Consider the following 71,400-nt stretch of genomic DNA (forward strand, 5'->3'; position numbering starts at 1 on the left):
AGCCTAGCTTTAAATAAAATTGCCCAGATAAGTTAGGAATGGGGGCTGCTTCCAGAACTGGGGGAAATGGTGCTTAGCCATGAAATCTTTATCTTTCTCACACAATTTTGTGTGTTTCAAGAGCCAGCTGATCAGAGCCCTGGGAGGTGAGATGGTAGTAGTGTTTTTTTACCATGAGCAAACCTACTTTAGCCCATCAAAGCTAAGTGAGTAAATACTCTAAAGGCTTTCACAGTGTTCTCCTGCCTTCTCAGTCCTGTGTTTAAGATCCTGAGGAATAGGTATGGGAAAGTGAATTGGCATTACCAGCCTTAAAGCAAATTTCATTTTTCTGCCTAGTACTGTGTAACAAAAATGGCCAACCAGCAGGACTGCATAGGAGGGAACTAAGTGGAGCAAAGCTTCATGCAGATGCAGCTGTACTTTAATGGTGAGGTGACACATTTTCTGTGTGTGAATAGGAAAGTTTTCCTTAATCAGCTTTCCCAGTTCTTTCTAACATATGAACAGCTGAAGAAATTAGACTGACATGGTGAACTGTATCCTGAATTCTGTGAATGTACTGTTTGAGTTTAGAGCAACTTGTAAGTTGTCTTGAGTATTTACTCTTTGTTGTCTGAGATGCTGGCCAGAGGAAGAGGTCACTGTAAGACTGTTGTGAATGAGAAGAACCTGGAAGCTGTTTCAAGGCTGACTGGTTCCTGTAACAACAGCTTGCTTATGTGACTCAGTGAGTGATGTGCACTGTTTTCTAGACAGAATCAAATATGGTGGCCAATTCCTTCTGTCAGCTGTGTAAGTGTACTTGAATGTGAAGGTCTGTAATGCAGCTTTATGCTGTTGAGACTTAGATGCACAGTGGTTTTAAGAGGCAAAGAAAGATAGTACCACAGAGCTGGGTTTTTCTTTCCATAAGGGTATACAATTTGCCTGTGGTAGTTTATAGTTTCAAAGTAACTGGAAGTGTCACAAGATGTCTTTTCAGGCTTTCAGTTCAGTAAAATACCTGCTGCAAGATAAAAATCTGCTTCTGGTTTTAGAGCTTTCCTGTGTTCTAAGACCTTAGATGTTGGCATAAGTTGCTGGGAATAATCCAGTTTCCTTTGAAAGCATGGTTGCCACAGTTGTCAGTTTTGTATAGCTGCAAGTGTTCTCCCATATCTTGTTCTTGAATTTTTTTTTCTTTTTTCTTTCCAGTGTGATTCTTCAACATATGCATATGTAAATTTGCAAGTAGGAATGAAGTTCAAGCAAGTCCATGCTCATCTGTGTGTCTTGCAGAGAAACTTTCTGTGCCTTTCCTGCTGTTGGGAAGAACTACTTGTAATGGATGCTGGATGTTATGTATCATCTGAGATACAAGTTTTACTCTGAGCAGTTCAGGCTGTGTTATATAGGTGCCATGGGAAAAGAACCAGGCCCCTCCAAAGGTAAATCCACAATAAAGACCATTTTCCTTCTTTAAGATGACACCCAAACCCAGAACTACTGAGTACTTCCATACATGCAAGTAAACGTTTCATGTAGAAATCAACCACAGCTTCCTTCAAGCATTACCTTTTTGCTGAAACATGTATCTTAAACTTCAGGGCCATTAACTAAACAATACATTAAGGTTCTTAAATGCTGCTGGTGAATTCCAGGCAAGGAAATATGCCATATGTCAGTCATGGGATGGTTCCTCTATATTTACAGAAGATGGTAAAGTGGGATGTATAGCTTTGTATTTTTGTAGCATTGTGTAAATCTCTTAAACATTTTTGGTTAATTGTACATTCCACTTAAACTGTTGACTTCAAAATTACTATATTCTCATGAGATCCACAAATGGATTTTTAAATGCAGAAAGCACTTTCTTTTCTGAAGTACAGTGTTTTTCTATGTGTTATGCTCTGTGCAGTGGTTTTCTGCACAGCTTTTCTGTGCTTTAATACAAATACTTGTAGAAATTTTTGTACACTATGTAAGCTAAGTGTATGGGTTTTGTAACCTTATTAAAAGTTTTCAAATCATTGTGTAATGGCTCTTAACTGCTCACTTTGGAGTGATGGGGTGGGAGTGTAATGTGCTATACCCATTATGCTGGAGGGAAGATGGACTAAACCTAACTGCTGAGCAGCCATAGGATGGCTTGGGCTAGAAAGATCCCTCTGCCTCAGGCACAAACACCTTCCAGTTGACCACATTCCTCTAAGCCCTGTCCAACCTGGCCTTGAACGCTGCTGGGTTTGGGGCAGCCACAGCCTCTCTGCACACCCTGTGCCAGTGTCTCACCACTTTTATAGTGGACAACTCTTCCTAATAATAGTTTTGGTCCTCTTAATTTGATCCTGATCAATACATAGCTGTTGGCACTACTGTTATTTCCAAGTACAACTTACAGATAATTCAGCAAGACATAAAAGACAGGAATAGTGGCGTTCCCCAGTTTGAACACATGACCTCTCTTCCTGACATTACAGTCCCTGGTGAAGCATCCCTCCCCAGGATCCTTGTAGGCCCCCTCCAGATACTGGAAGGCTGCTATGAGGTCTCCACGCAGCCTTCTCTTCTCCAGGCTGAACAGCCCCAACTTTCTCAGCCTGTCTTCATACAGGAGGTGCTGCAGTCCCCTGATCATCCTCGTGGCCGTCCTCTGGACTTGCTCCAGCAGTTCTATATCCTTCTCACATTTCCAGTGTCCTACCCTTAACTAGGGGTTCAGGATCTCAGCTGGAAGGTGATTGTTGCAGGCACCCCCTTAAGCTCTTTAACTCGGGGGTGATTTTGTTTGGGGTGGGGAGCTGATGCCCAGGAGGAGTGTGGGTACCACATAGGAGGGTGTGAGAGCAAGGTATCATCGCCAGAGATGTCCTGCGGCCTCGGGAAGGAAAGCCTCTGGGTATGGGGAGGACGAGCAGCCGCCTGCCCGTCCTTTCTCCAGACTGCCGCCGGTGTCACTCAGCCCCTGGCAGCGGGAGGGCGGCCGCTGCCGTGCGGCGGCCAAGGCCGGGGATGCGGCGGACACTGCGCTCCTCCCTGCCGGCAGGGGGCGCCGTCCCAGCCAGGTGCCGCTCGCTGACGCACTTCTCCCACCAATGACGCTACTGTCACGCGACGTGGTGGGGGCGCGCTGTGCCTCCCCGGAAGCGCTGCCGCGCTGTTCCGCCGCGCCCCGCTCCGCTGCGCTCCCGGCCCGGCCGCAATTCACTCTTCCGCCGCCAGCATGGCGGAGCCGCCACCCGGGGAGCCGGCGGGTAGGGACGTGCGGGACCGCTTGAGCCTGTGGGACCGCCGCCCGCAGCCCGCCGCGCCGCTCAGCGACCGACAGACCGACTCGGTGCTGGAGCTGAAAGCGGCGGCCGAGAACTTGCCGGTGCCGCCCGAGGTGAGGTGGCGACGCTGCCCGACTGGAGCGCGGGCGGGCGGGCGGGCGGGAGGCGCCGCAGTGCCACGTCGCCAGGCGGCCGGGGGTGTCTGCGAGGCTGCCGCTGCCCGCCGGTGACCACGGAGCTCAGCAGCGGTTTGCGTTCCTGCCGGGTGTCAGGTCGCAGGGCACCGAGCGTTCCCCTCGCTGCGCCCACAGCCGCTTTCTCGGCCCCCGAGAGGGCTCGTCCTTCCCACAAGGGCCTCCTGCCGCGGTGCAGCCGCCCGTCCTGGCTGGCAGGGGCTCGTAGGCAGCGATGGAAGCTTTCAGCCTAAGATCCACAGGGATGTCTTTGCGTATCCTTATAACTTCCCTCGGTTCATCGGAGTTCTTTCTACTGAAATAGAGCTACCATCGTGGACTTCTGTGTTTTTCATTGAATCACGGAACGGTTTGTGTTGGAAGGAACCTTAAGGCTCGTTTAGTTCCAACCCCCTGCCATGGGCAGGGACACCTTTCACTAGACGAGGTTGCTCAAAGCCCTGTCCAACCTGGCCTTGAACACTGCCAGGGATAGGGCAGCCACAGCTTCTCTGGGCAACCTGTGATAGTTTTTCACCACCCTCATAGTGGAGAACTCTTCCTAATAATAGTTTTGGTCCTCTTAATTTGATCCTGATCAATACATAGCTGCTGGCACTAGTGTTATTTCCAAGTACAACTTACAGATGATTCAGCAAGACATAAAAGACAGGAATAGTGGCAAAAAGCTTAATAATTTGTTATTACCACGGAAGACGTGGTCTTGTATTCAGTTATAAAACGTTAGACTGATGAGGTGATTGTTGATGAGTACTCTTTTGTCTGTAAAGGAAGTGGAGCGGAATGTTTGCATTCCTTAACTACGTTTTTCATGGGAGGCTTTGTATTTGAACAGGAACATAGCACTACATACAGTGCCATAAAATCAACAAAACTGGCTCTCGACAAGTGTCTGAAAGGTCAAAATAACAGAAGGGGGTAAAACAATTCCTCTGAAATGCACCTGTTTCATTTCATGCTTCCTGGTCTGTTTTTTTGTGTAAGTTGTATGTATCTGTACTCAAGTAAATATTGGCAGGTATCCAAAACGATTGTAAAAGCTTATGCTGCTATCAGTGCAGGTTTTTAAGGATCCAGACAAGCTTTGCAAGAAGGCAGGTACTATATTTGCTGTACAGGACAATGAGGACTCCAAGACATTGAGTAATTCAGCTGGTCTTGGCATCTGCTGAAGTGGATTAGGACAGTGGTGACTTAGCTGTTCTGAAAAAGCAGGCTCGGATGAACTCGTCTTTTCCTCAAGGAAAAGGGTTTCTCTTGTGACTATTTCCTCAGTAGTAGTCAGATCCTTCTCCAGGCTGAAAAAGCCCATCTCTCTCAGCCTGTCTCCATAGGAGAGGTGCTCCAACCCTCTGAGCATCTGCATGGCCTCCTCTGGACCTGCTCCAACAGGTCCATGTCCCTCTTGTGTTGGGGTCCCCAGAGCTGAAGGCAGAACTGCAGGTGGGGTCTCACGAGAGCAGAGTAGAGAGGGAGAATCACCTCCCTCAACCTGCTGGTCATGCTGTTGTTGATGCAGCCCTTATACAGTTGGCTTTCTGGGCTGCAAGTGCACATTGCTGGGTCATGTGGACCTTCTCATCAGTCAACACCCCCAAGTCTTCCTTAGGGCTGCTCTCAATCCAGTCTCCCTCAGCCTGTATTTGTGCCTGGGATTGGCCCCACCCAGATGCAGGACCTTGCATTTGAAAGAATATGAAACACTGCAAATTCTGGCAGTATGTCTTGGGTTATCTCTCAATATCCGGTAAAAACATCTTGACAATTCCTGTGCAGTGGTGTTGCCATGCAGTGTAGAACATACATGGCACTTATATTTCGCTTCTGCATGCTTTCTGAATTCTTCTGTTCCCAGATACTTTTCCACTGCATTTCTGTGGATATACAACCTGACATAGTAGCTCATCAGTATGTTGGGTACACAGACTCATAGAATAGTTAGGGTTGGAAAGGACCTTAAGATCATCAAGTTCCACTCCCCTTGCCATGGGCAGGGACAACTCACACTGAACCATGTCACCCAAGGCTCTGTCCAGCCCAGCCTTGAAAACCACCAGGGATGGAGCATTCACAACTTCCTTGGGCAGCCAATTCCAGTGTCTCACCACCGTCATGTACATTGAGTTTCTTTTTTTACACAAATGTGTAATTATATGAAATTCTGTATAATATTTTCTAACTTGAACTAAAAAAAAAAAACCAATTGTTAGGTGCTTCTGAATATATAGATATGGTAGTTGTTGGTGTATTATCATATTGGTAGATAAAATGTCCATTGCATTTGTTTCTTCAAAAGTAGATGCCTGTAACTTTCTCAGGTTGATGCTTTGGGCTGTGTTACTGTAGTTGAGCTGAATATACTAATTCTTAGTAAGTTCTCTAACAAAGTTTGTGGGGTTTTGTGAGCAGCTTCCAATTGAAGATTTGTGCAGCCTGACGTCTCAGTCGCTAGCTGTTACGCTGACAGCTGCAGTGCCAGAATCCACAGAGGATGTCCTTCTGAAAGGATTTGCAGTACTGGGGATGGAGGATGAAAGAATTGAAACAGCACAGCAGGTAAGTGATGCTGAAGAACCTCCAAGGTGTAGTAATCTTCTTCAGAGAATTTGTGAATTTCTGTGTCTCTTGCCTAACTTTTGCTGGGTTTGTTAAATATTTGGGGATGTTTTCAAGTTCCATGAAGAAACTTGGAGGAAAAATCCTTAACTTAGCTCTTAAGTGATAGATACTTTTCCGATTTTGAGTGGAGTCTTTTGTGAGAGTAAGACACCCCTTCAGTAAGGTGGTGTTGCTCATAATATGAAAGAATGTTTGTGCCCCTTCCCTCCTGTTTCAACGTAACAGCCTTCTTCTCGTGCAGATAAAAACGGATTAAATTAGTCTTTTCCATTTTAATTTAGCGAAGGAATAGAATATAATGTTTCAGTTGGAAGTAACCTAAAACAAAGAGTTACAGTTTGTTTCCTTGATTAATAATTAAGTTCTGAAACAGCTCTTATTTTTAACAAAAGCTCATCTTAATTTCATAGATCTGATTTTATTTTTACTTGACTTCATGTGATGTCTGTATTTTTCACACCATAAAATCTCTTCCAGTTCTTCTCCTGGTTTGCCCAGGTACAAACGCAGATGGATCAAGATGAAGGTGCCAAGTACAGGTACGTGTTCTTCCTCAGTTCCTTTCACTGTAAGCAGTTAAAATCTTGAAGGGCTTAATCTGATCCATATAATGTTAGTGCACATTTGAGTTCAGCTGGCAGGGAATGGGGGAATATGTTGGAACAGCTGAAGCTTTCCAAGGCAATATGCCCCACTCCCAACCTGAAGGCTATTGCCCTTGTGGCAGAGAAGTCAAAAGGGATGCAGATTTCCTTCTGAACTGCCCAGTATAATAAAACAGATTTGTATTAGTTTGGCTTATAGACAGGGCTGTAGACAAAAGCAATCTAGGAGCTTTCATATGCCTTTTCAACCACTGCTGCTGCTATTGAAATGGCATCTTCTGAGGGTGAGACTGTGTAAGCAGGTGTGGTTGGTAGTCATTTCTGCTCTCGCCATTTGGTTCCCCAGTAACTATGGCTGTGATTCTATATCTGCATTCCCTGCATTCCTTGACACTTTGCTCAACTCTGATTTTGAGACTTGGCATTCCCAGCTGTTTTTGTCAAACTGACTTTTCTGTCAGGCTCAGAAGAACCCTTTCCCACTGACCTGCACAATTACTCCTCAAGAGTCTGAAGTACAGCTGAATGGCTTAACCAAAGCTGCTGATGGCTTTTATGAAAACTGGCTTGTGCTTTGAGACTTTACAAATTTGTGCTTGGCCACAAAGAGATGCTGCTCTGTTCCCCTCTTCTGTTTTAATCTGCTTTTCTTTGGTCTGTCTCTTATGCTCTTGCTGTGACATTTAAAGACGTGATGTTTCTTAAAAGCAGAGGTTTAGGCATAAACTAAGCTAATGATCACATCATTAACAACCTAAAAAGAGTAGCACCCTTGCATTTTGTTAGTTGACGTGTTCGTGATAGCACACAAAGGTACTTAAGTGTGCAATGGACATGGAATGGTTTGTAGGAAGGCCAATACGTAATTGTTTGCAGGAGGCCGGAGGAGGAGGAAAATTAGTAACTTCTTTTCCTGTTGTACACTAAAGGGTTGCACATGACTACAGAGAACTGTCATTTTTACTTGGTGCTTTGTTTGTGGTAAAGTAGAACTCATAAGTTTTAGCTAACATCCGAGAGTAATTAATTTAAATGATGTTTTGGTCAAACTGAATGGTTGGCATGTATTTAGTGATTATTTAGAGTTTATATCTGTGTTGAACCTTAGACAAACTGTCTGACATTAGATGCTGGATTATTTCATTTAAGCCTCTTTTAGTCTTCATAGTAAGTTTAAATCCTCTGGATAATTTCAGCTACTTTAGGAAAATAAAAGTGTTTTCTAAATGAAAACTGAAAATGGTATAGAAGAGGAGGCCCAAATTAACACCACTGTTGAAAGCAAGGCAGGCAGAATTTGGCTGATGACAGTAGTCAGCAGTAGTCACTATGTTTGTGCTGTCCATTTAAACAGTCTTGATGTGCTCTAGACTAGCAGTGGTGCATGCTGCTGCTTTCTGGATAGGCTTGATATAAGGAATGTCAGGGAAATGAAATTACTGTGGTGGCTACTCCAAACCCTATAGCTCTGTTATTTCTGTGGGTCATGAAGCATCTGCTTATTGTGCACTCTTGCTTTATGCGCGTGGTCTTTTATTCCTAGAGAGGGAAAGGTAGTTGCAATTACCTATAGGCAGCTGAATTTGCAAATAGCAAAAGTGAAATTTTACTACTGTTATCTGTTGATTCTCTTTTTCCAGACAGATGAGGGATTACTTGTCTGGCTTTCAGGAGCAGTGTGATGCTATCTTGAACGATGTGAATAGTGCCCTTCAGCACTTGGAGTCACTGCAAAAACAGTATCTTTTTGTGTCCACAAAGACAGGAACGCTGCATGAGGCCTGTGAACAGCTTTTGAAAGAGCAGGTAATCTTTGATGGGTGGATTACTGGAAACTTCTAAGATACCATGAATTAAATTGCTTGTTCTCAGGCTGGGAAAAATTGTGAGCTGTGGTGACAATCCCTCTGTTTGCTTTGGACCTCATTTTTGGTGTGTTTCATCTGCAGCTAGGCTGTTGGGCTTTGTGCAGTAAAATGTCGACTATGTGTTGATACACACTGTAATCAAGAAGGATAGCCAGTTAGAGGAGCTTTTGTAACTGATGCCTGACAAGTGCAAACTTTGAGATTAATAATTCATATAAAATACAGAAGTATTTTGAGATGATTATTGCAAGAAGAAAGATCTAAATGACAAGCTTCTTTCCCAGACACTTTCTTTTCCCTCATAAACTGCTCCAGCAGTATAATAAACATGTCTTTTTAGCATGACTGGATAAGGGAGAACTTCTTAAGACTCCAATCCTGAAATACAGGATTTCTAAAGCTCTCTGTAGTACTGATGACAGCGCTGCTGTTTTTATGCAGTGTTATCTGTGGAATGCTGGCCAACATGTAAAAAATGTGTGTTTTTAAATACACTATTGAGAGTAATGTGTCTTTCTCTGGTAAGAGAGAGCAAGAGAACACTGCTGTATTCTGCATCTTTTATTGCACTTACTTAGTTTCAGGTTACCTAGAGCTAGTTAACGCTGGTGTGTGCTGAGAGCTGGAAGGGAGGCTGAGTAATATATATCTTTATATGCATATAAAATATATATTTAAACTACTTGCTAGGGTGCTGATTTTCTTTTATTTATTGTTTTTTAACAGTCAGAACTAGTTGACCTGGCTGAAAACATCCAGCAGAAACTTTCTTATTTTAATGAGCTGGAAAACATCAACACAGTAAGTATTATTTCACTGTTAATAGTCTTAGAAAATGAAGGTGTACCGATCTTTTGAAGTTTGTCGCCAGCACTAAGTTGCTTGGGTTCCTTACAATGATGCTTTGTCTTGTTTTCCAAAGAAATTGAATTCCCCTACGCTGTCCGTGAACAGTGAAGGATTCATTCCCATGCTGGCTAAGCTTGATGATTGTATTGCATATATTTCATCGCATGTAAGTAATGCTGTATTGGTTTTGGTTGAATTTTAATAGCTTCAAAACTATGTATTCATACTATTTGTGTGGTGTTCCCTCCCCCCACCCCTCAAAGTGTCCTGTCTGGTAAATACAGTAAGAAAGCAATGATGATGGTTTATAAACTTAAATATTTACTGAATATATTTAACATTCTGCTAATTTTTATAAACTACTACATTTCTAGCTAGTAAAAAGAGTATTTTAAGTATTGATAATTTTTTACTTTTATGTTCATAATTAAAGTGGATTTTTTGTTTCTTTCAGCCGAATTTTAAAGATTATCCTGTATATTTGGTAAAGTTTAAACAATGCCTTTCTAAAGCTATGCACCTTATCAAGACTTACACTGTGAATACATTGCAGAACCTCACAAGCCAGTTAATGAAAAGGGTAAGGTGAATCAGTAAGTGGTAACTCGAGCTGTCCTGAAATGTCTGTTGTAACACTATACAGGTTTCTTCTCTTTTTATTTACTGGAGGCTGGGTGGTGCCAGGAGTTTTGTTTGAAAACAGGTCAGTCCTTTTCCACAGTGTTTGTGTAGATTGGTCAAGTTCCAACTGAATCTGTCAGAGAGCTAGTGATCCAAAAGATTTTAAAATAGTAGTAATTAAAAAGTCCCGGAAATTGAAGATGGAGAAGTGGGTGATGAGATAGGTAGACAGTAACCTCGGGGAAGGCCAGAGGTGGATAAATGACTGTTAGGGAGGCAGCAACCAGCAGGCCAGAGAGCATGCTTTCCTGAACCAGTTTGTGCACAGTAGTTCTGAATCAGCTGTAGTGCATGCTGCTATCTCTGTTGCCAGATGGGGAGGCTGCACAAGAGAAAGATGGGTACTGTGGGGTCTATTTTGGAGTTGGGTAGTTAGAGACAGAGAGGTTGCAGGGAGTACTTAAAGAAAGTATAGAAGAGCTGGGTGTCATAGGATGAAAACTGTTAAAGCACAAGTCTAACTTATCACATGAGTCAGTATTATATTCCAGTAAGTATTTTTGGGTGTTCTTGGTCATCTAAATATTTTTGAAAGGTTTGTATAGCTGCAGAGAATAGTTGTGACAGGTTCCTACCAGTTTTGGCGGTATCTTTTGGTTGGTTTTAAAGTGTTGACAGAGAAGTTAGAGAGTCACAGGGAGGAGTTGGGTGCTTTACTCCCACTCACTCCAGTGTGATTTAGGCATAAAGGTGCCTAAAAAAATGTTCATTAAAATGTAGTAGTCTCATGCTGCAGTATTTTGGCAGAGGAGAAGGAAGAGGGGAATGTCTCTTTCTACCCACTTTTTTTTCTCCAATTAATTGTTCTGTGCCTTGTGCTCTGTCATGTTACAGGCAAACTTCTTGTGAGGGCTAACCAGTGAAATATAAAGATGCTAGAATTGAGAACTGACAGACATAAAGGAAGGGGACTTTAGACAATCTTACTGGAAACTTGCGAAGGACACTGCTGGAGTGAAGATTCTTGTGAAATGGCATGAAACATTTTCATGTTTGGTACAAAACTAAAGAAAGCAACATAGTATGGTTTGATGCCAATGGATATTGATGACTAAGCTGAATTGAAGCAGAATTGAACATTTCTCATAATAAGCACGTCTACAGAAAGAAGTGATTTGAATTGCTGCTTTGCAGTTTTAAGTCAGGAAGACGACCTCTCTTAGGTTTCAGATGACCTCTTTCCTGTCTACATGGGGATTTTGTGGATGTTTTGCACATTTCTCTGAAATACCTAATGTCTGCTTTCTGACATGAAAGCAGACATTAGATCTAGAAATGCAGTAAGTGAGTTGTGATCAAGCATTGAGATTTCCTATTGCAACACAACAAGAGGTCTTGTCAGGACTGGAAAGGGACTGATGAGATCTTCGTGTTCTTTGTTAGTACTCACTTATAAGTATTTGGGGGTTTGATCTGTATTTGTAGAAAGATGATCAAAATGCTCAAAGGGCTGAAGATAGGTGCGAATGGCAGAAGAGTTCTCCTGTCCCCACCTTGTTTCAAGGGAAGGACATCTGCTTTTCACTCTGTCATCAATGGGGATAAGAGGAAAAAAGCGTGGTGGCTAAATTGGGTCTCTGCTCTGCTTCGTTAGTGCCTTGTCTGAAGTCCAGGGGATCTTCCTGGTTAAGGTTGGGAGCCCCAGGGGGAACTGCCTCAAAACTTGGCATTCCAGCTGAAGCTTGAATGCGAGCTGAAACTTAGCTTCTCCATACTGGGACTCACTTTTAATGGCATGTAAAAAGGGATTTTTTTTCAATTTTAGTACTGCAGATTAAGGAGCCACAATCTGTATCAGATCCAAAGAAATTGTTGTCTCTAGTGAAGAATCATAGAATAGTTAGGGTTGGAAAGGACCTTAAGATCATCTAGTTCCACCCCCCCTGCCACGCGCAGAGGTACCTCACACTAGACCATGTTGACCAAGGCTCTGTCCAACCTGGCCTTGAATGGCATAATTATTGAAAATGTTACTTTTGCTGCAGAGACTGTTGGCTGAAACTTTTGTTTGGGGTTTTTATTCTTCCATCTGACTTTATCAGAGTTCTGAAACAAGAAAGCTTTCCTAGGTAGAAAATGGCAAAGTACTGTTCTACTGTCAGTAGAAGCATAAAGAGCCAATACTCTGTTTTAGAGCCTATTGTTTCAGCCGTTAACTATTAGAAGCCAAATACAGTATTTTCCTTTTTAACCAATTACTCATCTCTTCTTTCAGGATCCTTCAGCTGTGCCAAATTCGGACAATGCCTTCACACTGTTTTATGTAAAGTTCAGAGCAGCTGCTCCCAAAGTCAGAGTAAGTAGGGTGGTAACTAATTGTTGAAAAGGAAGCTATGAAAATGGGGTTTGAATTGGTTAGTAGTGTGAATGAAAGGATTGCATACTGTGCAAGTGTGAATGTCCGAAGATTGCATATTATGTCTATAGGAAAAATACTGAAAACTGTTTTCCAATTAGTAGAAAAAATTGTTTACTGATAATACTTTTTTTTTTTGTTTATTGAGTAGACACTTATTGAACAAGTAGAGCAAAGATCTGAAAAAATGCCAGAGTGAGTATGTCTACACAGTTCATTTTCAATTCTAAGTTTTGAAAATCTTTAATTTTGTTTAAGTATTGCTTAACATATCATTTGTTCAAAAGGAAGTTTTAAAAATTGAAATTATTACCCTGAAATAGGATGTTTTTATGAATTTTATGTTTAATAGAAAATGAGCTTTGGGATGCTTTACTGTTTTAATTTCTTGTCTAGATATCAACAAGTTCTCAATGAAATCCATCAATGTTACCTTGACCAGAGGGAGCTTTTGCTTGGTCCAAGCATTGCTAGCACTGTTACAGAATTAACCAGTCAGAACAACAGAGATCATTGTGCTCTGGTAGGTAGAGTAGTTGTGTGTTGTGGGGTTTTTGTTATATTTTAATCCCCTCCTTCCCCAAGTAAAATGTACTTATTTAATAGTTGTTTACATGCAGAATTGTCACTTTTGTTTGTGGTTTTGGATCATTACGATTTTACTAATATTTTCAATTATCTGTAAAAACTGCCACCAGCCTCACAGAGGAGCATAAAATGTGGTTACTTAAATTTCATCAGAACCAAAAAGGGACACAAATTGCACAATGAACTTTTATTTGGTTAGTGACATTTTTTTGGTCCTTAATTTGATCTCAATTTTTAATTTTGCAAAGCTTCCACTTAACCAGAGCTGTAGTAGTAATGATAATACAATATATAATATAATTGTAAAATATACAATAATATCTGTAATAACTCCTGTGCTACTGGTGCCAGGAAAATAATTTAATAACCAATATTTGTATTTCTGTGAATACAGGTACGGAGCGGTTGTGCCTTTATGGTCCATGTGTGCCAGGATGAGCACCAGCTTTACAATGAGTTCTTCACAAAACCAACACCAAAACTGGAGTAGGTGGTACATGCTAGTTTTGTTTTACTGCATGTTGTGTTTACTGTGCTGTGATATAGCAGACAATGTTATATGGCAAATAGGGTTGTATTGAAGTGGTTTGTTAAGAACTAGCAAGAAAAAAAAAATCCACTTATGTGTCAGAATTTGATGTTCTTTTGTTTTTGTTTTTGTTTTTGTTTTTGTTTTTTTAATTCAAGCAAAGCTGGTAGTTTACTTGCTCCATGAATAATCTATGTAAATGCTCTGTTGATGGTCTGAAAGGGATAAAGACACACAGTTGCTTTGGAAATAGATGTTAAAGTTTACAGTGCTACAGCTCTCATCTGGTTTTGTACTGCCTCTATGCCAGTGGTTTGCATAGTCAGTAGCAGAAATGCTTTTCATTTACTTTGGTGTAAAATTAAACTGATGAATTCCAGCTATTTTTCACCAAGGATTTAGAGTTAGTGAGCTTCCCGTATTGTCGAGGAATATTTGCATGTGTCTGTATGTGGGCTGAACAACGGGCAGGGTAGCAGGCACCTGACAAGAACAGTACCTGTATATGGTCTGCCTGGGTCTATAAGAGAGACAGGTTGTTGTCTTCACATGGTGGTGGCATTATAAAAATATTACAATTTTTTTTGCAACAGGCCTGTAATACTAGAGCAATTGAGTAGGTTATGCCCCTTCTCCAATTGGTTGGCATGTTTTTATAATTATATTTAATTATGAAATTTGTGCAGGTCATGTTCTCTTTCTAAATATTTATGCGTATAAATAAAGTATATTCCTATTAATGTAACTAAAACACTAGTTTTGAGTTTGTATTATCTTAAAATCAAGTGCAGCTTGACTTGAATAAGTGTAACCTAGAAAAAATACTGCCCACTACCTTCCCTGTCCTCTGAAGCTGAAGGAAAGCTGTGAACACATACTAGAAATAAGCCATAGTGGCAGAGTAGTAGCAGTCTTTCTCTTTTCTGAGGAATTGAGGTCTTGTGCGGGACATACTCAGGATTTGAGGTGACTTAACTAAATTGTCTTAAGAACCAATTTAGCTATCTCAGCCTAAATCCTGAAGTAAACATCCCTAATTGTTAACAGTGTAAAATGCTGTTGGGACAGAAATTTCATCCCTATTGCACTTCACACCAAGAATGAGAATACGCTTTTGATTATTTTTGAATCTCAAGATTGAAAGTGGAAAGTAGTTTTACCTCCTTTGTAAGAACTTGCTTCTCTTTTTTGCCTCAATCTAAGTAAAGTATTTTGAGGAAAATGTTTTAAATAGTTTGTAGTTTATTAGATTTTTGTTAGCTGCATAATAAGTAACCTTTTTTTTTCTGAAGTGCTGTGGTGATCTGAAGACGTAATAGCCAGGTATCTATGTACAGATAAAGGAGTTTACCAAAAATCTAGCCAAGAGTAGAGATCTGAGGTTGAGTGTTGTATTTAACAATAAGGCTGTTGAAGCTTTCTTCTTTGATTCTGCTTATAGCATGGAGAGTTGCTGTTTCATCAAGTTGTTTGTATACCTACAGAATACAAGAGAGACCTTCAGAATGTTTCTTCTGTGAACATTCTCTTGTGAGCATTTTTAGTCCACAGTCTGAAAGGAACCGAAATGTCCTTGTCCTGTTGCCAGACATTCTTTGTGAATTAGGAAAAAAAATTACAGTGCAATAAACTTCACAACTGTACCACACTGTAAATACTTACATATTCTTAGGGTTTATATTTCTAAGTCTAACTGGGGAATTACTTGAATTTTCAGCTACTGGCAACAGCATTATTAACTAATCTGTGACTAATAAAGGGAGCATTGAGAATGGCAAAAATGTCTAGCATGAATGTTACTGGTGTCTTAATCAAAATATGCATCACTTTGTACAGGAAAGAAAAAAATAAATCCCAGTAGGATTCCTGTTGTTTCGTTTTGCATTGGTATCATAACTTCAGTTAGACAAGAAAGCGTGTGCTGCAGTGTTGGAAGTTGTTACAGAAAAGGTTACCGGGGTTCTCCCCTTGTGTCCCTCTTCTAGTTCTAATAAACTATTGAATACTTATAATCAGATGAACCTTTTCTCAAGGGGAAATCTGGGGTATGTTTCAAAGCTCAGCAGGACATACCTTTACACAGAAGCCAGGTAAACTAGTTTGCAGTATATTCCCTTTGTGACAGGTTGAGTTGCTTTTTGTTTTGTCTTGGTTAGTTGGTTGGTTGTTTTATTTTAAAATGAGTTAAAAACTGTGCAACCAGTTTAAGCAGTTGGTATCCTACATCTCTTAAAAGTCTTTGTAGGATATCAGGGATTCTTGTTTTGAACAGTCCTTTCTAAAGTCTTCTGTTAATACTGTGTTGCATTTTTTCCCACTCTCCTTTAAAAATCTTTGCTATAAAATAATTCATGTTTGTGATAAAATTTCATTTTGATATTTCAGGATCCTGAAAGTGTTTTGCTTTGTTTTATTTTATTTTCATAGTGAACTCTTGGAGAAGTTGTGTCTTTCACTTTATGATGTCCTGAGGCCAATGATCATCCATGTCATTCACTTAGAGACGCTTTCTGAACTCTGCGGGATTCTCAAGAATGAAATGCTTGAAGATCATGTGCAGAACAATGGTAACTGATAGATGGAACCTGATTGTTTTTAACTTTCATCTTAACTGATAAAATTCTTAAATTCCATAGGGGGAAAAAACCCCCCCAGATTTTTTTTTAACAAGTCTTAAACATGTCAAAGATGAGGTAAGGTTATTTTAAATAAATTATGTTTTTTCATTTATAATGAAAGGTCTGTATTACTGATGTTATAGAGCCCTATTTTCTCTAGATTGTACAAATGCAAGCAAGCAACCATCCAGTGTGTATATGTGCACCAGGATTGATTTAAATGAACTTTTCATATGAATGAATTGCTTTGCTTGGCCCTGCTAATGCATCATCCATGTGGGGCTTTCTTCATACGTGACGATAAAACAAAGGAATGCAAGCTTGATTTTTTCATTCTTCTTGACTTAGTGTTTCCCAGACTAGAAACTGTAATTTCAACAGAGGAGTTACGTAGCTGGTAGAGATTTTTGAGTTTTGGAAGTGTTCAGAGCTCACAGTCTTGTAGAAGTGAGCTGACCATAACAAAAAAATCTGGTATCTCGTTCCCTTAATATGATCGGAATTATTTCACAATCTTAACCTTGCATCAAGCAACAAACGGAAATCATTCTTGGTTGCTGGTATATAGTACAGTGTAACTCTTTCTCTCTGAAGCTGTGCCAATGTAATGAAAAATTGATCATTTTCCTGGAAGCAGAATTATAACACTCTTTGGAAATGAGATAAAAATTGATGACATAATCTTTCAGCTGATCTTAAGAAGTGACTTTTCTACTACTTAAACTTAGGCTGATATGATAGTTCTTAAGTTGAACGTGAGCTGCTTTGGATCATCTCTTCTGGTAGGTAGATGAGTTAGCTTGTCAGCTCTCAGCAGTCACACTGCAGGCTTTGGCTATGATAGAACCAAAGCACATTGATTTGGTGTCCAGGCTGAAATGCCACTTGACATTCCCAGGTCTGAAATAACTATAAAGCTTATTTCTAACATGGCATCCGATGTCATCAATGTGAGATTGCATTTTCACAATCTAATGAAAATTTGGGGAGCTGAAGTATGGAGTTCAGTAATTTTAGTAGTTTTGTCATAAATCTGTCCGCATGATGCCATTGCAAAAATAGTCTGACTTCCTCTGCAGCAAGGCAGTTTTGTGACTGTTCTATATGTGATGCTTCAAACTTCTGTGTCTATAAGCTTGTTTTGTAATCAAATTAACAAATTTGTGCCTTTATTTTTTTACCTTTGCCAGCTGAACAACTGGGTGCATTTGCAGCTGGTGTCAAGCAGATGTTAGAAGACGTACAAGAACGCCTTGTCTATAGGACTCACATTTACATTCAGACTGATATCACAGGCTACAAGCCTGCTCCGGGTGATCTTGCATATCCTGACAAGTTGGAAATGATGGAGGTATAGCATCAGCTTTTTTTCTTGTCCTTGATTCATTTACTTTTTATATGCAGCATATACAATTGTGCAGTGTAGTGCTTTGCGCATGTGGTTTTCTAGTTCTTAGATGTATTATGTATTACTGACGCTATCAAGCTTGCGCCTACTGATGAAATTATGACCCTAAACTAGATGTCAGAAAACACTTCATCAGACTTGGTAAAATTGGCAATAGTTCTCATAGTTACAATTTTTATCTAATTCTGAATCTTCTGCATTTCCTCTCATAATAGTAAATTTTCGTTTAATTTCAGAATTGGTAGGTATTACCCAGTGTATTTTCTAGTTGAGCTGGAGTTGAAGACAGCTTATTGAGAGAGTTGAAGCTTTAGATAGGTACAGTTAGCTGCAAGTTTGTTTTCAAAATTATTAGTCAACTAATGTTTGGTACATGTGTGTATGCTATGCTCAAACAGTATGAGGGGAGACTTGCTTGTACCTTTTGATAATTTAATATGGCAGCAGTAGTTTCCAGTAGCCTTGTTCGAGTTCTTATCAGTAGTAGCTATTTTTGTAGTCATTCCAAGCCCTTTGAGTCAATATTCCTGTTGAATCAAACTGATTATATTTACTAATTCTACTTTAAAAGGTTAATACTTTATTGATGACAGGTTTCAAAATGAAACTACTCACAGAAATAAAAAAGTGATCAATGAAAGACTTTAAATTAGTCTTTGACTAGAGCAAACTGCATTTGATATGCAACTGAAAAGTACTATTGTGTAGAAAGGATTAGTCGTAATAAAGACCCTTCCCAAAATAACAGTTGTCATTCACTTTATAATGAGAAGCCCAAGCTGTCAAAGGTTTGAGATGACCAAGAATGGCAATTCCAGCATGGACTGGCAAGATCCAGATTTTATTTCCATCTATCTGCCAGAATAGTTGATGGTGCTTAGAAAATTGTAGTACTTATTGCAGCTGACCAGTTGGTAGAGAAGCTGTTATTTGAATTCAGAATCAGAGCGCTACTTATATAAAACACAGAAGCTTCATAGCTGTATGTATACATATATGTGTATTTTGCTGTGTTCCATTCTTGCCTGTAGACAGACAAACACTGAAAGAAACTTCTTAGTACGGAGCACATGTTGCAATAATCTTGTCATAATACGTCTGTAAAGTTTTTATTATGTTACAGTTTATGCTTTGGTGGGGACATTCATAGGTTTTTTAGGAAAGCATTTACAAATCCTGAAGCTGGTGAGTTTGTAGGATACTTGCCCTTTATATTGAAAGTTTGAAGACTAAAAAGCTTTTGAAGAAAAAGCAAAAATAATAATTGAGAAGCCCATCACACAACATGTAGCTAAATGTGATCTATATGTTGAGAACAATCAGTAGTCTGAAGTTTGACCAGTATTAGCTATCAGGAGTGCAGATTTGTTTATTTGTTTTATAAAATGGTGTGAATAGAACTGGATAAAAAAATGATTGTGAGAACTTTTTAATGTTAGTTATAACTTCTGTGGGCAAGCAGTGCAGGTCTATACAAGACCTTATTTTCTAACTAGGGTCCTCTGGCTGTTCAGTTAGGAGGAAGAAGAAAGGGAATTTTACAGTACATTCTAAATTGAGAAATTATGCTGCTCTTCATATGTCCTCAAAAAACTCCAGTTTTTGCCTGGTTTGACATTCATTTTTGCTACTTGATTGCTTTTAAACCTTAAAACCTTGCTATTTAGAGACTAAATGAATTATTAAAATGTTAAAAGCACAGGACAGAAATATTTCTTGTGCTGTTCTGCTCAAATATTAATGCAGTTATTTGCCCATTCTTGCTGTCTCTCACTCTTTTGAAGCAGACCAAGTAGTGAAAAATGTTGAAGTGTGGAAATGTTGAGTAATGGTAGGGGAAAGCTTTCTGTTGAACTCCTGCAGGGAATAAACTAGAGAGTACTTTGGGGCCATCTGCATGTATCATTTATAGGAATAAAGGCATCACAGGAATTACCTGTATGAAATTCAGGTGAATGTTGAATTGTGTTCCGCTATTTAAGTTTCTCTTTCTAAGTGACTTCACAGGTTATTTCTTAGAGATCAGTAAAACCAGGCAAAATGGAAAGAACAGTGCTTTACTCAGATCTGTGTAATATTTGTGAATCTTAAATTGATACTGAAATGTTTCTGGTATTGTTTTGGAAACATCTGTCTATTTCTTTCAATGTCTTTGAAACACTGGGGAGCTGAGTGTAGCTGACTCCTGTTGCCATTTAATGTGCTTTTCTCTGTTGCAATCAAAGCAGTGTAATGCTGCTTAAATTAAGGAGAAAAGAAGGATTACAGTTTTGTGGTATATCTTCCTCTGCAGCAAATTGCACAGAGTTTAAAAGAGGAACAGAAGAAGATGCCATCTGAAACTTCATTTTCAGATGTCCGGCTAGAAGATCCTGAGTCCTGCAACTTAGTTAAATCTGGTATGAAATATATAGATCTCATGTTGTCAAATTAATGCATAAAGCTTATGGAGAGCAGGTATTAACCTGACCCATCAGTGAGAAATTTGCATGTATCTTTAAGGGTTATTTTTCTAGAGAGGTTCGTGAGCGATTTTGAAAGTAAACTTAGTCTCAGGGTTCTTAGTAACCTTTTTTTTTGAATGAGAAGAACTTACTCTTGTTCTTTGTGTGGCATTTCTTTGTGTTTCCAGTGCAATCTGTTCTGTGAAGCAACTACTTGTATAGTCTACAGCATCTATTGTACTTTATATAAAACTTAACCGTGGTATTCTCTACTGCAAAGTAGCCTACCATCAAGATGTATGCTTAAAGATTCCTCTGTTTGTTAGCTGTACTAAGAAGTGCTAAGACTGGTTTGGTGTGTCAGGCACGTCTCCTAAATGAATACTTTCAGCATCTAGGAGTGTCTTTGTTGCATGCCTTTACCTGGGAAGGCAGCTTCTTCCTTTGAATGCATTTCCACTTACTGAAACTGGTCAGTATTTTAGTGGTTTACAATAATTCAGAATATAGTCTTTTTAAATATGTGACCTGTGTGCCTATAAATTACAGTGAACTGGAAGCAAATTGCAAGAAATGTGGCTCTTTAAATGTCAGTCATTTGAGTGTTGCAGCCCTTTAAATTTTTGTCCAAGAGCCATAAAGAATTTCTCCCTTTACTTTTAAATTGTTCAGAATTGTCCAGTGTTACTTTTCCCAGCATCACCTTTTTCAGGTCTTTGTCAGTTTTTTCTCATATTCCTTTTAATTACTCGGTAGTTTCTTGCTTTTGGCTTGCAAGGCCTGCAAAGGTCTTTCTGACTGTTTCTAGCTGGACTCCATAAATCACGTTGAGGGTGGAGCTCATCTTGCTTCAAGCCAAGTGTGTGGCATTCACAAGACCTATAAATCCCACCTGCATTCAGGAGGTGGAAGGAACCTGTATGATGTAAAGTGAAGTTAAGTGTCTGAGATAATTGGGATTATTTGCCCTTCAAAGGTGCCTCTCCCATTTCAGTGCCCGCGGGAGAAGCTGAAGTGACTAATAAATAGTCTAGGACCCTCAGACTGACAGCTAAGGTCTTACAGGACTTCTAATTACTATGACAATAAATCTATTGTTGCAAAAAGGTAGAAAGATACTGCTAAATTATTGTAGACCATTCCTGCACTGGTGACACAAAAACCTCACAAGTGCTTATTCTGTCATTAGGTAAAACTTAAAATTTTACCTGTGTGAGTGGTTGCTAATTAGAACCAGAGTTCTGATGCTACTGGCTCAGATGTTTCCCAGGATTTAGGGACAAAATGAAAGTAATACAAGACTTTTGTCCATCACGTGTTGTGCAAAACCATTCTGGGCATATGGAATTATTACCAAGGTTACCCAGGAGGAGCACTTTTTTGTGTTTACAACTCCCTCATGACAGAATTGGTCTTGCCATTATTTTTTTAGTTACTAACATGGTGCTTAAACCATACACTTTCTGCAACTGTTTAATCCATGTTTAATCCAGGATTACCTCTAGGAGAAAGGAAAGCTTCAAGAAGTAAAATTCATAGGATCATAGAATACCAAGTTGGAAGGGACCTTAAGGATCATCTGGTCCAACCTTTCTAGTCAAGGATGACCTAGACTAGTTGTGCCAGCACCCTGTCCAGCCAAATCTTAAATGTCCAATGTTGAGGAACCCACCACTTGCCTGGGGAGATTATTCTAACGGCTGATTGTTCTCACTGTTAAAAATTTTCCTCTTGTGTCCAATCAAAATCTCCCCAGGAGTAAGGTGTACCCATTATCCCTCGTCTTTTCCGTATGACTCCTTGTAAAAAGGGTGTCTCCATCATCTTTGTAGCCACCCTGTAAATAGTGAAACATGACTATAAGGTCTCTCCTGAGCCTCCTTTTCTCTAGGCTGAACAAATCCAGTTCTCTCAGCCTTTCCTCATACAACAGGCTCCCCACTCCTTTGATCACCTTTGTGGCTTTTCTCTGAACCCTCTTCAGCCTATCTATGTATTTTTTTGTATCGTGAGGTAGTAGGGACTAAAAAATTGATTGAATGGGGTTTTTTTATCCTTTTTTTCCTGAGCAGCTACTGTAGTTGCATCATCACTAACCATTTTTTTGTCTCCAATGGGTTTTTTCCTCCAGTAATTTTTGTTATTATTTCAGCTGTTTAGCTAAGCTGGGGAGGATGCGCCCTTGGAGACAGGCCTATAAAACTAACTCATTAAAAAAAGGTCAAGCTGGGCCATGCCTGAAAGCAAATTCACGTCTTTCACAGCCATGTGCTTTACACGCATGAGAAATCTAGGACTGACTGCTCAGAAGGAAAAAAAAAAAAAAAGCCAAACCTAACCTCTTTACGTGCAGTAAAGTATGTCATATTACTGTGGAGTCAGGGTAAAGTGCAGTTGATACAAAGCCTCTCTTGTGAAGTCAGGCTGAGAGAGTTGGGCATGTTCAGCGTGGAGAAGGCTCAGGAGAGACCTTGGAGCAGCTTCCAGTGCCTAAAGGGGGCCTACAAGAAGTCTGGAGAGGGAGTTTTTACAAGGGCGTGCAGTGATAGGGCAAAGGGTCATGGCTTTAAACTGAAAGAGGGGAGATTTAGATTAGACGTAGGAAAAAATTCTTCGCTGTGAGGGTGGTGAGACACTGGCCAAGAGAAGCTGCTGGCTGCCCCATCCCTCGCGGTGTTCAAGGCCAGGTTGGATGGGGCTTTGAGCAATCTGGTCTAGTGAAAGGTGTTCCTGCCTGTGGCAGGGAAGTTGGAACTGGATGATCTTTAAGGTCCCTTCCAACCCAAAGCATTCTATGATTCCGTCGTATTGCAATTGTCTTCAGTTAGGAGAGATGGTCAAGTTTTTCATGTGTGTGTTTTACTTTTAAACAGGTTCAGCAGAAACCCTTAATCCCAGGCACCAGACCACGATTTCACCAGCAGATCTGCATGGAATGTGGTATCCTACTGTCAGAAGGACTCTAGTGTGTCTCTCCAAACTGTACAGATGTATAGACGTATGCAAAAATTTCTTTATCTATTTTTTTATTAAGTGAAGTGTGCAGTACCATGTCTAAATATTTTAATGTAAATTTGGAATGGACTATTTCTGGCCTCTGTTATCTCTTTTTGCTGCCACCTTTATGTAAAACAAGTGAACTGACAAATTTGGGTCACCAACTCAATTTTATATTTGTAGAATTAGAAAAAAAAAGGCACTGGTTTTACATCTATTGCTTTTGCTATTACAGAAATACGTCATTGTCTGATGCTCAAGATATTCATCACACCAAAGTTGCAAAGTGAATAGGACAAGAGAAAAATAGGAAGTTCTGGGTCAATTATAGAGAATGATTTTATTGCTGAAATTACTGGGTGAATATGTTTCTTGGTATGTGCTTTTCAGGACATCAGAGAAAGTGATGTTTCTGGTCTAAAAAATGGTGGCTCTACTACTCACACATTTTGGAATTCTCAAAAATTTTTGTGGCACATCTTTCCATCTTCCAAAATGTGGGAGACATTTCCAGAGTGTAAGCCAGGAGGAATCTTCTGTAACAGAAACAAAAGCAGTGTTTACTTCAGAAGTATTTTGAGATTTGCCATGTAGAATTTGATTTATGTCTGTCACCTAAAAGCAGAAAAGTCTAATAAGTCCCTGAGATACATAATGCCACTGTTTTTACTTTGTGTATGTTGTGTCTTTATTAGATACATCTAATGCATTTCAAAATATCTTTGATATGTGTTATGTAAAACTGATACCAAGATGCTATGTGCTTGAAAAGCTGGGAAATATTAATACTTTGTTGTTTAATGTATCAATCTCATTAAAGATAAATGAATATTTGCCCTTGTTTTCAACTAGACCTCTGGAAGTGTGGTCATTTTTGCGTTGTTTGCAAGACTGATTTATAGTAGTGTATCTGCACAGGGATTTATTTAGTTTTACACTGAGATATTCCAGTAGAGCTATTATGCCTGACCGGCACCTTGTAGGTAGGAGAAGGCATGAATGAAGTGGCACTGGCAAGTCTCAGGGCAGTCAGGGCTGTTACGTGCTATGTTGGAGTACTGGTGGTGGCGAGCTGTGTTCCTACAGCTAGCTCAGCTATGTGATCTAGTTGCAGCTTTAATGAGTTACTCCATGTCACTTGGGCCATGGCTGCTGTCATGTTTGTTTACTAACTTGGTGCAAGTGTGAAGAAATTTGAGTTTACTTGAGGTTAAGCTCAGTGGAATGATCTCATGTCTATTGCATGTGTAAATTGCACACACAGATAGTTATCCTGGCACATGAAGTGTCTAGTCAGGTTACCCAGGAAGCATCATTCATGCTGTTAGCTGTGAATGCATGAAGTATCACTGATCATGGCACTATTCAGGTGCAAATTCAGAGACGGGGTGAACAGGGCATGCTTGAGTCCATACCTGTAGCCAGGCTAACTAAATGCTGTAGCAACCTTTTATATATGAATACTCCATCCTCGTCTTATTGCAATTAGACAACGTGTTTGTAGCTAACTAATCTAGACTTTTATGTGCTGGTAAGCACATCCTTTGTAAACTTCAGCTCTTAAATTCTGTATAAGCTTTGCTAACATCTTTTTTTTTGTCTCATTTCTTTTTCCCTGCAGAGGGCAGTGTTTCAGGGATTATCGCAAGAGGCCTTATCTGCCTGCATTCACTCGCTGCTGGGAGCTGCTGATTCTATCAGCAAAACCAAGGTTAGAATCTGTGCTTTGGGTATGATTTCTTTTTCTTCCCCCTCTGTGTATATATAAAGCCATGAAGCAGTTGTTCAGAATTCAGTGAAACGATATTGCTCTGCCCCCAGAGACCTGATGGATTTGCCAGCTTTTAGTTATGGTTAATGTATTGTAAAGCAAAGATAATGATTCACATGCTAGCCTGTCTGAAAAGGTGGAATACAGATTGTAGCAATTGTATTTACAGGCTGCTCTAACTCATGTGATCAATCAAGTGATACCTAAAGAAAAATTTCTGCTAGAAGTCTCTGCTCCCTGTATGCTTTCATTGCCTGTTATTCTTTTCTCTTTCTCTCTGCCTCCATTGTTTGAATTTTCAAAAGTCTTTTGAAGTATTAAATTCATTGGGAAGATTTGTTAAGTATTCTCTGCTCGGAAGTGTTTGTTATTAAAACATTTGGTCCAGTGTGTTGCTCAGAATTCAGTGCAGTTTCATCAAGTCATTGTAACTTTAAGTGTTGCCTTAAGTAGCTGGACTAAACCTTTTTTCCTTTTGTCACATTTCCTTTAATACAAATACTGTAGTAATTTGCTCATTCCTAAATTCCTAACAGCCAGGAAGTGAATTTAATGGGAAAAAAAAGTTGTAGTATAATCCAAAATTGTTGTATTTGTATTAGCAGTAAATATTTAGTGATGAAAAAGGTTTTAGTTGCTCCTAGAAATGAAGAGCTGATTTGAAGTATTTCTTTCGAGTGTCCTTTAAAAAATGTTAAATGTATTATCTTTAAAATGAAATTTAAAACATGTTTCCTTCTAGCTTGAGCAAATAACTATTTCATATGTAATTGATGCAGAGTTCTATAGTAATTATCTATTTCAGCACTATATATCAGCTCAGCATTGACCTAAAGTATTGCAGAGAATGAAACTCATCCTGTAGTGAACTCTAGATAGGTTGTACCAGGATTAAGATGTGTACCACTTGGTTCTTGATGCATGTTCATTTAACATTATCTGGTGAAATAATGCATGCAAGACTAAAAGACCCACAAACTTAGAAACCCTTCCAGCACTTACATTTAGTAAACAGTTCTAGTTGTTCAAACTGCAGATTTAAATCTAAGTTCCTCTTTACTTATATAACATCATATCAAAAGAAATTATCTTCCAGCTTGCGAAAGCAAGTTTGAATTCTTGAGTCCTCCTCATTTGCCTCAATGAACCATGAACTTCAAAGGTTAAAAGCAGCTTGCAGTATAAAGCACATAGCTGAAATAACAAGCAATGCAGAACTCATTGTCTCAGTGGTGTGAACTTGGCCTTGTTTTATTCTTTGTATCTTTGCTGTACTGTTTAGAAATTAACTAAACTTTGTGTTTAATGGCATGAGAAAAATGCCTTGTAAGACCTTTGCACAAGAGCACAGTCAATCAAGGTTCTTACAGAAACTGTTTGGCTTTTTTTATTTTTAATCATTGTAATGATTAAAAAAATTTAGGACCTCATGTTTTTTGACTATAAATTATATGAATTACTTGAAATAATTCCTGGCTTTTATGAAGAGTAAGTTTGTAGCTTTCAAATAATGGATACCTGTATTTAATGTGGACATTTAGTAATATGTAATGTCTGTAATATAATTCTTCTCAGAAATGTAAACAAAGTCTGCTTCTGTAGAGCAGTGTGTTGGAAACAGACACAAGTGGGATTTGTTCATCCCAGAGTGTAGTAATGGCACTACCGGCTAATGGAAAAAGCTTGTTAGTAAGATTATTAGTATTAATTTTGTTACAGGAAGTAACTAATAAAAGTGAAGGCATTGAAATGATGCTCTTCACTTAATTGTTCTTGTAATGTGTGTTCTTTCTCTTGTGCTGTAGACCCAGGTTGATGGACAGCTTTTCTTAATAAAACATCTTTTGATTCTTCGTGAACAAATTGCTCCTTTCCACACCGATTTCACCATTAAGGAAATTTCCCTGGACCTTAAGAAAACTAGAGGTACTAAACAGTTGCTGGCTACAGAATGGGATGGAATTGTCCTCCCTGAATGTGCCAGCAAAAGTTCTGGGTTTATTTTATGTTCATTTGCAATGATCTGTATGCTTGTTCTAATCTCTTGCTTTGTTCTGAGCTTCTCTGAAAAAAATAGAACCATTCCCCTATTGAGGGTTATTCAAGATGTGTCTAACAAATTCTTTATTCATGTATGAAATGCGTTTGCTTTTTGCTGCTGACCTAACATTTATCCAGTGTTTTATAAGAAGACCTAAGTAATGTACTGTTGCACAAAGATGTCTTTCCCCTTTTCTGACACTTTAAAGGAATATCTTTAATTATCATTCTTTAGACCTTACTGTGAGTTTTTGTTTTAGAAAAGGATTTCTTATGTTGCAAGTTCAATAAACAGTACTGCTGGATAGTTTTATGTAGCAACCATGTCTATTGTGTGAAGGGAAAATAGAGTAATGCCCATGGTCATGATTTTTAAATTATGCTATGGTTTCTTGGTAAAATGCGGGAAAACCCTCTCAAATGCAAAAGTGAACTGTCATGCACTTGTCAAGCTTGTAAGGATATTGGAAAGAATAATTGAAAGCATGTCAAGTTTCTCCTATTCCAGAAGAGAAAGCTGAGGAAATAACTTTCCTGCCATCTAATATGCTGCTGTTTTAACTCTGAAGCAAACAATTCTTGCACTAACCCTTTCACATGTTGCATTTGAACATCAATGAAACCTCCTACCTGTTGAGTAGTTTCTAGTTGACTGGAGGTTAAAGGGTAAATACATCCTTTTGGTGTCTTTTCCTGGCTGACACACAAGTTTGTTCTCCATTTTCATTTAATTGAATAAATTTTTGTGCCAGCCAGTGCTTTGCAGATGGTAGTGGTAAGTAATGGAAAAACACTTTATTTTGGGGATTGTAGTGGTGTTGAAAAGGTGTACATTGTGTTTAATTCTTAATGGAGTGTAGCATAGGCTAGTAGGGCTTTTATATTTGAGTTGAATTGTGTAAGTCAAGTAACACTACTAATAGGAGTTTTACTGTGTCCTAGCCAAGCTTTCTGCACACAGATTTAATTTGGGATTTGTAGACAAAGGGAAACTGCTTAATGTAAAACTAGTGTAGTGCTAAGGTTCATGTAAGTGAAGTGTACAGTGGAGAGAAATGACTTTTACACTGACTAGCTCATATGCTTCTAATCAGAACTAAAGCTCTTTGTGGAATTTTCTGTGAAAATTTCTGTGGAATTTCCCAGTAAAGTTTCTGGGAAACAATTGAGAATAAAATGAATCTTTTTCTGCAATCTCCTTTACCTGCATAGGAGTGCAGATTCTTAGTTCGGCGGAAAACCTACATGCCTACATGTCTGGTATTCCTTCTTTGTTTAATACCTTCGGCAGCATTTCTTTAACTCATCTTGTTTCCCTCATACTGTTTTATATAGCAAGAAGTGTGCAAAATTACTTTTGAAATGAATAAAAAAAAAAAGGCAGATGAATGTGTAGGATAATAAATGAATGTCATTAAGCAATAAGCCATACTGAAACTGTATTGATAATTTTACTTGTTTCCAATTTGATTAGATTTCTGGTTGACAGCATCCTGTTAACACTATAGGAATAATGTCAGTATCTTGTGCTAATTGCAGACATTGTTACTTTTCCTTCTTGGGACTTCTGTAGAGACCACAAAACATGAGTTTATGTCAACCTTGATGTTTTCTTGTTTAGTCATAGCTAAAATAATTAGGCACAAAGGAGAAGAGTGCCAGTTCTGAGTTACTTCATGCAACCGTACTTTGTTGTCCCAGGCAACCTGGGCCAAATTCTGCATATTGTTCATAAATGCTTAACTACACAGCTTATGTAAAAGTCGTTCACTTGTAGATGTAGTTACAAAGGGAATAGAGCTCACACAGTTTGCACGCTGATAATACTATAGCTAGTATCAGTCATTTGTTAGGTTCACGTAATGTATTTATCTGGTTTGACTGTGCAGCTGTTAGATTGAGGTTTAGCATAGGGGCAATGAAAAACTAGTGGATCAAGCTTTGTGTGCTTCTGTGCGTGTGCACTTGTGCATCCACACCTAGCTATAGTGCAATCATCAGTGTGATAGTCCTAATCATGCTAGGCCATTTTTTATGTGTAAATGAGTGATTGAAGTTTTTAATTCCTGCAACTGAGTCCCATTGACTTACAGTGTGAGTGACTTTCTGATTCACAGATGCAGCGTTTAAAATCCTGAACCCTAAGGCAGTTTCAAGATTTTTTAGACTAAACAGCAACAACGCCTTGATACAGTTCTTACTAGAGGTAATATGGAGTCCTACTGCATTAAGAAAAATCGGGTCATTTAAGTGGGTGGTGATCTTTGGCAAATAAAAAGGAGAGAATTGTTGTCTTCTGTTCAAGGGTACCCCAGAAATCAGAGAACACTATATTGACTCTAAGAAAGATGTAGATCGTCATCTGAAATCAGCTTGTGAGCAGTTTATTCAGCAGCAAACCAAGCAGTTTATAGAACAGCTGGAGGAGTTCATGACAAAGGTACAAATATGTTGTATGTTCATTAACCTAACTGAAATACTGGTAGGACAAGGGAATTAGTATTAAATTTGGTATAGGAGAAGCTGCTAGTTTTGATTAGCTGTAGATGCTGGCATTTCCTATTATAAGGTCATGTTTCCCTTTAAGTTCCAACAGTAATTTTCTGGGCACCTTTGAGATTAATGGATTAAAGGAACATGACATAGTTTGTTTTTGAAAGCATCCCTTATGCTCTTTGGTAAAGAAGCTTTAATGTTTCATTGAGTTGAAACAGTTGGCAGGAGCTTTTCTGTTTGCAGAAAAACTCCTACTTTGACTGAATTTTTAAGCCTTCGAAAAACAAAAATCTTGGGTCATGTGGGTTTTTGAGGGAGGCCTTAAGAGTATGGCTGTGAAGTATGTTTAAATGTTCCATTCTCAGCATATTTTACACCAGTGTGGTGTTTGCTGAGCTGGACTTTCCTCCCCAAGTCCTGTTTGCAACAGAAGTTCCTGGTAAAAGTTGGTCAGAAAGACTAGGCACCCTAGGGGATAGGAACAAAAAGATGCCTCGTTACAATACACTTCTTTCTAGAACCTGCTCTAGAGCCCAGGATTTCTAGGCATCTTGAGAAAACCACGCAGCAGGATCTATTCTGGAAAATGAAAAGTGCGATGTGTATCCATATGTACTGAAAATAAGTGGCATGACATCTCAGAAACTGGGGCTACAGCATTGCATGGACATCACAAATATCCCAGCTGATGTTTTTTGAGAATTTAGAAGATTACAGCACTAAATTTACTGATGCTTGTCATGCTGGGGTGTAGGGTCAATGGCATGTCTAAAATATAGGCGGGTAACTGGTGAGATTGATAGATTGTTCAAGTGATTCAATGATTCATTGGGAATATGGGGCATTTGACTGACGTGCTTAAGTATAAATCTCGTTTGAGGTTTTGTATCCTTAGGTGCCTAAGCATCTTAGTAAATTTAATCCTTTTTTGAATTTCACTTTCAAGAAGTGATCGTGGTTGTAATTTTGGATTGCACTTATGTCAAGCTGCTTCCCCTGTGTGTTGTTAAGTCAGGGCATAGAAGAGAGAGAACGAGGAATACTGCAGTAGAGACTTGTGCAATTGTTACTTGGTTACTTTGTTGTGGATTCAACTGTAAGAAACTAATTTTGTTGATTGTACTTGTTTTAGGTAGCTGCTTTAAAAACAACAACTACTCAAGGAGGTCCCAGGTACAGCCTTTCACAGCAACCTTGGGCACAACCAGGTATTTTCTTTGTTCTCATTTACTTCTTTGAAACTTCTTCTGAAAACTTATCAAATGGAGAAAAAGACCCTTTTCCATTCACCATTTCTGGTAGAGCAATACAAGCTGCATTGTATGGGGCTCGAGTATTTCAGAATGTCACCAGTCTGTGTGCCCTACTTCTAAACCACAGGAATCTGAAGAGCTGGCCAGATTAATTTGGACTGCGAGACTGTGACTGATTTGGAAAAATTCTAAGTACCTGAGAACTGTCTGTCTTTTTTCTTGAAAATCCTGGCTTCCATTTTTACCTATGTGCTACTTTAAATGTCTTAAGATATCTCTAAATCAAAACCTGACGAACTTCAGAATATATACTTAATTGGTGCACTAGAGGAATGACTTGACTGTTTCTCAAGCTGTGATTGTTCTTGCATGGAAACAGCATTTCCGCAACTGCATACGGAATGTGCTTAAGGAATTATTTGATTACATTATGATAAAGCTTTTGCTTTTGTAGGAAAAAAAAGAAAGTCTGCATTGAAGCTTTTATTGTCTGTATATTTGGTACCTACTTCCTTTTCAGTTTTCCTGTCACTTAAAAAAATGGAATCCAGCTTTGTTTCTGTTTCTTCAGAATTTGAATGTGATTGCTTTGTAGGAACACTTGGAGTAGTTCAGATGTTACTGGGTTGTTTTGCTCTTCAAATTACAAAGTTGTGATTCTGGGTGATGCTGAGAAATCTGCTTATTCCAGTTCATACATTGGAACCTTCTGTTGCCTCATGCTCTTAAAATGCAAAGCCTGCCATGTTCATTCATAATTCAGTGCTGCTTCATGGGTCAGACACTCTCAAGGACTAACTTCAGCTCCTACTTAACATCTCCTGCTTTTGCAGGAGTATTTTTAATGTTTATTTGGAGATAATTATGTGTGTAGAGGCATATCTAAGCAGCTTCTGCTGTTTCTTGGAGTCATTTGCCTGGGAAGCAGGAGTAGTCAGAAGATTAGATACAGTAGAAACTGAGAAAAAAACCCACCATAATATGCTAACTTTGATACTTTAAAGCTACAAAATGTATTTTTCCCCTGCTGTTTAAACAAAAATCTTGTAAAATCATTAAGATACCTAACAATAAAGAAAGAAGGTCTTGTCTGAGAGAAGATTCCTGTCTGGTTGATTCAAAATCCAGATGACTGTGCAGCCTTACTTCTTACAGGTGTGGCCTGTGGTCAGTAAGGAGAATTTGTGTTATGCTGTTCTCTTTGCTAGCACTGTTTATTTCCCAGGCAAGTTTTCTAGGGGGGAGCCTACGCAGAACTTTGTTGGTGTTGGAAGGCTGTGGCTTGAGGAACCTCAGGAGGATGTGGTAGCTTGAAAAAATGGGTTGGAAGCATTTTCTTCAGGGAAAGAGAGGCTGATGTGTTCAGTAGGTCCCAAAAGAAAAGCCCCGTTTGGCATGTTGTAGTTGTATGATGGCTCGATGCTGCACAGCCCAGTCACCCCGTCTTTCCCTTTCACTCAGACCTGTGGTTATGATCAGCCCTATTGAAGTGTAGGTGATACTCTGTAGTGTAGCTTTCAACTTGCAGAATGCCATTTTAGCCTATTAAGCATATTTTCTTTTGTTTTCAGCAAAGATCAACGATGTGGTCTCTTCCACTTACAAGACAATAAAAACAAAGCTGCCATCAACATTACGAAGCATGTCATTATACTTGTCCAATAAAGATACAGAATTAATTTTGTTTAAGCCAGTTAAAGTGAGTATTGCTAGATGTACCTCAGCATGATTTCCTGTAGGTGATGGGCCCTCATTTAGTTAAAGACTTTAAACACATTTTGTGGGATCATTCACCTTGTATTTCTGTGTATGTGTGGTTATATATCTATATATATGCACCATATCTATATAAATGTATGTATGCATATAAGTATATATATGCAGGCACACATACAAACACATATCTGTAGAATTATTCTAGGCAACCAGTCCAGCCAGTAACAAATACCATGCACTTGTAGTAGTGAACAACTATTACAATCATTGTGGTGTCCCTGATCTGAGAAGCCTTTTGAAAAGACACATGAGAAAAAACAAGTTTTATAATGATATGTTTAGCTTAAAAAAACCCCGAACAAAACAAAGTTTGTCCTGCTCTCCATTGTACTCAGCCTGCATAATTCACATTACAGGCAACTAACTGGTTCTTTTCATTCTGTGCATCTTCCATGTGGTACCATAAGAGCAACTATAAAGAAAATCAACTCTGTCCCAGCCAAAACTGGTATAGCCTGGTCAGTTATGAAGGGGTGGAAGCACTGAAGGCGGAGATAATGATGCAGATTCATTACTGTAAACCCATTGAAAGAACAAAGCTTGAATTTTAAGTTGCCAGGTTAAGTTGTAGGAATCAGGTTTTCCAGCTTAGCATGTCATAGCCGAAGTTTTCGTCTCGCAGCCAACATGTATTCATTGTGGCTGTTTTGGGGCTTGCTTTACAAGAAAAGCTCTTAAAGCTTGACCACTTCACCCTACCTGATCCACTTCAGTAGCTATTCCATGTATGCTGTGCTTATTCTGGTTCGTGTTTGAGATGAGTGTTGTGTTTTTTAATATGGAGTTTTTTCTTCTTTCCTTGAAAAGAATAACATTCAGCAAATGTTCCAGAAACTCCATGCTTTGTTAAGGGAAGAATTTAGTAATGAAGATCTCCAGATCATAGCTTGTCCTTCAATGGAACAGGTATATATTCCAACTCCCTGTTTTATCAGTTGCTCTTTCATGTGACTGGCTCTGACTTTTTTAAACATTCATTTTATCATTTTTAGTATTTTCCGTGTTCAGAATCTTTATTTCTTGTTCCCCTTAATCCTGGATGATTAAATGCAGGGCTTTATCTTAACTCTAGGCTTTCAACTAAAAGGAGGTTTTGTTTGGGTTATTTTAGTGAATATCCAGTTGAGGTTTTAAACTGAAGGTGGTGATTGATGTTTCTGGGGATTGAGTTGTACAAGGAGTCTCGCCATTTCTGGGCATTGTCTTTTCGAAGAGATAGGAAAGCTAGTGAATAGGCTTTAAAACAGCCTGTGGGTGTGAAGGCAGCCTGGCTTTTAACAAATACAAAAAGCAGCAACTTCTACATTTGGGAAGCATGAGGAAGAATTACAAGGGTTTATTTGAAGTAAATTGCATTGGGAAAATGTGCAGATGTTTATGGAAATGTAACCCTGCGTGATAAGCTCTTTAGTCTCGGAGATGATTGGGGTTAAGAAATCTCTGTAGTAGGATGCTCTGACAGAAGCCAAGTAGTTTTTAAAAAAATCTTGCTTTGACCTTAGTGGTCCAGGGAATGTGAATAGAATCGTGATTATCCTAGGATGCCAATATTTAAATAGAAAATCTGGCTTATGGATTAGACTGCATTGCCAGTGTGCATATTTTTTGGAATCGCTTGACAAGGCATGAAGTCATCTTAGAAACTTTGACACATTAGGTTGTGACTGCTGAAATAACTAGTCAGCGTGGTCAACAACTGTGTTTTAAAAAGCCTCTGAGCAGGCATTTGACTGGCAGTTTTGGCCAGTTGTTTTGTAGCTGTCTTCTCCTGATATGTCCAAGTCTCTATGTGCTTCCTAGGAATCCCGTTTAAAGGTTAAAACGTAAGACATCAATTCTGAAAGTTAGCTGCTGTGTCTAATACAGGCTTTCCTTTTGTCTTTCAGGTGAACTTACTCTTATCAATGTCCAAGTAGACCAACAGTGAGGCTGCTTGAAAAAAGCTTCAGCTGAATGCCAGCCAGTGAAGGGAATGCAAAGACATTTGCTTGAAGTAAACGAAGGATCCCACTGTGCAGTTCAGTCTGCATCAACGCTGTCCAGGCTGCTTAACCCTGTTTTAGGGAAAAAAACCCCAACACCACAAAACAGTTTTATTGATTTGTTAAAGGTTTTCCTGTTCATTGGCTTGAGACGTTGGGGAAAGAAAACAAAACCAAACCCCCTTTGCTGATCACTCTTATGAAAGCTTAGTTACTGCCTTATACAGATGTTTTCAAAGTTGAAATCCTGGTTTTTTTAAATGTAAAAGCCTTTCCTTTTTTTTCCTTTACTAATCTGACATATGCAGTGAAAAGTTGCACTTTCAAAGACACTGGAAATAAAGTGCAGAGAATCAAATTGGAGCAGTAATAGGTATTTGCAGGGCTTGGATATATGCACATTGGTATGACAATTTGACTTAAGCAAGCATGCTCTGATTTTCTTTAACTCCCACGAAAATCCTGGTAATCCACCACATGCTTGAACATAATTTGCAGGTTCTTAGTTGGGAAAACTTTTATTTCCCACATGTGAAGCATTTCTTAAAACACTGGATGTGCTCTTTTTCTTACACTGATTGGGAGCTGTGAGGTCTGACCTGAAGTTTCATGCTCTAACCTTCAGCATGGAAAGAATCTTAGATCCTTGGGATTTGCAATGAAAAGTTGTGCAATATAACTTCTGTTAGTTCTGAGGGAGCTGCATGTTTTCAGGTGCTTTACAGCAAAGCTTAACATGGAGGTTCTCAGGTACTTAGGTTAGAGTTGTGGGTTTTTTCCTTACCCAAGATCAAGTGGTGGTGTCACATAGGTTAAAGTGGGAACTGGGACTGGAACTTCTACAGCCTTTGTGTGCTGGAGGAAGTGCTAATAAAAGGGTTTGGGGATGACAGAAATTGAATGTGCAAGCCTGTCAAATCAGCATTGTGAACAGAGGGTAAGGACTTGGTAACTGGTAAACAATGCACGCTTTTCAGTGTGCATCAGTTGGTCATTATTTGGGAAAGCTGAATGCTAAACACTTGGCCATTAATGGAATGAAACACTTCAAGCAGTCTTGGTGTAAGTCTTCATTGTGCTTCACTGCAAAAGAAAAATGTTGTGACTTACATGGCAGACTTTTAACTTATTTATAAAACTTGTTCTGTAGTTTTAAATATGTCGAAATTTCCATGCACATCGGTGGTGTTTTGATTTAGTGATGTTCCTATTATAAATCACATGGCTGGACACTAATGTAGGATTTAAACCTACCATGAGAAGTGTTGCGGCAGTGGTGCTGTGAGGTACATAAATGGTACTGATAGAACCTTACATGACTCCTTAAAAATTAACTAAAGGAACTAACAAGGAAGATAACTTGCCCTTTCTTTTTTACTTGTAGAAATACAGGCTGTAAAATAATGTCCAGTGCATTGTAATATATGTATATTTGTTTTTTATAAAGTTTTACGGAAGGACTGCATGGTCACTGTACAGAGTTATGACTGACAATGCACACATTGTACAGGTAGGACATGAAGGGTAACTCATTGCAGTAATCACTCTTGTGCTTGGGGTCCTTTTCTCTTTTAGAATACCCAGACAGCTCTAGGACAGCTGGTTGAAAGATTAGAAAAGCAATCAGTTTATACAGCCTGTTTGCTAAATGAACATTTGTTTAAACATGTACAGTTGCAGATATTTACATTTACAAATAGTGTAAATACTTTCAAAAGATTAATTTAAGATGCTTTATATTATCTGACTAGAAACTTGCTGTTTTTAATTTTTTTAAAATAAAAATGTTGCCTCCTATTTTGGTCCAAGAGTAAAGCTATATTCTGTATCCTGAGGTTTGTCTGTCAAGATAACTGTAATACAGAGACAATAAACATCCTGTAAGCACAGGCAGTGCATCGCTGAGGAGAAATGCTCTTTTTTTAGCAGTAAGAGAATTGACTTTTTTTGGCACAGATGTATACCTGAGTGCTGAATCTACAGCTAATTGTTAAAGTAATGCCTCTTTATGGTTATAATAAAAGTAAATTTGTATTTTCTTTACTGATAACTGATCTTGTGTGACTGAGCGGTCTCTTTACTTGCAATTTTGTGAGGGGGAAGAAACTGCAATACAAGAACATATTTTAACATAAGGCTTGGCTTTTACTTAGGGAAAACTTGGGAGCTGGTGGCAGAAAACACAAGTATTTGATAGCTCTGCTCGTGTTACCTGGTTACTCACAGACTTTTCCATCTATAGTTTCTCATTACCACATGCTGTTCCTCTGGCCCTTGTAGAAGCACATCATCCAGAGGCTTGTGGTTTGTCCTCTACAGTGTCAGTGTGAAGCTTCCCTTCACATTCTGGCTTTGACAATGTCATTTAAGTGAACAAAGGAAGAAACTCCTTTCTTGTGGAATTTGGCTTCTCTCTAACTGGTACAGGGCAGCAATGAGTGGCCATTGATTGCCTGCTTGGTGCCTCCTGAAAAGGTTTGGCCCTTTGGGTTACATATCTCATAAATGAAGTGAATGCCAAAGCAGCTGTCCAGGCATTTACACTTCTTTTTGTACTACAGTGATGCCCCAACGTAGCTTTTGCTGTGTTGGGTGCTGTTCATTATCCCTCTCCACCAGCCTGGGAATCTCTGGGTCATCGGTCAAAGCAGGCTCATCGGTCACACTTGGTACGAGTAGTTCCCTAAGTCCTGTTCATCAGCTATAGGAAGGAAGCCATCTCCTTCAAAGTACTGCAGGTTCAGTGTATAACCCCACTGCCATCCATCAAGTGCCTTCAACTGAGATGAGCTTAGTGTTACAAGGACTTGATGTACAGGAAGATAGGCATTGTGAGCTTGAAATGAGGTTTATTTTCATCACAAAGTGACTGTTATCACCTTGGTGAAGGAAAAGTTGTTCTGATTGCTGAAATGCTTCCTGCAGGCCTTAATAACTTCATTTCAGTATTTCCCACAGATAGAAGATACTGAAACACAAGGAAGTGATATCACTAAGAGAGGGGTTGCCAAAAGTATTACAACACTGTCTGTATTTTGGACAGCAGGCTCCTGAGCTGAATCTTTTTAGACTGAAGAGCTTCACTTTGCTTTCCATCCACCTAAGCTGGTGACTTGTCTCTGAGTCTTCCAACTACAAAGAGAGCCCCTGCAAAGTGAAAAGCAGAAGTCTATGAGGAGCAGCAGTGGGTCTTGAGAAGAAGTCTGAATTTTGGGAATGGAGGAGTAGGTGCTAGTGCTTTATGCTTCTGCATACTGACCTTGGGTCATTGCCACCTTTCTGAATAGCTGCCCCAGATGTCTTCATTAGCAGTGGCCTGTGTGGCCACAGGGAGACTATTGCTATGAGGGTTGTCAACATTTGGTTTGTGCCTGCAACAGGATAGACAACTTGAATCCTTCACTCTGAGGCTACAGCTTCAAACCAAGCATGAGCTCCCGCTGTAATATGTGACCTGCGTTTCAGAGCTGACCAGTCGTGTCTGCATCCAGTGAAGGAGAGGGATGCACAGCATTAGGCTGGGACAGTTGCACTTTGTGGCCAGAACAGCATTTCCACCTCTAGGGAAGGGTCAGAGGTGGAAAACCTGAGTTGCAACGAACACCAAAGTTTTTTGGCATTCCTCTCCCCAGATGCTTGTTTCATGTTAAGTCAAATGCTGTTTAGATAAAATCAGAAGCTTTGTGTGTGTATTGACATTTAATATAAATGTTTTGAAAAGAAATAGTGTTTCAAAATGAATTTGTGAGACTTGCTGTTCTTACCCTTCAGCGACAGCATTTCAATCTTATCTAAATGCTTTCCTGGAAGGGAATTTCATTAAGGTTCACACAGGCAGGAAATTTGCTTTTGAATGAAACGGTGATTTTTCTGCCTGAAAGCTTGTGACCTGCCCCATGCAGCAGCCCCAAGCTTATCTCCACTGGGGGGCTTCCCTGCTGCTGCTGCTCTCCACTTTGAGCTGGAACCCCATGATGAAACGGATGTGATTGCTATGGCTGGTTAACACTAAGTCAATCTGATCCTGAGCCATGATTTTAATGGTGATGTGGCCATTAAGTTTCATGGTGGGAAACTGGAAAGGAGGGCTGTGAGCATAGTGGCTGAAGTTATGCTACTTCCAGCGCTTCTGGCTGGCCTCTACCTGGTCCAAGAAGATCCCAGTGCCAGGGTTCCAGGGCAGGCCTGGCAAACACAAAGCTGGATGGATTCAGAGCCAACAACTTCTCAGTCCCAAATGCCAGGTTCGTGTGCAGTTGTGCCAAACATCTTACTTTTGACATCAAAGAGACACTGCTGAGACCTCGTTTATCAGGTCAGGGAGAGGTTTTTAGTAATAGTTATTGGCCTACAGTAAAAACACACTACAGAAATTGGCTGGCCCCTGGGGGAGCAATGAGTCCCCAAAGGGCAGAGAAAATCCTCATGGGCTCTGTGGCATGTTTGTGTGAGTCCCCCTCTTCCAAGGGGTAAGTCCCTGGTCATGGTGATTTCTTTTGTTCTGGCAACCTTTATGTAAAAAACAGGTCCTTGTGTGTGTGTGTGTGTGTGTGTGTGTGTGTGTGGTGCTGGGTACAGGAAATGGCCTCGACAAAACTACAAAGGAGAAAGGAATGCAGTGTTTGGTGGAAAACAGCCTGTGTTTATGGCATACAAATCCAAATCAGTGCTCCCTGTCTCATGACAGCCCGGGCAGGCAGCTCTGGGCACTGGAGCATCCCCCAGCCATGGTACGCAGGGAGTTTTTATCATTCAGGGAGTGTGTTACATCAAGTTTTTCCTGCCTAAGCACGAAGAAGTTGATTCTCGCTGGGCTATGAGAGAGGCTTGGGCTCCCCCAGAATCACCACGTGCTGCAGCTTGGAAAAAACAGCAGGAAAAAAGAATAAAATCTAACACTGCAGCTCTGATGTGCTTCAGCAATGGATGTGGACAAGCCTGAACCGGTCTATATGTGGGACAGATGGCCTACTCACAGGATTTCTGTTTTCCTCTCATCAAAGCCATTGTACTATCTTCGTACATATCGGAGCGGGCACTTAGCATTGCCCTTAATTTACGAGTGCTGGGAAAGGCCATGGCAGCTTCCCCCAGCTCAGTGGCAAAGCATCAGCCAGTACGCGGCTAACATCGATGGCAAGTGTGTGGTCCGGTGGGGTCAGGAGAGACCTACGGTGAGGTCTGTGATGGTTGGGTACTTCTTGGGATCACCTCGGGGCCAGGCTGTAAAAACCTGGCTGCTGCGTGATGGATGAAAGGACAACACGACTGCAGGCGAACGGTGGGATTGCAGGAGTCTGATGGAAGCTTTATTGCAAAGGCCATTTAAAATGATTTGTAACAGTCAGTTAAGCATTTAAGATGTCCATTAATTACTCTCAGCACAGGGAGGATTTGTAAAACCAAGATGAGATTTACTGATTCCCCTAGATACTTTTTTTTTCTGAAGGGAAACTTTGGAGACTGTGGTTAGGGAGTCTGAGGAACAGGAGGAAAAATATCTGTCCATCAGGATAATGGCATCTTATGGGATCAGGAGAATGGCAGTGATGCAGAAGGTGGTGGGAGCCAGGTAGGAGTGTGGGAGTAGTTCCATGGGAATGCCTGCCTGGACACAGGGGACAGGAATAGTCTGCCCCAGGCTTTCCTCTCCCCACAGTAGTACCAACCCCAGAGCATTGCCAAAACATCACAGTCTGCACTTTCCACCTAACCTTGGGGTTTTTTGTTTGTTTTCTTACTTCTTATTTAAATCCTTTTAAAAAACTGATGAAAACTCATCTTTCACTTCTCTGTCTTTGCATTTCACGTACAAGGCTCAGCTCTTCTTATGTTACGTTATTAGCTGCTCTCTGATGATATAATTTGCCAAGGGCCCTCTTTCCATCAGACACACGAGTAATTTATCCTGCAACACACTGACAAGCGAAACAGAAACATGTCTTTGCTAACGGCTTAGCTCCCAGCATTACAAGGGAGCTGGGTTTAATGCTTTCTAATAGGAATAAGAAACATTACTGCCTGCTTCTCTGGGAAGAGTGGAGAGAATCTAGGAGAGGAGAGAAGTGGGGAGACCTTGCTGTTCCCTTTTAGCACCATCATTAGGAGCAGCAGCAAATTGTCACGTGCACAAAGGTTTTGTCTGTCGTGGGAACTCGAGGGGCTTGACAACAGCAGCTCCCCCGTGGAGGCATTTGATACACGGAAAGTGGCTGACCCCCGCCATAGCTGCAGCACTGACTTATATCCTGAAGATGCACATTCCTGCTCTGCAGAATAGCTGGGAATTACCTCGTGGTTGTGAGGGATGGAGGGGAACGAAAAAGCAACAAACCAACAATTTTGTTACTGCTTTCATTTTTTAGGCTTTTTATGAGGCTAAAAAGACAGATGGTCCCAGGCAGGAGGATTTGCTACCCCTGTATTTCAGGAGGGGAGAGCAGTATAATGGGCTTCTATGTAGGAAATAAAAAAGCCAGCAAAACCTCTGATTGTGTGCTAAATCACAGGTCATTTTCTTACACATCTGCAGGAACTGCAGTGCTGTTTGGTTTGGGAAGGGAGAGGAGAGGCAGGGGAAGGGCAGAGAGGAGTGTGCTGCAGGGGGCTGAGCTGGCAGGGGGTCCCATCCAGCCCCACACAGTCTCTGCTGTGTGGCTGGGTGCCCTGCTTCACCCCACCTGTGTGTTGTGCCCCGGACTGCCACTCTGGACTCTCAGGTTAACACTCAGCTTGCATGGCTGGTGGGACCAATCACTGTATGCCCTGTATGCTGCTGACCCCTGCAGAGCCAGAACACAGACCCTGCCCAAAAGGTTCAAACCAGGTCCACTGCCAAAATTGCAGAGACGAAGCAGCTGGTGGCTGCTGAGCCCTCCGCTCTAGCTGCTCCTCATCAAGCTACTCAGTGCCTTTTAAGGGTTCTACAGTGAAAATGAGCTGTGTAGGGGTTCTCAGGCAAGTATTGCCTTGGCACCACTGAACCATCCTCTCTAATATTTTACTCTGGCCCCATTCAGTGCTGCTGCCTGCTCAGCATGTTCTGCTGGGAGCAGATGATGGATCTTCCTTGCCAGTATAACCATCATAGGACTGACATGAGGATGCCTCAATGCTTATTGGTGCACATGGGCAGCAGTGCGGTGCCACAAGTAAGCTCCCACCAGAGAAATCCTCTGGGGCAAGAGTGAAGAGGCTTGGTGATGGGGCTGTTCTTCTCCCAGCAGAGCTCGGGACTGGTCTCCCTCAGCCAATTACTGTCCCAGCAGTTTCTCCTTGATGCTGCTCCTCAGCTTGGCTCGGGAAGAGTTTGAATGGGAAGTGATGTCCAGTTCTTCCTCCGCTTCACCTTCACTCATCAGCTCTTGTGTGACAGCATCAAACGCTTCCTTATATCTCCTGCAGCAAAAGAGCTGAGGGGCACAGTTCCCATCAGGAGCAGTGGAGCTGATACGGGGCATCCCGGTGCACTACGGTCCTCCTCACCCTCCAGCTCCTTCTGCCTTCATGTTACGGGCATGCCTATGGCGTACAGGTAGGGAGGGTCCCACTTTCCTGGGGCTGTTCCCTCAGACCCTCTGCTGTTGTGACTCGCTTTTCAGGGGCACTGCAAAAGGTGCGTTTTGCAGAGCCTTCTGTCCGGGTGGTCTCCTCAAGGGCAAAGGAAATGCAGCATCAGCACCATTAATCCTGTAAAAACTCAATTGCGCTTAAGTCTAAGCTGTTCTCATAAAGGCGACCAAGCCCACTGCATTTAGTGTAACACTAGAACTCCTTTATAGTATGTATATATATCATGTTGGGAAGTGTAGGTTGTATTTAAATATCTGTGCTTCCAAATAAATGCTGTTGGCATCTTTACGGCTCCTTCTTAAGAGCTCAATGGAAAGTTATAGTTTTTCATATGAAAATGGGAACAACTTTTTAATTTGGCCTTCTTTTAACATCCTGTGAAGCACTGAGGAAGTGGAAAAAAGAGCAAGAAGGGCTTTAGGCCTTTTTAAAACCCCTAAAACTTTAAATTTTTTTAACTATTTTTAAAAAGCAGCTCCCTTTAAAAAATGAAACTTTAGGGAAATTGTATGAAAGACAAGACACGCTCAGTTTTTAAGGCAATCCTGATATAGAGAAACTTCAAGGGAAATGAGCACATTTGCATTTTGGGAAGAGAAAATAACCTGTGTTTGCAAAGCATTTGTGGTGGAAATATTCATGATTAGCTCTTCTCCTTCCTGACTGGACAATCCCAAGTACAAATACAGGCTGGGCAGAGACTGGATTGAGAGCAGCCCTGAGGAGAAGGATTTAGGGGTGTTGATGGGTCAGAAGCTCAATATGAGCTGGCAGCACGCTCTTGCAGCCAGAAATCAGCCGTATCCTGGGCTGCATCACCAGCAGTGTGACCAGCAGGTCAAGGGAAGGGATTCTTCCCCTCTACTCTGCTCTCAGGAGACCCCCCAGCAGTGCTGCGTCCAGCTCTGGGACCCCAGAACCTGGACCTGTTGGAGTGAATCCAGAGGAGGCCACAAAGATGCTCAGGGGGTTGGAGAACCTCTCTTGTGAAGACATTGCTGAGAAAGTTGGAGTTGTTCAGCCTGGAGAAGAGGAGGCCTAGAGCAGCTTCCAGTGGCTAAAAGAAATATGGAGAAGGACTTTTTACAAGGGCATGTAGTGATGGGATGGGGGGGAGGAAATGGAAATAGAGACTTCTGCCTTTGTGGTGGAGCACCTTACCCACTGAGAGGAGGGGGCTGATGGCTGCAGTATCAGTGGATCTGACTTCTCTTGGATTTCTGGCTTGTGCTGTGGATCTGTGAAACTAGTGGGGTTTTTTTGTTTTGCATGAGTGCACTTTTTTTTCCAGGAGACACAAGTCTTCCTGCAGCTCAAGAGACTGTGCCTGAGTCACTGACACCTGATCACTTCTTTTCTCATCAAACAGATCCTGGTTTTCTTACATTCAAGCTTCAGTCTCTTAAAAGGGAGAGCCTCTGCCCTTCAGAGTAATTTTTGCTCCATTATCAGAGAAGAGACACTGTCTTTTTTCTTCCCTGGCAGCTGCAGGAACATCAAACTGCCTCTGCAGAGCATTTTTCTGGAAGCCAAGTGCCTGTTCTGAAAGGTGCCTCACCAGAGAGCTGCAAATCCTGCACTGCCTGGCTCTAAAGCTGCAACAAGAAATCACTGGTTCTGGGGAGGAGAGGGAAACATGCTCTGTGCGACCCTGCTGCTCCAAGGTGCACCACTGGGCAGGGGTGAGGAACCCTCCAATGAAGCAGATCAATTTCTCTCCTGACTTTTGCCTAGGTGAATTCATTTCCTGCTTGCCTCTGGTGCTGGAGTGATGCTCAGCCCAACTCCTTTTGGCTACAAATAGCAGCAACAACTCTTCAAGCTCTTACAGCAAACAAGGATGCCCCAGCAGGAAGGAGTGCTCCCGTTGTACTGATCCCCACTGGGCACTGCTGCAAGGTACTGCTCCATGGGAAGAAACCACCACTGAAATTGCGCTCATCATTGGTAACTTCTGGTTTCTCTCGCTAACTGACCAGCTGGGTCTCACCTCACCCAGGCAGAGGGCAGTTGCCAACCCATCATCCTCCTGCTCTCCTCCCATAGACAGAGACTTCTCGTCCAACTCCAGCCTTAGCCTCCTGGGCAAGCTCGACAGGCTTTTTGCAAGGAAGAGTTGCCAATTAGCTCCTATTCATTCAAAGTGACATCTCACAACTTTATGTGCAGAGGTTTACTCAGAGAAAGGCTTTGCCGTCCATTGTTTCCCCGCTGCCTCCTCTCCCAGGGTCCCAGGACTTCTGTGCACCTCTTTGTGCCTGGGCCCAGCTTCATCAGGAGAAAGGGCCACCATAACCTTGTCCATCTCTCACTGGTCCTGTACAGTCTGGTGAAGGGGGCAGACACACATCCCAAGAGTCTATTTGTGCAAGGGGAGAGGTAGACATGCTGGTTAGGCACAGTGCCATCCATTCCCAGAAACGCCAACTGATCTTCAGTGACACCCCAAGAGCTTGGGAAGCTTCATTTCTTCCTTCTGCTTGGCACCTGGCACTTCAAATTTGAGAGGGAAAGATGCTAAATTAGCCGAAACATTGGTCCATGCTTCCAAATATTAATAAATAATCTCAGAATAGCAGAGAGCAAGGAGAGGAGAAGCTTGCTGATGATATTCAGGGTGGTTGAGGCAAAGGACTGGCTGTGAGGAGCTGCAGAAAGACCCTTGCGGCACTGAATAAAACAGTAATGGAATCACAGATGAAATCTGATGTAGATAAATGTAAAGTGATGCGCATGGGGAAAGACAATCCTAGCTTTACGTACAAAATAATGGGCTCTGAGCTGGCTATTTCCACTTGGGAGTGAAATCTTCAGGTTATAATAGATAGCTCTATGCAAATGTCAGTTCAACCCTGAGTAGCAATCAAAAAAGCAAACAGAAAGCTAGAAATTATTAGGAAAGGAAGAGACAGCAAAACAGGAAATCATTATGTTGCTTTATAAATCCCGTCTCTTGAATGCTATTGTGCAGTCCAGATTCACCAATCTCAAATATGATGCAGAAGATGATCAAAGGCATAAAAGGGCCTCCATTCAGGGAACGACTGAATAGATTAAGACTTCTTATCTTGGAAGCAAAAATGACTGAAGGAAAAATATGACCGAGTTTTGTGATGGGAAGAGTGGCACGACTGCGGAACAGCTGTTCACATTATTCAGTGCTCTTCAGAGGAAGAGGGTGATCATCAGAGGAAGCCACATCAAGTGACAAGTTCAGAATAAACAGAGGAGGTTTTTAGCTGTGGCACTCCTTGCCACAGGGAACAGCGGATGTTTAAAGTTTGTGTTGGTTCAATAGGGTGTAAACTGATCTGTGGGAGAAATATCCATCCAGGACTATTAAGTGCAGAGATGATGTCTACAGTTCAGGAGGTTCCCGAGTCACAGACTGTTGGGGAATGGGGAGTATTCTGGGAAGTATAAACACGTCTTTGTTCTATTTTTGTACTGCTTCCTGAGCATCTGTTGGCTCTTGTCCACTGCAGGATGCTGAGCCAGGTGCAATCTGTGGGCTGACCCTTTGCCATCATCCCTATGTCCTGCATTGCACATGAGGCTGTATCTCCCGCTAAGGCAAAGCAGCTTAAATGTAGCCTGAGGTGTTTGGTGCTGCTGCCTGCCACCATTTCTAAACCAGCTCCTGCATTACAGAGACAGAGCTGCTTGGTGGCTTTCCAGCCACAACACACCAGGCACAATTCTTAGCTTAAAAACTCTTCACTAACACCCGCAGGCAGGTGCATCCCTTTTTCCTTTAGCTTCCAAAGCAAAAGCCTCTGTAGGCCAGCCGTTTCAGAGCATGGATCCCTTCTCATGGGATACACCTCCTGTGGAAGACAAAGATATGACCCCTGTGGCTGTTGGTGGGACCCCTGAAGCAGACCTTAGTGACTGAGGGAAAGAAGCAACCCACCTGAGTGCTGGCTACCTTCGCCCTGGTGGTGGCCGTGTCTCAGAACAAGGATGTTTTATGGCAGTCAGCCTTTCCCCAGCCTGGCCTGGATCATCTTGGGTTTTACTGTTCCAAGGCATCACTGAAAGAGAATGCATAATTATGAACAATGGGAGAATGAAAAAAGGAAAATGTTCAGCAGTGTCTTGAATGGTCGGTCCAAATCTGAGTCATTCACTCAAGTGTTCCCTCAGTAAATTAAAAACAAACACTTGGACACTCTGCTGACACAATATATAAGTGCCTCTTCTGGCTGGAACCTCACCACCTTAATGACAGACCGTTTGTGTCCCCGTGCACTTCTCCAAGGTTTCCTTAAAAGTCATGCCTTGGCTGTTTACCAGCTGACAGACACAAACTGGAAGCCTTGATTTGCACCTCCTTTCCAGCTAGAAATGAGGATGAAGGATAGTGGCTATTATAAGGTGATCACACCCTGGAAGAAATTCCTGAGCTCAAGTATCTCTGCTTCCCGGATCAGGGTAATCCCCTTGGACTTGGCTAGCCATTGGCAAAGCCTGTTGAGCTGGGTCAGCTTGTCACTCTCTGAATTTGGGATCCTGCCCTATTTCTGGAGGCTGCTGCATTGCTAAAGCAGCCTCATGTCAACGTTGCACGCTCAGTAATGTGGAGGTGAGGCTTATTTTCTGAAAACTGATCATTTTCACCTGTAAAGCCTAATTTAAAGTAACTGTAAGGACAAATTCTATTCTTATTGACACCTGTGCTGTTTTGCAGCAGCCCTGAAGAAGTAACGATGACATGCATTGAAACAGGAGGACAATCAGACATTAGGCTGGTCAATTGATCTTCAGGAAAGGGAGCACAAAGGGATTCATTACACACACTGAAGCAACACTCTCATGGTGACTGTTATGTGAAAAAAATCCCCACCCACTTGTATTTCCCCTAGTTTTCCATTAGGAAGGAGTCTCTGCTGCCTTTGGCTCTGTAGGACAGAGAGGAAGATGAGAGTCTTGAATGTAGAGTGTGAACTGCAAGTAGGCAAGGGCAGGAATCTTGGCTGCAATCTGGGGAAATCAGGTGTCTTCCTCTTCCTCTTCTTTTTCCTCTCCCTCTCCCTCTTCCTTTCCCTCTTCCTCTTCCCCTTCCTCTTCCTCTTCTTCTCCGTCTCCCTCTTCTTTTCCCTTTTCCTCTCCCTCTCCTTTTCTCTCTCCCTCTTCCTCTCCTGTCGTGGCTGCCCTCTCACCCACTCCTCCTCCTCCTACTCGGAGCTCCCTACCTGTCAGTGGCTGGGGATCCTGTATCCCCAGCAAAGGGGGTGAGCCAGGGCAAACCCCAGCCCAGTTCCCAGCACATGGATTGGCCCTGTCCCACTGTCCCTGGAGGGAGCTTTTAACCGCATAAAGACAGACCCTTGGTACCCAATGGCCACATGCCTCATGCATGCAGAATCACTGGTGCAGGCTCCTCACTTCTGCGATGGCCTTATTGTAATCTATTTGTGCTGAATAATACATATTTCTTGTGAAGAAAGGTGATTATTTCTGTGCAGGGGGAGGTTGGCAGCTCTGAATACTGAGCAGCCATTTCCTCAATGCAGTAGGATTCAACCTGGTAATCAACCCTATTAGCGTTAAAAGGAACTGTCTAAATGTCAAGCCAGGTTCAATAAATAAGCACTAACACATTTAGAAATGGCTTAGAAAGGGGAATTAAAGTTTTGCTGCTAATTATCTTTCTTATTTTAGATTTTCTGTCAATTCTAGCTCTTCCATTCAAATGAGACACTTGCTAAGATGAAGGAAATGAGATGGCCTGAAAGCTGGAGGTGGGCAAAGCTGTTCATATATAATAGAGAGCTAATGGGGACCTCCACCCCTCTTATGGACCAGTGGAAGCACAGTAAAAATAGAGTCACCAGACCTTTCAGTTAGGTACTTTCCAGCCTCCTGCTATAGGGTGTCCCAGATCCTCTGGTACCTCTTGATCCTGCCAGAGTCAGATGAAGAGTGCAGGCTCCTCTGATCAGTTGAAAGCATGCAGCCCAGGATACAGGCAAGCAGAAGCAGGGAGCATGGCTTGCTGGAGGCACATTGTATAAGCAGCTACAGAAATCAGTGCTGGTTTTGACAATCGACCCTACCCCTCCAGACCCAGCCACCTCCAGTGCTGCCTGGATGGAAGCAGCTCACCCACGCCTGGTGCTTTGATGCTGTAATGACATATAACTGACACTGATGGCAGTGGCTAATCCAGTCTGCCGTGATGTCCCCAGTCAATCATGCAATATTCTGTTATTGGAAAAACTCATTTTTCCACCTCTGATGGCAATCAGTGGATGCCCTGAAGCACAAGGGTTGATAGTCTGTGTAATTTGCAACCTAGCTAAGTGCAACTGCAGATGTTAATCCTATTTATATAAATGCCTGACAAGCAAAAGTAGGGATGGAGGGATGAGCTGCAGAAGGCACAGAGCTGGATTTCCAGGAATTCTCCTAGAGGTTTCAAGCTGGTACAACCCCAGTGATGGAAGACCAAGAGGTTTGGGTGGGCAAAGGGAGGAAGCACAGGCAGCAACTTCTGCAGTTGTGCCCCTCCTTTGGCCTGGTATCTATTCTGGAAAATGATGGAGCAGACCTCACCATGAGGTCTCTACCTACGAACGTGTGTCAAAGCTCGTTGTGAAAATAAAAACAAACAAAAAAAGAAATTAAACAAGGGAAAAAAAAAAAAAAGAAAAAAGATAGGAAAACCAAAATCCTCTTCTGCCTGCTTTCTCCCCTTTTTATCCCAAAAAGAAAGGAAGTGCTTTGTGTCCCAGGTCTTTCTTCCACAGCCTGATTCCTCTGAGGACTGCAGATATCCAGACAGAAGAAAAGAGGATTTACCTTGTCTGCACTATCTTGTCATCAAACTTTCAGTGGGCAGCCAGGAGTGTTGCCTTGCTGAGCCTATCTCCTCTCTGCTCTCTGGAGCCAGCTGCTCTTTGCTTTGCAGCTTCCATTTTGCAATTTTGCTAAATTTCTTCTCCTTTAAGTTCTGCTTCTAATTTATACCCACCTCCCCTTTCAATGCCTTACCTGTCCACTTTTCCACTGTCTTTCATGCTCTACCTCTTTCCTACTTCCTATTCTCGTTTTCCTCTCCTTTCTGGGATCTGTCCTCCTTAGTTTTTTGTTCATGTCCCCACAGCTATTGATATTTTTTCCTTCTCTTGCCCTCTTTATCAGATTCCCAATTTTTCTTCTTTCATAGAATCATAGAATAGTTAGGGTTGGAAAGGACCTTAAGATCATCTAGTTCCAACCCCCCTGCCATGAGCAGGGACACCTCACACTAAACCATGCCACCCGAGGCCTCATCCAACCTGGCCTTGAACACCGCCAAGGATGGTAAACAGTATAGTATTTTTTCCATCTGATATTGATGTTTAAATAAGTTTTACCCTGTGTTAGTTACCTATTTCGTTCATCTAGAATGGAAACAATTAGCACCCTTAGATAGATAGCAGTTCGAGATAATCTAAGAAAGGTGTGCTGCCCCTCTCCATTGACAACAGAGGGCAGTGAGTTGACAAGCTTCAGCCAAACACACAAGTGTCAGGTAGGTATTATAAGAGACTAATTCAACAGTGATTCATAATTTTGGAAAATCATTAGAATAAAATCGTTACTGTAAAATTTGTTTCTCATGGTGATGTGTGATTTTTCCATGTAAAAAGTATCATTTACTCTAACAAAGACACTGAATAGAAAAATAAAATGTGAATCCTAGTGGCATATAAGCAAAAATGAGTATTTAACTCTAATTAGGGAGTTTCATGTAATATTTAGGTAAAGATAAATATAATTTTCTGAATATTTGAAAAAACAAGGTTAAAAATGTTACCAGGATTCTTGTGTACTTTTTGGTTTATAATAAAAGGCTTAACTAGAAGACTATACCAAAGAAAATAACTGCTGGAATAAAACATTTGAAAATGTGTCTCCGGCCCTGTGACTTCCCATGCAGCACAGCTGACCTTTGTTTTTGAAGATCCAGTGACTCCACACACAAAATACAGTGTGACTTTGTGATAAAGTGAAGAAGCTGTTGCCCCGCCAGTGGCAGAACAAAACAAACAGTATCTTTCCAATACACGTTACTGAGCACTATGCACCTTCTGCAAATAAACATTTAAAAAGATCCTTTAAAAGACACAATTCCCCTCTTCCAACTGTTTTTTTACCAAGCTACACATTTTTCTTGCCTCCCGGGGTCACTGACACCCCATGTCCCACCAGGCTGGGTTTTGCAGGAGTTCTCACCCGTCAATGACAATGGTCTCATCAGGAGGGAACCCAGCATCACAGGGATCCAGCTGCCCAGCAGCATTTCCAGCCATGGATTTGCCTGTCTTTGCCCCTCTTCCAACAACCCCACAACAGCCAGCACCTGCACCATCATTGCTAGACCACTCTCCATCATCTTTACCAAGTCTTGGGAAACGGGAGAGGTGCCTGAGGACTGGAGGAAAGCAAATGTCACTCCAGTCTTCAAAAAGGGCAAGAAGGAGGACCCGGGTAACTATAGACCGGTCAGCCTCACCTCCATCCCTGGGAAAGGGATGGAACACCTTATCCTTGATGCCATCTTAAGGCATGTCAAGGATAAGAGGGTTATGAGGGGCAGTCAACATGGCTTTACCAAGGGGAAGTCATGCTTGACCAACCTCCTAGCCTTTTATGAGGAAATAACATTGTGGATGGATGATGGCAGAGCGGTGGATGTGGTCTACCTTGACTTCAGCAAAGCATTTGACACAGTCTCCCACAGCATCCTCATAGCTAAATTGAGGAAGTGTGGCCTGGATGATCAGGTAGTGAGATGGACTGCAAACTGGCTGAAGGAGAGAAGCCAGAGAGTTGTAGTCTATGGGGCGGAGTCCAGTTGGAGGCCTGTATCTAGTGGAGTGCCTCAAGGGTCAGTATTGGGACCAGTATTATTTAATATATTCATCAATGATTTAGATGAGGGAATTGAGTGTACTGTCAGCAAGTTTGCTGATGACACTAAGCTGGGAGGAGTGGCTGACACGCCAGAAGGCTGTGCTGCCATCCAGCGGGACCTGGACAGGCTGGAGAGTTGGGCAGGGAGAAACTTGATGAAATATAACAAGGGAAAGTGTAGAGTCCTGCATCTGGGCAGGAACAACCCCAGGTTCCAGTATAGGTTGGGGAACGACCTGTTAGAGAGTAGTGTAGGGGAGAGGGACCTGGGGGTCCTAGTGGATGGCAGGATGACCATGAGCCAACACTGTGCCCTTGTGGCCAGGAAGGCCAATGGCATCCTGGGGTGTATTAGAAGGGGGGTGGTCAGTAGGTCGAGAGAGGTCCTCCTTCCCCTCTACTCTGCCCTGGTGAGACCGCATCTGGAATATTGTGTCCAGTTCTGGGCCCCTCAGTTCAAGAAGGACAGGGACCTGCTGGAGAGAGTCCAGCGCAGGGCGACAAAGATGATTCAGGGAGTGGAGCATCTCCCTTATGAGGAAAGGCTGAGGGAGCTGGGTCTCTATAGTTTGGAGAAGAGGAGACTGCGGGGGGACCTTATTAGTGTATATAAATATATAAAGGGGGAGTGTCATGAGGATGGAGCCAGGCTCTTCTCAGTGGCAAACTATGATAGGACAAGGGGTAATGGGTATAAACTGGAACACAAGAGGTTCCACTTAAACTTGAGAAGAAACTTCTTCTCAGTGAGGGTGACAGAACACTGGAACAGGCTGCCCAGGGAGGTTGTGGAGTCTCCTTCTCTGGAGACATTCAAAACCCGCCTGGACACATTCCTGTGTAACCTTATCTAGGTGTTCCTGCTCTGGCAGGGGGATTGGACTAGATGATCTCTTGAGGTCCCTTCCAATCTCTAACATACTGTGATACTGTGATACTGGTACTGCTGGCATCATCCTTTTCCAATGAAATAGCAGCATTTCCCTGGTCTTATTCCAGGTTTAGCTAATCTAAACCACACCAAAACTCCCCTGAACTCCAACCAAGGAAACCCCAGCTCCATGACTATTTAATTAAGAATTATACCTCTGGAAAACATAGTTACAAACTACATTGAATTTGTCGTGATTTGTTTTCCCACTGTTCATCTCTAGGGATGTCTCCTGCTTGGTCAAGAAACATCAGATGCGCTAAGAGCGCACACCTGGGGGTACACGCAGCACTTAACCTGACCAACACATCCTCTCTGCCTGGTTACACTGAGTTCTGTTGTTTAGAACAAGGCTATGACAGCTTGGCTCTGTTGCACATTTCCATAGCTGCAGGAGACCAGACTGTGGCCGAGAGTCCCCACTTGCTGTGATTCCAGCTGCAGGGTCTAAGGACAGCATCAAGGATGGGCTGGCAGGGGATGGTAATCTCTTTAATTGTACCCATTAACATAGATGGAAAAGAACAGAAGAGCATTTGGGCATGTTTATTGCTTTCTTTCAGACCTGAAAAAGATCTGGTGCAGTCAAGAACTCATTTTCCACCCCAACTGTATACTGTGATGGATCTAATTAAAAACATATTTCATTTGCCTACAAAAATCACTCTTCTAGGCACATTACAACCATAAAGGATGCTGTTTTTGATTCCTGGCTTCCTTTAAAAGGCCAGGTTTTGCTGCTTACATTAGTGAATGCATCAGGCACATGGTACAGCCAAGAGAGCACTGCTGTAGAAGTCTTCACATTATAGTTTTCTAAGCTTGATCCTCCGTACACTGGGCCCAACAGCTTGCGTGCCTTCCAACAGCCTACATGGTGCAGGCACTTTTACCTCAGTGAGCTCATATCTGTGTTTCCAGAGGACAAAGAGTAGGACTGGGATCCGCAACTGGGATGTGTGTAAAACTGATTGCTAACTGGGCACTGACTTAAATGGGCAAGCAAACTCAGATGAAAACAGGCAAAACTGGTTTAGGATCTGGTTGTGATGCACATGCCAGGAAGTAGCATTTGGTCTTTTTGGCAATTCCAGAGACCATGTACAGAGGATGGTTTGGTCAAAAAAGGTGTATTAAAACCAGAACCTTAATGCCACTTATCTTGATCTTCTGTGGGCTTAAGGCTGCTCCTGCCACGCACAGCCTTTGAGCTCTTCTCCTCCTCCTCTCCTGTTAGTGAAACAGCCTAAACATCATGTTTTAGTTATAAAGTGAGTATAGTGGATGAAAAGGTGGGAGGGGAAGGGGGATTAAATTTACTGCTTCAGTGACTGCAGATCTGAAATAAATCTCCGATTCAATGATAGATCAATAACACCAAGATTGGGTTTAAATTATTAATAAACTATGAGAAACGAGGATAATTATTCTATGAGTCACAGCTCTCTAATGCACTGCACATTTTTTCCCTGAGACATCTGCATTGAAGCACACTCTGACTATCTTCTGGCAGAAAGCTGTAGCCAAGAAGTTAATGCTTTTCATTTTGCTAGCTAAGCATTTCTTAAACCCTCATGGGCTGAAAAGCCTAGTGACAACATTGTGCTTCTCTCGCAGACAAACCCTTAGGCCAGGATCCCCTAAAACAGTTAGGTATCTAATGTGCCCCTGGAAAACAATGTTTGATTTGAATCACACATGTGAATGGTTCAGAAGGCCCTCAGATGTCCTTTTGAACCCATATGGCTGGAGATGAAGGAGTTGTGCTAGCCTAAAAGGAGATGCTGGCCTTGAAAAGTGACCTTGGATGGTTGCAGAGGCTGGTCTTGATGGTGGCATCCTGGAGGGACAACCTCAGGACTGCAGGAGGCAGGGAGGGGAGGAATGGCTTTTGCACACTACTGGAAGACTGCAATGACAGCCCCATCAAAACACGTGTGAGCTTCAAGTGAAGTTCATTCCCCCTTTTCAAGCAAGAAGAGAGGGATCCATTATCCCAAAGAGACTTATTAAAATGAAGAAGCTCAAAACTGGAATATTCCTCTGTTCTGGGTTGCAACCATCTCTCTTGACCAAGACAACCCACACTGACACAGCATGGGCTGGAGAAGCTGAGCGCCTCTGGGCATTGTCCCATCTCAGCAGGTGTCACCCCTCAGCTTCAGTGTCAATGCTTAGGGTGGCGATGGAGAGCAAGTTCGACTTCGAGGGGAAGCTCACTGCAAAATCAGCGCATCCCTGCTCTTTGACAGAGCGGGCTGGGGTTGTCTGGGCTCAGAGCACTCTTGATGATGCTTGTCAGCTGCTGGGCTACCAGCCAAGGTGCTCAGCATTGCCTTGGCTTACCAGGAGGGTACCTTACTTAACAGGAGAGGAACAGAACTTAGAATATTGGTAGCAAAAAGCATTTAACCTTATCCTTGTATTCTTTTTTTTTTTTTTTTTTTTTTTTTTTTAAATTAAATTGATGCCAAAAAGCCATTTATGTTTAAACAGAAACTGAGAGTTCTGAGTACTTGAGATGTTGGACCGGGCTGCTTTAAATGAACTTACTGTCCTCTGCAAATGACATTAGGTGACCCCACCTCCGCTGGGTGATACTGCATCATGCTGCACCCTACACAGTCTGCTGGGGCACCCCTTCTTTACCACAGCACATCCAGCAGCAACTGGGGATTTCCATACCCCCTGCCACCCTCTCATTTCACCTGAAGTTGTCTGTCAAGGTATGAAATCATTCTGAACTGTGGGAAACTGGGGAGAGACCACCTCCTCCCAGCCCCCCAAAAGGCATATGATAACACTAAGGAAACCTTAGTGTAAAATGCAGCTGTTACTTCCAGGATTGGATGCAGTTGACATGCGTGGAATCTACCCAGTGATAGCTCCCCAGGCAACCCTGCAATCTTGGCACATGCTAAGAGAAACTGAGTGGAGGGTGGAGTGGACGGAAGGCCCTTGGCCAGGCTCTGTTACACGCCCTGCAGGAGTAGGAACTTGAAGGCACCATGTGCTGATAAACCACACAGCAGCTGCCAAACAAATAAACTAGATCGGTATTTGTAAAAGCAAAGCGAGAGGATTTTACACCCATCAGTAACAAAGTGTGTATGACCAGAGTCACTCAAGCTCCATAGGCATAGAGTTAAAAAGTTCAAACCCATGTTACTATGGAGAAGCCTGGACAGATACAAGGGTCTCCTAAGAGGTCAGGGTGAATAACCACTGACAAAAAAGAACTGATAGCAGGAGAGGAGGCTTTGTCTCTGTATAGGTAGATTAAGAAACAGAGCTAACAAATCTCTAATCAGGAAAGACTATACTTGAAGCCTTGTACAGCACATGGACATTGTCCACATACAGCTTCATGTGTTGGCAAAACATGACTAGGGTGTCCTTTTGATGTGACCTTATGCAAACTAACTGACCACTCTGTACATGATGGGAGGGTTACGGGAGCTACTAACCTGAATCAAGTTGTATAAATATGTGGAATTAGGAAAAGAAAAGCAGGGAAGACTGCACTGTAACTTCTGGGATCAGCTGATGAGCTGAACTTGTCTTGTCCCCATAGGGACACTTGTTGGATAAGAAAAGAACTTTATCTTATGCTAAATAACTAACTTATGCTAGCCGTTGTTAGCGATTATAGTCTGGTTGTGTATGACCTGAAGCTTGTTTTAACAGACAGTCCCTATCACTGATGCTGTTGATGCATTTCCCTGAACAAGTCAGTCAAATTGTCCTCCGATCCAGCAAGACTGTTCAGTGAAGGGTCCCTATAATGGGACACTGACAGACTGGTCGGGCACAAGGATCTTAGCTTCCCTGGGGCGTTGGTAGAGCAAACAGTATGGGATGAGAAAATCTCCTCCCCCCCCCCCTTTCACAGGACACTGAACCTACATCATAGAGCAATCAGGGTGTCCAGCTGCTTCTATCTGTGTAATGCAGGGAGAAATTTTTGATTGCCCTGATATTAAGAAATAATAATGATAAAACAAAGATGCTGAACAAACGGTGGATGGAGCCTGACTTGATCTGATTCAAGGGAAGGAGGGAAGGGCTTTTGATTTCTTTTTTTTTAATTTATTTGCATTATTCATTCAACAAGGCCTTTACACATCACTGCTTTTTTATTAGTTACCTATGAATTATAAAGGATTCTGGGCACAGCACACACAAATTAATGTATCCATGGATGGAAACTTTTGAGGAGTAGGGGGAGCAGTGATGCTCTGGTGCTTCCATCACGTGTTTGCTCTCTCAGCTCTGCTGAGGTAGTGAAACACCATCATCATCACCTTACATGTGAGAAGCAGAGCCTAGTAAAGGCCCATGTGCAGGTTAACTGTGACAGGTAGCAAACCCAAAGTCCTGGGACCAGGCGGTTGGTAGGTGACTTAGGTTGCTCCACAGGTCAAGCTGGTGTTTGCTCGAGGACAGGATGTGCTTAGACCAAGCAACCTGCCTGCCCATGAGGGGCCTGGGTGCAGCCCCAGCGATGCATGGGCAGATGGCTGCACCCCAAATCATGGCTGGCCCCTGAAGGACAGCTCTGTGAGGAGCTGGGCTGTTAGGTCTCCTCCAGTTCGCACAGCAGCAGCTCTGCATCTCGAGGGAAGGCACAAACCCCTCAGATGGGTTGGAAATTCTTGTTTTTCTTGCATTTATGTAGTGATTTTCTGTTAGCCTGGAAACAATAAGGCTGATTCCCCTTGATATCACAACAGAGGTTTTACCTCAGACCATAACACTTTAATAATTTGGTGAAGAAATAAAGCCTGCACACTTTCAGGCTGCAAGTTATGAATTTATAACCCTATAATGAAGAAAAACCTTTCTGCATCTTCATGTAGCAATACAACAGCCTTCTCTTAAGCAGCTGCTTATATCCATTTCCCTTAGCGCCAAGCATGTTACATGTGGTAACATCTTTATGGAAAAAAGCCGAAACAGCCTTCAAATATTCATATTTGGAATGTTATCAATGAACCAAGTGCCACTCAAAGTACACTGCAGAAGAACTTGGCCTTTATTTATCTGTTGAGCAAGTGTGTGTATTCAAATTCTCTTCTCTCTTCTCCCCTTCTTTCTGTAAGGAAGACCAGGTATTGTTTAACATTTATATTGGACAGCTGAAAGGAGTGAGCTACGTCCCTGGACCATGTAAATCCACATCGCTGCAGCAGCACTGGTAGTGTGGAAGGGGGTATTACACTGATTTACCGTGACCGGGGAATCAGACCTCCCTTTCCCCTACAGCTGGAACAGCAGCCTGCAGAATAAAAATCATACATCACAGCCGCTTCGAAAGATGCTGCACGGGATTTATCTGTCTAACAGCAACAGAAAATAATAAAAATGCCCTCTGCAGAGGCCAGCAGCATCCCTTTTAATACAGAGAATGTTGAGAGTCCCAAAGACAACTGCTTAGACAGACATTACTTCCAGTTTATTAATAGCAAGGGCACAGTGGCAGCTGACAGGCTGTGGATGTCTCAGGCATACTGTAAATCTCCAGTTGTTAGGTGTTCCTGCTGCTCACCTACATATGGCATAAATACAGCCTAACGTGACTGAATTATATAGAAAAATGTTACCAATTACTCTCCTTACTTGGATTCCTTCGGCTTAAAGCCAGTGGGCTGTGCTGATGGGGGATCTGCAGCTGATGCTGGAGCAGAGGAAAAAGCTTTCTTTAAAAAATAAGAAAGATCCTCTTTTTTGTGCAGAACAGCAGGATTTTTCCCTTGCCCTGAGATTTCTTGCCATTTCATTATTTTGTATTTCAGATAAAGCCTTCCCACCTTAATGAGGAACATTTTTCCCCATCGGTTTTAATGGTATAATAAATTGAGTGCGAGCAAAGAAAAAGCTCCCAAAAAAGGAGCCGTAAAAAAAGTTGCTGGAGACCGAGGCAGGCTTTGCAGAGGGAGAGACGAGAGTTACAAGCTAATTTACTTTGCCATTCTGTTCAGGTTTCATCTGTAAGCAGCTTGGGTCTCCTGATTTTACTGGCTCTTTGGGAGGCCATATTCCCATGGGCGTTTCACCTTCTCTGCTCATTCCGGTGCAGCTGCACGTGGGCAATGGAGGGTAGCGAACTGGGGCTGCCCCTGGTCATGATGCTACAAGAACAGGGAGGACACTGGTAATTTTTGCCTGAACACCTTACACAGGCAGTTGAAGTGCCCTGAGTGGTTTGCTGTCAGAGCAGGACCCTTCTCCTCCAGGTTTGCATTAATTCAGTAGCCACAGGCTGCATGTTTCCCTCGGCATGCAGAGCACAGCAGACCTGGGGGCTGTTACAGCCCCATCTCCTGGGTTAATTGTACATATCAGCTCAGCTGAAAGGCTCTATCAGATAATGCACTTATGCAGCCTACCTCAGTGCCTACATCCCAAGAAGTGTTATTTCCAAGAGATCAGAGAGGACACAGGGGGAGATTTAGGGCAGGCATATGCAGAAGGTGGTGGGAGAGAAGAAAGGCACCTGTGGGCATGCAGAGGTCTAGGGGAAGAAGGTGGGCATGGAGACATTTGGGGAGGCAGTACGGTTGCAGAGGAGATGAGGGGAAAGAAAATGTAGAAGAGTAGGAGACATGGAAAAGAGGAGAGGCATGGTTGTGACAGGGATCAGAGAGCCAGAGAAAGCATCGAAATGAAGGTTACTGCTCAGATTACGTGAGCCACTCTTACGAAAGACAAAACACTATGAAAAGAGATTGCAAAAGGCCAGAGAAGCCCGGTGAATCATTGTAGTGTACAAATTCTTGAAGATATATTAACTGTTTACTCTAGGCCCCTAAAGAGGCATTCCCATATTTGATTTTCCTTGGTAAATCTACTAGTGTCTAAGTACTAGCCCTCTACTAAAACAGGCTGAAAGAAACTTCATGTTTCATCTGAATTTTAAATTGCAATGTGGAAATCAAGCAAGCTGTCTGGGATAGCGCTGAAACAGGTTTCTGCATGCATTTGCTTCCAGTCACTTGTAGCTGTTTCAGATACTCAGCCTCTTGCCGGGGCATATTTGTCCTCAAGGATGCAGCTCACGTGTATGCCTGCTAAGAATACTTGATTTCCAAGTGGAAAGCTCTTAAAAATAAACCTTACACGTGCAAAAGAGTCAATTTTCCTCATTCTTTGGAGCTGGCAAATTTGCATTGAGAAAAATGCAAAAGTGAGCAGAAAACACTTCTGATGGCCAGCCCCCAGGGAGGACCAATGCATGAATTCTCTAGGAAACAGGTAACTCTTTACTTCGGGGATTAGCCTGGCTCTTTCATGCTGGCTGTGCATTTCTGCTGTGTCAAGGTGGGCTATGCTAGGGGCTCTCGTGTATCAGGTGGAATGCATGCTCACAGCATGATCAAAGAAGAAATAGGGAAAAAGTCCAGTCTTTCCTCTGGAAGCCTGATTTATACTTAGGCGAGGGCCAAGTTGTCCCTCGGGACCCGGTTTGAAATCCATTCTCTGTTGCAGAAAGCCAGACTCTCCCTATCCAAGGAAGCAGCTGCTGTTCCACATGGCTGCTGTGTGGTCCCTTTCTAGTGGCTTTTGACAGGTCCACTTGTCCCTTCCTCACCCACTCAGGGAGATGGCTGTGACCCTGTCCTCCATACAGCCACAAATCACATCCTGGCTTGCAAACAGAGGAGATGGTCTGTGTCACCACAAGCAGCCAGAGATAAAATAGGACAAGTTCTTGCCATCCTTAAAAAAGTCTTCCCCCCACACCATGATTTAGAGGGTTTTCCTCTCCATGGATTAACTACATTTTTGTCCCTCCTATCTGCCTCCTGTATTACTTACTGAGCTGTAAAATATTGTTAAAAGCAGGTTGTATATAAATATATATATTTAAAATGTAAACATAGCTTGAGATATTTAGTAAGAGAGATAATCATCTAATATTAATTTGCTGGCATTTACATGACCAGAGAAACTGATTCAGACAAAACTGAATCTTTGCACTCTGAACACCTCAGAAAGTCAGAAGTGCTGCCTAAAATGGAGGGGGTGGGTTTTTCTGTTTACAGTCTGTCCAGGCTTCACTCTGCTTCTGTTTAAATTACTGGTAAAATCCCATTGTTTCTAGACTAGCACCTTGCATTGGTGCTGAGCTCTCTCCACGGTCTGGTGCTCCTTGAAACTCACAATTTTTGCCCCAAACATGTTACAAACCAGCCCAGCTGCCCACACGACTGCAGCACTCGCTGGCAGGCAAGGAAGGGCAGGCATATGTTTTTCCTCAAAATCCATCACCGTTTTAGGTGCCCAGGCATGGCACTCGTATGCAACCATATGCAAACACAAATGTGTAGAAAAGATCAAGTACAGACATCTTATTGTCTCTCCTTCCCTCTAATAGATTGCTGAAAAATACCTGCTAGCAGCTTATTTTTCCTTGAAAAGTCTTCAGAGGTCTTCCAGCAAACTTCTTCACTCTGCTCTGCAGAGAAAGACGAGGAGGCTTCTTCAGACTCTGCATCCCAGACAACCTCTGTGCTGGTTTTCTTAGCTTGCTCTTTGTTCAAGCAAGCGAGATTAGTCTGCTTAATATAATCTTGTATTCTCTGCTTAGTGAAGGCCTCTTTAGAAGCAGTGTACTCCGTTTCCAGCCGTTTCATATTTTTCAGTGTGAGCGCAGAGCTGGAATCTGATGACCCAGTCCCATGGGGAAATATTTTTGGCTGGTACTGGTTACCGCCAGACCATGACAGCTTGCGTCCATTAAACATATCTGCAATGCATTAAGGAGATGAGAATCTTCAGCAATAGGCAAAGTCAATTCGTCATTCTGGTAACAAAGAAAGAAAGGAGAAATCCCATTAGTCATTTACTCCTGACGGGCATATTGATTGATGTAGTTAAAATGTTCACACTAAGATAACCTTATTAGATTGAAAATCACTTTCTTTTCAAGAGGATCTACTAGGCTTCAATTCAACAAAGCACTTAAACAAATACCTGGTATCAAAGGCATACCCAAGTCCCATTGGTGAGATTTTCTTAAATAGGTTCCACCTAACACTTAAATGCCAAAGCTTAAGATAACGACAAAGGACAGCATAATGCCTGTCTGTGTTCAGACAGGCCCAAAGTTGAGCAACCAAATACCTTGCATCTTAACACACGATAGTCCCTCTTCTCCACTAAGGCTGTCTGAAGATTGCATCAGTGATTTCATTATTAACCCAGTTTACTTTGGCTATAAAATGCTGTAGAGCTGAAACTTACTGTATGCAGGCTGGAACGAGCACTTTATATTCATTACTAGTACTCAGACAAATTATTTTGGACATTTTATGCTACATGCTGATGAGGAAAAAAATAAAAATGTACAGTGGAATCTATTGAATCTGCCTAATTGGACCTGCTGGTGGCCATCTGACCATGCCAATTAAATAAAGACAAACAAAAGGAGCTCTCAAAGGACTTGCAGTGAATAAACCCAGGGTAAATACCGCATGTTTTTTGTTATTGCATTATTCTATATAGTGGTGTGTCTGAAACATAAACTAGCCATAAAAAGCAGCTCGCCCCCCTGTTTGCAATATCTAGTTAATTGTGTCTGCATCTTCCCTTCATCCACTCTGCCTGTTTAATGTCAAAAGAGAAAGGAGGGAAAAATAATAAGGTTAGTTTGGCAGAATTAGAGCTTCACAACCTCCTCTTCCCCTATGCGCCTCTCTCTGCCAATTCCCGTTGGGCATGATGCTCCTCTGCTCTGACTGCAGAGACAGCCATTCACAGGTGTTTTACCGCTGCAGGAGGCCCAAAACCTTTCAGTGCCGTGGTTGCCAACTTTGGGGCACCCATGGATCACCTCCAGACTATGCAGTTGTCTCTGTCCACACAGGCAGAGTGGTGTCTGCCAGCTGTGGGAGCCCATGGACATGCACACAAACGAGCACCACAGATGAGCAGGGGACCACTCCATAGGACATGCTCCTCACACCTTGGATGGGCTTCCCCAGTGCTACAATTTCTGAGTAGCCCAAAACCACGCAGAAACAGCACAGCACCATCCATGGTGAAGTTGCTGACATGGTGAGGACCCAGCCAGCACTGTTTCTGTGGCACTCTGTCAATGGTCATCTCTTTTGAATTCTTGTGTACTAAGGACCATAGGTCTGAGGCAAGGTGGTTAGTGAGTTTTAATCCACAAGTCTGACCTAGTTTAGTTTCTTAATACAAGTGCCTGACAGAATGAACTCAAATGCTCAGAGAAGCACATGTATAGGGTATCAATACTTCTCTCTGTCAATCAAACTTCTACATCTCATTAAAAGAAATCACTGAGCTGGTCTGGCAAAAGCCATATTCCCTAACTCTGTGTTAATTCACATTAAGGACTATCTTCAATTCTTGTCTTATGCTTCTCCCAGGGTAATTTTTTTTCAGTTCTCTGGAACTTTTCTTCTGATCCAGGACTTGTGAAAACCAATACCAATGATCTGGAGATATCCCAAAAGTTTCTCTTTTACTACTCTTTGGTCTGGGCTAGATGTCTACATCTGATGTTAAAGCACTTAGCTTTACCAGTGGCAGTCTAACACTGCATCCTTCGTTGCTGGGACAGAAAGTATCTCATTATCATGTAATCTAATTGTGTCGATTGATTTTATCTCCCTAGAGAACTAGCTTTGGGAAAGTTTGTCATTTCTGCCTTTCATGAACAATTCTGTCATTTCTCTTTTAACAAATTAATGTTAAGATTCCCTTGCTTCTTCATCATACTTTAAATGACATCTTTAAATGACATACTTTGAATGACACCACCATACTTTAACGAAATCTCTGATGTCATTAACTCTACTCATCGTTGTACTGCTGTCCTTTTGCAAAAGCAGGTCAGCTAGATCATGTGCATTGAGGCTTTGTCTGGTCAAAGTTTAAATCTCTCCATAGACTGAAATCCTACAGCCTTTGTGACTCCAGTATTTAACAACCCTCATGCTGAAAATAGTTTTGTTAATATTTAGTTGGTATTTCCCATACTCCAGTATGTGTTTGTTGCCCCTTCTCCCAGTGTACACAGCTCCAAGAAGAGTCTGGCTGATTTCTTCTCAGCCTCTCATTTGTCAGCTACAGGCAGCAATGAGATGTATGTGAGCATTTTCTCCTCCAGGCCAAAGAGTCCTGGTTTTCTCAGCCTTCTGTTATGCATATACACTCCAATCTCTACATGCCTTGGTGACCCTTTGCTCCAGTACACCCATGTATCTCATAATGGGGAGCCCCAAAATAGACACACCACTGCAGATGTGCCTCAGCAGTGCCAAACAAAGGGTAATAATCATATCCCTCCCACTTGGGTTTGGAAGTCAAGTTTCACCCAGAAGTTTTGGTCACTGCTTCCTCTAATCAAGGGTTGCATTTGTCTCCCCACTTTAAAGTCTTGTAAGTGCCATTTGCCTTGGATCACAACACATGGATATATAGGCAAGCTTGGAGACTGCTCTGGGTTAAGCCAGTGTCATTTTCATAATGTCTGCATGTCAGGGGCTGTCCTGGCCCCCCGTCTGTGCATGGGACTTCTCTTCATCTCTGCATTTCTCCTTCATGCTGCATTTCCCCTAGGTAAGTCCCCCTGCATCATCACTGCTTAAAACTGGCTGCCACCCTTGAACTCTTCCTTTTAACGAATGTTTGAAGGACGTTTTATGGTGTATTCTTAATAAGGCTTTTGAAAACTTTTCTCTTGCAAAAATAAAGGATTTGAACTAATAAAAACACAACTGAAATGAGCATTTTTCAAACCCAGAAGAAGCATGCTAGCTGTGAACATGCAGGCTTAGCTCACCTGGCTGGCTCTATGCAACAGCAGCACCAGTGCCTAGGGCAAGATCTCATCCTTAGTATACAACTTGTCTATGTTGCCTGGTCACCCTTCCTATCCTGACTTACCACTTCTCTTCCTGTGGCAGAGAGTTATTTCAAAAGGACTTTTCCAGGCCAGGTTGGACAGGGCTTTGAGCAACCTGGTGTAGTGGAAGGTGTGTGTCCCTGCCTGTGGCAGGTGGGCTGGAACTTGATGAACTTTAAGGTCCCTTCCAACTCAAATCATTCTGTGATTCTCCCTGTGCCACTCCACACAAAACCACATAGCTGACCCTATGGAAATCATGCATCAGGCGAATAAAGCTTTCAGAACACACAGCTTCTGGCTCTGTGCTTGCACCTTACCTTCCAGGCTGAGTCATCATGCTCATCAGGACAGTCCTACTGAGCAATATGGATGACAGTAGCTTTTAGAGTACCTTCTCTTAGCACTGGGTACATCAAGACTACACAACTCCTGGATGAGCAGTTTCCCCACAGTCTGAAATGCAGTGCTTGCATGTTCATGGTGAACTTTTCCAGGAAAATGAAGAGGATCAAATGAAGTGTTTTATTGAATTCTAAATATGGGGATTTTTTTGTTTGCATGCTTGCTTTCGTCAAAAGAAATACTCGAAACAAAAAGCTCGTGGCAAATTAGAGGGATGAAATGCCACATTTTGAAAGTGCCAGAATTAAAGATTTTTGCTTTGGAAGTGTGCCTCCCCCTCTTCATCAGGAGCCATTCTGGGATTTTGATATCAAAGCATCACATTTGTCACTTGGCCTGATACATATTGCATCACAAAGCCCAATCTTTTTTTGCAAAATGCAAATAAACATTTTGCTAATCTGGCCAGATAGGACTGCCACACAAAGAAGAGTGCTCTTGCTTTTGTAAGCTGGGGAGTAGCATTAAATAGAAAAATCAGTCACATCAAAATGACAGGCTTAAAAATCTAACAGATAATGGTAATCTGCCCATTACAATGTTACAGGAGATTGTCCACTAAGTATTCACAAACACATCTGTAGCACAATGACACATCTTCTCCAAAGCCATATCTGTGCCTGACATCAGAGCTCCCCATAAAAAGGAAGTGCATTCAAAGCGACATTTATTGGCTATTTCATTTGAAGCTTCACTTTCTCTGTAGCTCTTCTGTTCTCATAATAATATGCTGAAATCTAGTCAGAATATTTGAATCTTATAGAAACAAAACACAGCTGAAGTAGCTGGAAGGCGAAGGGTTCATGAGGCAATTTCCTCCGATTCATTGGGAGGCAAAGATAGAGCGATGACTGTGTTTGTGTTAATAACAGTGGAATTGCCTTCCTGGTGCCATTACCCCCATATTTCTTTGCCTGTTGCTGTCATGTCCCATCTCATAGCCTCCCTGCTCTCAGCCACGGCCAGGTTGGATGTGTCCATGGGAGGTCATGGCAGGACCTCCTGCCATCTCCATTCTGGGGCACTGCCCTGAGCTCAGTGAGGCTCTCTGACTGAGATGCCTGGCCCCACTTGGGTATTCCCATCACAGCTGCCAGCTTCACTATCAAAACCTTGTTTTCCCTACTCTGAGCAATCCCATTATCCCCCATTAAAAATCAGTCTGAATTCACCATTTCTATGACCACGGCCCTTGGGTTGGGGTCACCTGTTGGGTGTAAGGAATGCCAGGAAAATATTGTGAAGCTGAGAGCTACTTGTGGGACCCAGTATCCCCGGCAGCTCCAATGGGCACTGCAAACACACGGCTAGAGGTGACACCTTCCCGTGGGATCATCCCCAGGGAAATGGTATTGTTTGCACAGCTGTAGCTCCCCAGGCAGCAGCAAAAGGCAGAGAGTGCAGTGCCATCAAATGAGGATTAAACTGCATGCTGTACCACAAAATGTCAGGGAAATTAATTCCAGTCATAGGCTGCTTGCACATATCCCAAAAGGTAGAGGAGTGCTATGTACACAAGGTTAGAGAGACTTTCATGCACACACATTGCAGCGGAATTTCCACAGCACAGTGGGTCTGGTGGGAAAACTATGTAAATGTGAGTTTAGTCAGCCTCTGCTTTCCTTTGCTGTCTTCAAGATATTTGTGCTTGTAGGCAGTGTCTTTTCCTCTAAGCAGTGCCTGTTTGATCCTACGGGAATTATAATGTCTGGCTTTATAGCCCAATGCAATGAACGGCATCTGATGATGCCTCTGCTTTGTCTACTTTTGTGACTTTGTGGTAGGACTTTACAATGCAATAGCTGATCTCAGGCGCTGCCAGTCCCACAGCCCAGGAGGGACTGTGGGCCTCAGTGAAGGGGCTCTGCCGCTGCAGTCTCCCTGTTTTGTTGGAGCAAAGGGGCCCGCTGGCACAATTGGTGCTGTTGATGTGCAGAGCTACAGCTTCATACCACTCGCCAAGGGCAGGCTGTGGCTGTGGGAGTCTACACTTCCTTCAATGCTAAAGAAGCAGCTGTATGTGTGCATATATGCATCTATTTACAGATCCAAGGAGAGCAGCTGACTACTTTCCTAATAGTGTGCACACACTCCTATTATTATTATGCACATATACTTTTAATATGTGATATAATACAATGTAATATTACATATATATAAACATTTATGGCCTCTAATTGCAGAACAAGGCCATTAAAAGCAAGCAGATTTTTTCACCTCTTTCTGCTGTTGCAGTCGTGTCCAGACTAGATCTCCAAATTCCGAGTTATAACTACTAGTCTTGTAGATAAAACAATCTCCTAAAATAACTATTTCTGCACTTTGTACTTTCAAAGACATTTGGAAAGCAATTGCATGCTGTAAATCACACAGAAGACTCTTGAGTGGTCTCCTGTTGTGCAGCCCTTACGCCTTATCGCATCCTACCATTCCTGTAAGCAGCGGCAGAGCCAGTAATACTCATCTCAGCAGTGTCTTTCAGTTGGAAGAGCTGCATTCAAAAGTCTGGATCTCACCATAGTGGTGACATCGGCTCCAACCGAGGGGCTGCTTACCTCTCTGTAACCCGCAGTGGCCATTAACAGACTTATAGGAAATAAATATACGGCATATATGCAGTGATCTAGGTCCTGGTGAATTCAATCAGCCTCAAGGTTATAAAGACCGTGCTATTTCTGCAGGTGCAGGGGTGACATGCCTCTGCTTGCAGCCACCAACACCCACAAATCAAGAGTTTTAAACATTTATTCTGTTAAATCAGTAACTTCTACTATTCCTTTGCATTTGTAATATAGAGGCATAAACAGCTTAGGAGAGGCATGCAGACTCAGACTCCCAACCTCTACCACTGGGATTTTAAAATAAACCTGATTTTAGCAGGTGCCGTTGCCTGGGCCACAGAGCATACAGGACTCATGCTGTACACACAGCTGAGGAGCTACAGTGCATGAATATGCTTCAGAAAGCCTGGCTCTTCAACAGGATAGCAATTACACAACACAGTAAAACGAAGCAGCTCCAGCTGTAAATCATGGTTATTAGTGTATGTTCTGGGATTTGTGTCATGAGAGACAAGTACTAAACTGAAGTTAGATTGTCTGAAAGCACAGAAATCCCTGATTAACATTGCCAGTGCTTCAGGCTTTTTCCTGCTCTGGAAGGGAAAAAGACTCCTCTGACAGTGCCGACAGAGATTTACTGGGTTTGGCTCAGGGTAACAAAGCTGAAGTTACTGCTGGTTGTGGCTTTGATTTCTAACACTGCAGCAAACTGCAGGTAGAAACATTCTGTGCTCATTTCGGCACACAGGACCTGATCCTCTCAACCTCACAAAGGTCCTTCAGCAGCAGAGTCCCTCCTGCTTCACATCTCACAGTGTGAGAAAGAAGCCCATGCACTGCTGCCTTTCACCCTGCCCTCTGCAGAAGTCAAACGTTTTAGTAGATATCAGAACAGCTTTTCTTACAGGTGACAAATAATGCATAACTGATCCCTTAGCCCCTAAACACAGAGCTAAAGGTAGTAGTCACGATGTACCCAGTGAAATGCCAGTGGTGTAAACTTGCAGCAGTACTGAGTAAATAAAGTTACTGCAGGCTTGGAGCAGAATAAATCACAGAATCACAGGCAGTTGTGCTGAGAAAGAGCTGAGAAGCTCTTTGATGTCTCCTCCTTCCCCTGGCAGAATAAACTGCATTTACGCTATCCAACTGAGCCTCTTCTTTATGCTATGCTTTCTAAAGTGTGCAACTAGATACACAAATGTTGTGGAAAGTCTCAGGAAACGACACATATATTCATGAAACTGCCTAGTAAACTACAAATTCTGAAGTAGAAATTTATGAAGGTGTAATTTGATAAAAATAATGAAAAAGAGATAAATGAATATGAACATTGTTTGCAAAGAGAAAACAGAGAGTGAGAAAGAAGCCAAAAGCCAGTGGTGCCAGCACTGACCCCATTGAGGCACACTCCTACCAAGTTCCCTAAAATCCATTTGTCCACATGCTATCCATTGGTACTTTTGGCAAGAGGCTGCCTGCAAGGCTGCGCTGTCCCCAAATGCCATTTGTAGGGTCTGTCAGATTGAGGGTCCAGGGTGGCGGCAGAGGGGGCACTGACTCAGCTCTCACCAGGACTCAGCAGATTTTGGAGAAAATATCTATCTTCTTTTTTATTTGTAATTCCTTTTTTTAGTTAAGGTATCACAGACTCACAGAATGGTTTGGATTGCAAGGGACTTTAAACATCATCCAGCTCCACCCGCCTGCCATGGGCAGGGGCACCTTCCACTACACCAGGTTGCCCAAAGCCCTGTCCAACCCCTAGATGGGGCAGCCACAACTTCTCTGGGGAACCTGTTGCTGTGCCTCAACACTCTCACAGCAAAGACCTTCTTAATATCTAATCTAAACCTCCCCTCTCTCAGTTTAAAGCCATTCGCCCTTATCCTGTCACTACATGCTCTGGTATGTTACAGTATGGTCTGGCCAACAGCTTCTCCCACATTTCAGGGAAGTCTGACTTAAGGAAGGTCTGGGGAGGTCAGCTCTGTATCTCTCCCCTTCCCAGCACTCACCCTTGTGTTTCCACCACCACCTGCTGCCAGGAAACGGACAGCTCTTGGGGCACCCTGTAACTTCCTCTGCCTCCCTGCATAACCCCCTTAATGCGCCAAGGTTTTTCATGCAGGAGTTTGCTTTTCATCTCATGGGTGAAAGGGAAAACAGGAAAGGAAAGCAACAAGTAAACATGAAGGTAAATGGTAAAGCATCATTTGACACTCACAGTGGGGCCACAAAAAAGATTCCTGCCTGTAAAACCCTGAACACCCCAGGCATCCCAGGACAGGCTTACCTCTCCCGGCAGGAGAATTTAGGAGAGCAGGAGAGGACCCTTTTACGAGGGGCAGCCAGAAACATGCTGCCAGGGAGGTGCCTAGGACACCCTCTTGATCCTCAGTGGCCCTGAGGGTTGGTGGAACCTTTCCAATTGTTGTTCCATTGTCCTCCTCTTAGGGCCAGATGCTGATGTCATGGTTCCCAGGCTGTAACAATAGGGCAGGCAGGGAGATGGGTGCTGCTGCCAGCTTGCCATCCTTCCTGGAAATTTCAGCAGGGCTGTGGGAGCCTGGCACAGGACCGGGGGATGGAGGAAGCAGGGACTTTCTGTGGTGGAGGTTGTGCAAGGCAAAGTCCAGAGAAGTCAGGACTGCCTGGCTTGCTGGGAGTGGGATGTTGACCTGAGAGCTCATCACAGGGAAGGATCGATACTGCAGTATCTGAGGCATCTTCCCCAGGCAAGCCCTGAGAGGAACCAGGAGAATTTCCTTTCTGTGTTTTCCTTCAGGGCGATCCTGGGTCTCTCATGCTTGGGCTCATCCATCTTCATGGTGGGCAGTTTCTACGCAAGGGCTCCCTTGCTGTTGTTTTTTTGCTGTGTGCTGCGTCCTGAACCTTCTCTGGCGTGAGCTGTCCCCATGATCCCCAGCACACCATCATGCTCACTCCATGAGGCTGCCAAAGTGAATTAGTAACCCTGCTGTCTTCAGAAAGGGCTCTCCAGCTTCGTGGGTTTAGGCCTTTTATATATATACCTTTTTACCCTCCATCCAGGGGTGAAATAAGGCTGCTTCTTATTCTGGCAGCTGAGTGTCTGAGCTGAAAGGGCTTGGGATCCTAGGGAAGTTGCAAATGCCAATGACTCAGGCAAAACCTGCCTTTTCATTTCATTCCGAGATTTCTTGAGAGGAAACCAGGTTTAAAGGGAGTGCTTGTTTAAGTACAGCTGTGCGATGTACCGGTGTCATCTGGAAGGCATGACCACATCTCTGCTGCCTCCAGCTGTGTTCTACTCTTTGCAACCAGTTCCTTTGTACCCTTCCATCAGATTCTGCAGCATATTTTGCACACTGGTGACTGTGCTCATGGTGGGGCTGGGGCTGGGCTTTTATCTTACAAAATACACGAAGAGGAATTCATCTTGTGCTCAGTGGTGGTGTCTTGGTGTTGGTTTTTGTTTTAATGGAACAAATGACAACAGGTGAAGCAAAAAAACCTCATGACCAGGTCAGCAGCCATTGCTGCAGAGTGCTTTACATGCCCTTCAGCTCCACGCTGCAGCCTGGTTTTCCTCTTTTGCAGAGCCAGTGGTAAAAAATGAACCAAAATGTCAGTGAGTTTGACCTTTGCATGTGGTTGGAGAAATCACAATTGATAGGTTGGTGGCTGGAGGGCTGTTGGGGCTGGAGGAGCTTTCCTCCACCTGGCTTCTGCTGCACAGGGCAAGGAGAAAGCACCAAATGGTGGTCAAAGATGATGTCTGGAGCAAGAGGCAATGCTCACCTCCTCTTCTGGACAGCCATGGTTTTGATTTTCACCTTGTGACCCCAGAACTTCCCTAAGGGCATTCAGGTGTGGAATTTTCTCATGGAATGGTGCTATCAGATGGTGGCTGAGGCTTGTCTTCCTGTTGAAAAAGAATGAGTGTTCTTGTGGAGGCAGGGGGCATTCTCTAATACACAGTAATTTAAATCAAAATCATGTGTTGTACAGTACACACCTCTAATATACTATAGATTTTATAATTGACTCAAATTTCTCACTAGGAAAGTCAATTCCTGCATGGCAAGGCAGCCAGAGGAAAGAATGCTTTAGTCTGCTCAGCAGACAGGGACCTATTTTTAGTCCAAAGGCCCTCTGTTAGTTCTTACCTATTTAATTTAAAACGGGGATTTACTACACATACAACTTAATCCCCTTTTTATATTTGCATAGAGATCTCGGAGCATTTGTATGAACAGTTTTTGAGATAAGAGAGGGAAGGCCTCAGGAGTCAAAGTCATTATTTTTGCATGAAGTATTTAATGCTAAACATAAATATTGAGAGGACTGAATTCCCATGCACTTACAGACTTCACTCTTGTGCTCCTGAGGATTTTTGCTTTACATCCAGTTATTAAAAGCCTGGTTGTAAGTGAATGAAAAAAATTTACAGGAAGCCTTTATTGCAAAGAACACTGAGCAGGCTTCATTTTCCAGTTGAAAAGAGAGACAGATTGTAGACAAAACAGAAAAAAAGGTAGTATGCTTCTCACCTCCCCCAAAAAGAGCATGGCTAAGGAGAAGCTTTGTCAGGCAGTAGAAACCCAGTCCTAGAAAAGGACTTTCTCCAGTGATGACCTCTAAGGGGATTGAAGGTGGAGTTCCTGTGGTGCACATTCATCAACCCCGCTCATTGTAATTCGCATGATTTACGTCCTCACAATCATGATTAGGTGGTGAAAAAAACCATCTACATGTGGGTTGACTTCAAAAAGCGACATTCTTTGTCCAAATCCAATCAAGCCCCGCGGCAGGCAGTCCTTTTGATTTAGCATTAAT

At 42.3% G+C, this 71,400-nt stretch overlaps 2 protein-coding genes across 7 annotated transcripts in view; both read left to right on the forward strand.

The window, feature by feature from the left end:
• Positions 1-528, forward strand: part of SLC25A30 (solute carrier family 25 member 30) — a gene marked incomplete at both ends in the record, with an annotated part of 7,899 nt that extends 7,371 nt beyond the window's left edge. Inside the window, one exon of the mRNA XM_080612881.1 lies at positions 490-528. Within this exon, the coding sequence (XP_080469007.1) occupies positions 490-528 (39 nt within the window). The remainder of the gene's footprint in view (positions 1-489) is intronic.
• A 2,581-nt stretch (positions 529-3,109) lies between these two features.
• COG3 (component of oligomeric golgi complex 3) lies at positions 3,110-34,329 on the forward strand. Of its 6 annotated transcripts, XM_080612233.1 has the most exons (24): positions 3,378-3,797; positions 4,284-4,427; positions 5,858-6,004; positions 6,545-6,606; positions 8,313-8,478; positions 9,267-9,341; positions 9,463-9,555; positions 9,844-9,969; positions 12,286-12,366; positions 12,578-12,621; positions 12,823-12,949; positions 13,409-13,500; positions 15,971-16,110; positions 17,352-17,512; positions 19,863-19,968; positions 22,887-23,011; positions 24,632-24,721; positions 26,587-26,707; positions 28,939-29,027; positions 29,127-29,261; positions 30,450-30,525; positions 32,142-32,269; positions 33,154-33,252; positions 34,233-34,329. In XM_080612233.1, the coding sequence occupies exons 2-24, from the start codon at positions 4,386-4,388 to the stop codon at positions 34,260-34,262; spliced, it is 2,355 nt and encodes a 784-aa protein (XP_080468359.1). In that variant the 5' UTR covers positions 3,378-3,797; positions 4,284-4,385; the 3' UTR covers positions 34,263-34,329. The 6 variants fall into 6 exon arrangements, with proteins under 6 accessions (XP_080468358.1, XP_080468360.1, XP_080468361.1 ...); XM_080612232.1 differs by lacking the exons at positions 3,378-3,797; positions 4,284-4,427 and adding an exon at positions 3,110-3,367; XM_080612236.1 differs by lacking the exon at positions 4,284-4,427 and having other exon boundaries at positions 3,379-3,797.
• Positions 34,330-71,400: the final 37,071 nt, after the last annotated feature.

This window comes from Psittacula echo (genome assembly GCF_963264785.1).
Source record: "Psittacula echo genome assembly, chromosome: 3".
Taxonomy (NCBI): domain Eukaryota; kingdom Metazoa; phylum Chordata; class Aves; order Psittaciformes; family Psittacidae; genus Psittacula; species Psittacula echo.

What these genes read in the sequence shown, in the direction of transcription:
- COG3 (XM_080612232.1), top strand. Translation starts at nt 3,206, where the DNA reads ATGGCGGAGCCGCCACCCGGGGAGCCGGCGGGTAGGGACGTGCGGGAC. An exon ending in TGATACAGTTCTTACTAGAG is followed by an intron (nt 29,028 to 29,126) that starts GTAATATGGAGT and finishes CTTCTGTTCAAG; the next exon opens with GGTACCCCAGAAATCAGAGA. An exon ending in CTTGTCCTTCAATGGAACAG is followed by an intron (nt 33,253 to 34,232) that starts GTATATATTCCA and finishes TTTGTCTTTCAG; the next exon opens with GTGAACTTACTCTTATCAAT.